Source organism: Pelophylax lessonae, assembly GCF_965119305.1.
Source record: "Pelophylax lessonae genome assembly, chromosome: 2".
NCBI lineage: Eukaryota > Metazoa > Chordata > Amphibia > Anura > Ranidae > Pelophylax > Pelophylax lessonae.
The window spans coordinates 92,985,653-93,057,741 of NC_138769.1; the positions used below are offsets into that span (position 1 = coordinate 92,985,653).

Consider the following 72,089-nt stretch of genomic DNA (forward strand, 5'->3'; position numbering starts at 1 on the left):
TGATAACAAGAAAAACAATAAAATTGATCCCTTGCAGCCAGCAACAATTGATCCCCCAGCGACAACAGATCCCACGCAGCCAGCAACAACAGATCTCCCCAAGCAACAATAGATGCCCCAAAGAAACAATATATCCCCCCAGCAACAATAGCCCCCTACAACAATATACCTTCACCCAACAACAGTAGCCAAAGTATCATTTTGTGGTGTTAAGTAAATTGGTACTGATAACAAGAAAAGCAGTAAAATAGATCTTCTGCAGCCAGAAACAATAGATCCCACCAAGCAAAAAGAGACCCCCCCCAGCAACAATGGACCTCCCTAGCAACAATAGATCCCCAGCAGCAACAATAGACCCCTCCCTTTCAACAACAATAAATCCAGCAGCCTGCATCAGTAGGCCCCCTCCCTCAAAAATAGATTATCCACTAACTGAACCCACAGCAACAATAGAACCTCCACCAGCAACGATAGAGCCCTGTGTAGCAATTGATCTCCAAAGGGGCAACAGATTACCAGCCAATGACAGCTCATCACGTGATGTAAACCAAACCCGTAATCAGCATTTTTTTTTCCCCCTCACGCTGATAGAATGAGTAGAAGAAAAAAAAAAGCACATCACTGGCTTCTGGCAGAGGGATATCGACCCCTAACAGAGAGAGCCACTGCTGCCCCATCTGTGCCCATCAGTGCCACCTACCAGTGCAAATCTGTGATGCCTATTAGTGCAGCCTCAGTGCCAATCAGTGCTGCCTATCAGTGCTGCCTATCAGTGCCACCTATCAGTTCCCCCTCAGTGCTGCCCATGGGTGCCACCCATTATTACCACCTATCAGTGCCGCTTTATCAAATATTTGAGTCTTTTTTGTTTGGCAAAATATAAGAACCCCAGTAGGGATTAATTACCACCAAAATAAAGCTCTATTTGTGTGAAAAAAAATGATAAAAATTTCATTTAGGTACAGTGTTGCAGGACCGCGCAATTGTCATTCAACGTGCGACAGCGCTGAACACTGAAAACTGGCCTGGGCAGGAAGGGGGTTTAAGTGCCCAGTAGGCAAGTGGTTAAATATTTAAATAAAAATAATAATGATGATGATAATACTACTACAACATCAATATGAATACGAATGATATTTGTATTATTAATAACACAAATATAATATGAAACACATAAGTTAATATGAAATCCTGCGCTACAATGCAGCATTATGGTGTGCGCAGGGCTCTTTATTCTATGTGTGATTGAGTTGAGCCTGCATTGATCTATTCAGATGTGCAAGGATGGGGGGAGGGAATCTGTGCCAGGGAATTGACTCTTCTAAAGTAGGGAGATGGGAAAACCGGATATAAAGGGCACTCTAATGGGGACATTTGATGTAAGGGGGAACCCTGATGGGGACTCCTGATATATGGGGGGTACTCTGATGGGGACACTTGATGTAGGGGGAATTTAAGAGGGCACCCTGATTGGGACACTTGATGTAAGGGGGCACTGTAAAGAGTAAGCTTAATGTAAAGGTAAAATGAAAAGTAAATGTAAGCAAACACAAATATTCACTTTTTTTCCTTTAGGGTTTGTTCACACAGGAATACAGTGTGGGAAACTCGTGTTCCATCTGCGTTTCCAGCACTGGGTATGGAATCTTCTGCGGGTGTCAATAGATTCTGAATACCATCCCAATTGCAGTGTGTTTTCCTGTACCCGTCTACATGGTACTGTGGTGCAGTGATTTTGTAAAAAGTAATGCATGCAATACTTTTTGTGTAATCGAATGCAATTTCAGCCCATTCAAATCAACAGGCTCAAAATCCCACAGCACTGAATCGCATAGGAATGCGGACCGCATTTCTGCGCAAATCAGTTGTGAACCGGCACTTATGCAGTAAAAAAAATGAGAACCCCAGTGGTCATTAACTATCACCTTCCAGCGGTAATAAACTCCGTTTTTGCACTTGCACCAACAGGTAAGTCTATAAGGGTTACATATAGGTACAGTGAATATCTCCTAAACTTGCAGTGTTTATGAGATATTTACACTGGATGCAACTGGTGGAGTCACTGGCGAATCCGTTCCGAAGGTCTGGCATACAATGCTGGACCTTTAGAGCTCCGTTCCGGAGCTGAGGACTCCCGTGCGCATTCGCAGGAGTGCCGTCATCGCAGCCTCGGCCACTCATATAATGAGAGCCCGGGAACCCGGAGGAAGATGGAAGTCCTGTCAGTGGTGGCAGAGGACCGCTGGAGGGCTTCATTCTAAGGTATATATTTCATAATGTGCTAGGATGCGATGCATACTAGCCAGGGCCGGACTGGGAATAACAACCAGCCCTGGAAATCATTTCATACAGGCCCCATAGCATTATTATACCAGACCAACAGCATAACATCATTATTTTCTTGTTCATAAAAGGGAAAAACGTGCATTTTAAAGCACATTTGAAGAGTGTATTATATATAGATAAGACAGATATGAAAGCACATAGGGCTTTATATATATATAAGATGGTACACGAGGTGGTCATAGGCTGTGCAGACATGGTACAGGAGGTGGTCATGAGCTGTGTAGACATGGTACAGGAGGTGGTCATAGGCTGTGCAGACATGGTACAGGAGGTGGTCATAGGCTGTGCAGACATGTTACAGGAGGTGGTCATAGGCTGTGCAGACATGGTACAGGAGGGGGTCATAGGCTGTGCAGACATGGTACAGGAGGTGGTCATAGGCTGTGCAGACATGGTACAGGAGGGGGTCATAGGCTGTGCAGACATGGTACAGGAGGTGGTCATAGGCTGTGCAGACATGGTACAGGAGGGGGTCATAGGCTGTGCAGACATGGTACAGGAGGGGGTCATAGGCTGTGCAGACATGGTACAGGAGGGGGTCATAGGCTGTGCAGACATGGTACAGGAGGTGGTCATAGGCTGTGCAGACATGGTACAGGAGGGGGTCATAGGCTGTGCAGACATGGTACAGGAGGGGGTCATAGGCTGTGCAGACATGGTACAGGAGGTGGTCATAGGCTGTGCAGACATGGTACAGGAGGGGGTCATAGGCTGTGCAGACATGGTACAGGAGGGGGGTCATAGGCTGTGCAGACATGGTACAGGAGGGGGGTCATAGGCTGTGCAGACATGGTACAGGAGGGGGTCATAGGCTGTGCAGACATGGTACAGGAGGTGGTCATAGGCTGTGCAGACATGGTACAGGAGGTGGTCATAGGCTGTGCAGACATGGTACAGGAGGGGGTCATAGGCTGTGCAGACATGGTACAGGAGGGGGTCATAGGCTGTGCAGACATAGTACAGGAGAGTAACAGGAGGTGGTCAGAGGCAACAGAGGGGGTCCGGTCTTACCCAGCCCTGATGTGGAGAGACACGCGCCACCACTGAGAACTAAGACAAGTGCCTTACATTAAAAAATGGCACCGCCCGGCGCCATTATGTCACTGTGCATGCATCCGCCTGCCTGAAAATGGGCAAATGTGTATGGGCTTTCCCGAGCCGGCTAGCTTTGGAACAGCGCATGCGTAGTTGACATAAGGGCAGGCGGCCTGGGAAATTTCCCGCTATCCCAGTAGGCCAGTCCGGCTCCGATACTAGCACATTAAGCCATTGCCTTGCTGGGAATTTTTTTTTTTTTTTTTTAATGCTGTGGTTTGCTATCGTTAACCACTTGCCGACTGCCGCATGACTATATACTGCCGCAGTCAGCCCCCTACAGGCAAAGTGACGTACTGGTACGTCACTCGCCCACAAGCCTGTAGGGGGGCGAGCGCACGCCGCCGCGCTCCTGCTCGTTCCCTGCCATCCCCGCGCGGTGACTGGCGGCTCTGATGTCCGCCGGCCACTCGTGATCTCCCTCAGGAGAGGGAGAAAGACAGGCGGCTGATGTAAACACAGCCATCTGTCATTCTCCCTTAGATCATCACAGAGGCTATGCGATCCTGCTATGTAAGATCGTATGTCTCTGTAATGATCTAACAAGCCACGCCCCCTGACAGTTATAATCACGCCCCTAGGGACACACTTAACCCCTTGATCACCAATAAAGTTAACAACTTCCCTGCCAGTGTCATTTTGACAGTAACAGTGCATATTTATAGCACTGATTACTGTAGTAATGTCACTGGTACTCTCAAAAGTGTCAAAAAGGTCAGTCAGGGGTCCGATCTGTCCGCCGCAATGTCACATTCCCGCATTTAAAAAAAAAAAAAAAAAAAAAAAAAAAAAAAAAAAATCGCAGATCGCCGCCGCTACTAGTTAAAAAACAATAAAAATGACATAAATCTTTCCCATAGTTAGTAAACGCAATAACCTTTATGCAAGCCAATCAAAATACGCTTATTTCGATTTTTTTTTACCAAAAATATGTAGCAAAAAGCAAATTGGCCGAAAACGTTAAAAAATTGATTTTTACATTTTTTTTTTTTTTTTGAGAATTAAAAGAAAAAAAAAAGTGAAAAAATTTTATTTTTTCAAAATTGTCGCTTTTTTTGTTTATAGCACAAAAAAATAAAAATCACACAGGTGATCAAATACCACCAAAAGAAAGCTCTATTTGTGGGAAAAAAAAGGACGTCAATTTCATTTTGGTACAGCGTCGCACGACCGCGCAATCGTCCGTTAAAATCACGCAGTGCCGAATCGCAAAATAAGGCTTGGTCTTTGAGCAGCCAAATCCTCTGGGGCTTAAGTGGTTAAGTAAGCTCTATAGGCTTAAAAAAAATTTACATAAAATTAATTTGGGGTACAGTGTTTAATGATCGAATAATTGTCAGTCAAACTATCACAGCACTGAAAATCGACAAATGGCCCTGGAAATGAAGGGGTATATACAGACTGGCACTAAAATGGTTAATTTAATCCCTGACCATTTACTAGACAGAACCAGTGATATCATTGCACGGCTCAGAATTTATGATAAAAGTTTGGCATTATTCTTTAACATGGAATTTTTACTATTTACAGTTTAGAAAGTTGAAGAAATGGTAAGAGCCCCTTTCTATGCCCCTCCCCCATAGTGAAAATGACCCTTGGATTTCCTTAGCACAGCCTTTTCTACATTAGCAATGTCTGATTTCTAATCAGGACTGAGAAAACCGAAAAAACCCAGATATATCACAAAATTATTAAGTTATTAAAAGAGTAATAAAAAGAAGCGGCTGCCTAGAAACATATAAATCATAAAACCAGGTGCATATCGCTCCTCATAGAATATGTATCTGAGGCAAATATCCACAATGTCTGATTTCTAAAGAGAAAGGACTATAGGACTTTACACAGCTTTGGATTTGGTGTGCCTGCTGTAGGCGATTTAAACTGGAAAGTCAGTTGGGTTCTAAAAATAGCGCAAATACCAATATGGCATGCTCCGCCCCTTTCTCCAAAGAAAAACACACACAGATTTTATGGTTTGTGCAGAGCACAGCAAAGCATGACTTACCTCTTCACCAACTAATCAACAACTGGCTGTCTGCCAGCCAGCTCGCGACTTATATAAGCCCTGTCATGTGACCAACTGCCAGATTCTAACTGCCAGTTTTGCAATGCATCATGGGAAATACAATTCCACAAGCAAGGAACAAGCCAAGCCTTCTCTGATTGGTTGAAAGGAACAAACAAGTGCCCAAGCTTTGACACCTGTGCAGTGCAATGGGAATACATAATGGAAAAAAATAAATATAATAGAAAAGTCATTATTGTCCGAGAAACCTGCTAGGTGACAAGTTTGCTTAAATTGGGCTTCTAACCTAAGCTTAAAGCCAGTTTTGTATAGATTGGGGATATTTTGAAATCTTATTGAGCTTTTCTTTCTGAAACCCATCACCTGAATGGGACATGAGTACAAATCACCCCATGGGGACACTGGCAGTAATAGGAACCTATCCAATGAAATTTGAAAATAACAGTCACATGCCTGAAAATAAAGATCCTTATTCTTGTGTAAAGATTTGCGATTGACAGATCACTGTATACATTAAATCTGCAGGTAACCCCAGAGCTCAGTTACACCAGTCCATGTACTACAATGCCTGCATACTTATATATATATCAAAATAGTGCAGCGCTAGGAACATTGAAATAAATCATACATAAAAAGGCTAAAAACTGTAGTATGGTTAATCACTCAACCAAACCCAAGTGTACATAGAAACATGAGTCCATTATATTAAAAAAGACAATCAACTTGCAAGGATGGTAGAGAGTCCAATGCAGAGTAGAAATCCCAAGGTGCGGAGAGCAGAGTTGGAAAGACACCCAAATGTGTAAATAAGGTGGCTGCTTACCGCAACTAGTGGGCCTCCAAATTAATGGATAAGCCACTTAGGCGTGAAGTGTTAGCCCTAATGGGATGGACTTTCTCCTCCACTTCAGTGGACCAGGATCAATTCCGTGTGTTCCTATACCCCGCTCAGTCACAAGGCAGATATGACTCCAATATGTATGGCAGTATGCAAGGAATGAAGGAAATCATAGCGTAATCCCGTAATACAATTAAATTGGTTTTATTAAAGTTCTACTTACATTATGGCAGACATGTATGTGCAGACAATATACAATAGCGGCGTCCCGCTAGGATAAAACACGAGCCGGCGTCTTGGGGGCGTGACAGGCGCGATGTCCGGAACCTCCCGACCGGTTTCGTCAGAGTGACGTCGTCAGGGGCGTGGTTCATGCCTGCATACTGATCGCAGTGATGGCAAACCTCGGCACCCCAGATGTTTTGGAACTACATTTCCCATGATGCTCATGCACTCTGCCGTGTAGTTTAGCATCATGGGAAATGTAGTTCCAAAACATCTGGGGTGCCAAGGTTTGCCATCAATGTATAGGGTATTCAGGCTGCATTGGGTAGGGATGGTGAGGAGTGTTGCTACAACATACTGCATGGTATACTTTATATACTCCATTGAATTGGCGCAAAATGACACTTCATTCAACTTTGTGCATTCCAGGTGTGGTGCTGTGAGTTGCGCTGCATACAAAGGCAGACAGTCTGCGTTTACACAACACTCCGCAATGCAGCATTATAGTGTAAGCAGGGCACTTTTTTCTATGAGCGATTGAGTTTGGAGATATGAAGAAATGGCCGCACTCTAAGATGCATCAAAATTCTGATTTAATGAACGAACATCCCAAGTGTTACATACAGTGCACAGGTAGGCGCGTTTCACACACTAACGGGTGTGCTTAATCATTAGACAGTGATTGAGTTTAGCCTGCATTGACCTATACACATGTGCAAGGACAAGGAGGAGGGATTCTGTGCCAGGGAATTGACTCTTCCAAAGTCAGGGATGGCTAAACCGGATATAAAGGGCACTATAATGGGGTCACCTGATGTAATGGGGCCCTCAATGGAAACACCTGATATAAGGGGGTACTCTATTGGGGACACCTGATGGAAATCCCTGATGTAAGGGGGCATTCTATTGGGGACACCTGATGTAAGGGGGGGGGGGGGGCTGATTGAAATCCCTGATGTAAGGGGGCATTCTATTGGGGACACCTGATGTAAGGGAGGGGGTACTCTGATGGGGACACTTGAGGTAACGGGGATAAGCTGATGGGGACATCCTTATTAGGAAACCTGATGTAAGGGGGTATTATATTGGGGGACACCTGATGTAAGGGAGGGTGTACTCTGATGGGGACACTTGATGTAAGGGGGATAAGCTGATGGGGACATCCTTATTAGGAAACCTTATGTAAGGGGTATTATATTGGGGGACACCTGATGTAATTGGGGTTCTCTGATGGGAACATTTTATGTAAGGGGGCAAACTTATGAGGAGACGATGTAAGGGGGCCCCTGATGTAAAGGGGGGAGGGGTGCTCTAATGAGGTATCTTGATCTAACGGGGCACACTTATAAGGACACCTGATGTAAAGGGCACTCTAATGGTCACCTTATGTTTAGTACCAAACTGTGGCTCCATGGATGTGTGCAGGAGCAGACGCAGTGAAGCAGATAAACTAAAGGATTTAGGAATGTTCGCAAAATTAAAACTTGCCAATATTCAATTAAACAAGAATTTTCTTTTCACATGATTGGATACAGTACTTCTTTCATCTGTACATGATTGGATCATCTAAGTAAATATTCACACCATATATGGAGCGAACATTCTCAAATTGTTTAGCAAATCAGTCTCATTATTTCTATCAAGAAGATCTGAGGAGAGGAGTCTACAAAACCTATGGGAAGAGAATGAGTGGTTTAACCCCCCAGCCTCTATCCATAACCAAAAACGGATATAGTGTGGACCAAAATTGTTAACAAAGTTGCTGTTAGCCTCTACTAATGATGAGCTAAGGTTCGGGCCGAACCTGCAGGGAGCTGCCACTTGATAGCCATGGAATTCTCTGCCCCACAGCCACATGGGAGCAGGAATGCTGGTGGATGTCATTATCCAAATATGGCTGTACAGACCAATTTGGACAATATCATTGATCAAATATAGCCATCAGTAGTCTGTGCCAGGGGTGCATGTGACAGGATGGAACACCGGAGCACAAATGGGAGACGGCTGTCGCCCCATTACAGAAAATACATGAACAAGGATCTTCTAGGCTGGATCACCAGGTATTATTTGGTGCAAACTTTGGAAATTAAAATATTAAAAAAGGTTATATGAGACTTTCGTTGCGTAGGAACAAATCTACTCCAATATACAGTATATTAGTATAGTGATTGTATTTCAGTTTTTTTTTTTTGGGCCTTGGTATTTTTTTTTTTTACTGTTTTTACTTTGAATATATATTTTAGTTTTTCATTTTTTTGTCATCTTGCTTAGTGCAGTCTTGAACTCCTTGCTTTTTATTGTATAAATTATAAGATTCGATGTTGGGTGTTCTAACAGCTTGGTCCACAAGCAGGGCAGCTGTTAGAAACCATGGGACCCCATACAGCCTACCAGGCAGGGCCCTCAATAGAAAATGATGAGGTGACCTGTGGGTGTGACAAAATTATGTTAGCAGTGGGAAGGGCTTAAACGTAAGCCTACATAATGAGTGTGGGTGTCAGGTGCAAGTAATGTACATATAGTGTAGATGTAATGTATAGAGTGCAGGGCTCTTGAGTGGATAATGGTCAGGAATCATTTTGCACCCCTTAAGACTTTTTTCTCTCATGAGCTGTCAGAGGGTTGTAAAAACACCTGAGGTTTTACAGCCCCCTGGGTGCCCATCCTAGAATACAGCTGGAGGAGGCTGTTCATATGTGCCACAGCTACGATGGCTTGGGTCATGGCCATACAAAAAGTTTGGCCATGCAGGTCAATTGGGCTGTGCCACAACCATGAGCCAAACACTTGGCTCGCGATTGCAGCTTATCAGCCCTATTATAAATTGCCACTCTGCAAAAGAAACACAGGCATTCAGGAGGTGGCTGGGTCATCTCCTGGGCGCCTTAACAGCAGCTGTGCTTAGCTGCATCCACCATAGACCGCTTTTCAGAACATTAGCTAGTGTGGACATACATCTCCAAGATCAAAACATTCAGGGGTATGGGAAATGAATACGTCCACACACACCTACACAGGTTGAACTGGATGGACTGTTGTCTTTATTCAACCTCAAATACTATGTAACTATGAACCTAACCTAGTAATACTACCCATATACCCGTCCTTATAACATGGCTACAGTAAGCGGATCTCTTTTTTGCAAAGATGCCAGGTTAATTTTTCTCTGCTAAAAGGACAGGAATATGGGTGGCATTACATTGACTCGTATTAATCCTGCCAGACCCATTTTCTTATTTCAAACTGACCATGCTAGGCATGGAAGCACATCTATCCCACACAAACTTTTTGTCTTGCATTTCTATTTTAAACTGGAGTGTTATAAGGTTAAGGGTTCACATATACTTTAAAAATAGTTCAATGTTTTGTCCAAATTTTACCAGGAAACTGCGGTGGACACCTATTGGACTTATGGGCTGCTGTTTGTAAGAAGACGTATCCGTTTACATCAGGCTACCTCCAATTCGTTACTTTTAGGTCCAAAAAAAAAAAACAAAATAAAATGGAAAAGCAAAGTCCTTTTTTCTTTCCAGACCTGGATGGAGTCAGAGGTAGGTGTATGTAAACTTGACAATTCTATTTACATCCCCTTACAGGGCCCATAGACCTGCCTAGAGCTTCTGATCAAATCCAACTGAAAACAACAAGTGGACCGGATGGGAAAGCCTGTGTGTAAAAGGGGCCAAACCCACTAAGGCTTAATTTACAGGCAGATTAGTTTGTGAAAAATCTGCGAAAATAAAAAATACAAGAAAAGTCAAATAAACACTTGTAGAATGAGTAGGTACTTTATTGTACAGTATTTTAACTTAAACAAGCAAAATCTCAAGGGGCAGCTGAATATGAAACACACTGGTAAGACAGTCCATAAGAGCTAGGAGAAAAGCACAGATAAATAGGAGGGGGGTTCAGTCATTCTGGTCATCGTCCCAGTCCTTTCTACCTGTTGGTGCTTTTGGACCACCTGCAGGTTTTGCCATAATAATCTAAAAGGAAATAAACAAAAAGAATATATTTAAATTTCACAGCTTTTTATTTTTTATCACAGTTAATCACCAAAATAACATTGCCAATACATTTTCTATAAGACAGGTATGCTCTATATGCAGGGCCGCTGATAAGGAAGTACCACCAGTCCTCCTGTATGGGGCCCGGGTCCATAAGTAACAGGATGCTTTGGTGATTTATGACGCAGGCAGTTCACCAGAGCAGCGGGGAGGGGAAATTCCTGGGACCAAATCCCCAGTGGACACCCCCCCCCCCCCCCAAACAGCGCAGACGACTTCTCTACCTCTCACTGGCTTTCAGCTGTTGCAGGGGAATCACAGGAGGGTCAGTTCCAGTAATTCCTCCCCCCCCAGTTCCAATTAACCCCTTCACAATCCTAACCCCCCCCCCCCTTCATGCAGCTCCAATCCTCCTTTGTGTGGCGCAGGGCAGTGTCAGAATAGAGAGCAGGGGAGGAGGGGCAGTAAATGTCATGTTTATCAGCTCCTTTAGTTCCTCAATGAACACAGTGAGTGATCAGTACCAATTGTTCCTGTGTTCATTCATAACTGAAGCATAGTAAAGTATGTTTTTTATGCTTCAGTTTGTTAATGAAAAGCAATCCTCTGTACAGAGGCTTTGTGTCCATTCATTCTGAAGTGCAGCTGATGCTGCAGAAAAAGGGATTTAGAATTCTATGTTCTCAATCTCTGTCTCAAAAGTGACATCAGGGGTCTAAACCAAAGTTCTGCTTAACCACAGCACAGGGCTGGTCAGGTAGGCTGTACGGGCCCTATGATTTCTAACAGCGGCACTGTATATATGCCACACCCCATTTTTTAATTGTACTGATTTTGTATTGGCACTGATAAATGAACATACATAAGGAACAATGCACACCGAAACCTTTTATAAAACTGGTACAAGCCATGGCCTATGCCTTTTAACTAAGCTGATACGCTGGCCAAATGTAATGTGTTCATACTGCTAAACTAAATATTTCTTTCTGCCCTGTTTCTGATAAAACTGTAGGGATCATCTACAGATAGTTAAACATAACAGCTGGTTTATGTGAACCAGATCACTATTTCTTAAGGCTACAAACCAAAACTACCTCCCAGTTCTGTAGATATTCCAACAAATTTTAAATCCTAAAAACAACTAATGATCAGGGTAACTTACCACCTAGAGCAGCTTCTTCTGAAACCAGAGAGCCATCAGCATTGTTGGGGAGACCGTAATCTAACCCACCATCATAGGTATCTTTATTTTATTTATATTATAGTGGAGTCTAATGAGATTTGAAATTACAGTCACATGGTAAAAAATAAAAATCCTTATCTTTGTATTAAAGCTTTGTGAATTGATCCGAATGCTTTAATCTATAAAAGTGGATGTAGTCTCCTTATTTTAGCCCCCGTTCACACCGGTGTGAGTTGTCATGCAATTTGACAGGTCCTCTAAGTCGCACCCTATTATTGGCATTGTAACAGTTCAAATCGGTTCAACTCAGACTTTGCAGTGCGGCACAGATTTGAAAACAAAAAGGCACTATTTTTCTGCAATTTCAGGTGCGACTTGCATGGACATCTGTGCATGAAGTCATATAGATGTCAGCCAAGTCACAACTGAAGTTAACCGACCTGTGGCTTTGAAATCACACTTGATTTGCATGATTTTAAAGAGGTTGTAAACTCATCCAATTTTTTTTTGAAACCTGAAAGAAACACATAATGAGCTAGTATGCATCGCATACTAGCTCATTATGAAATACCTTAGAACGAGCCCCCGCCGTGCCGCCCGCTCATCTGTATGACGGGCGACATGTCCAGTGGCCCGTCTTCCGGGATCGCTGCATCCGGCCATCTGATTGGCCGGAGCCGTGGTGACGTCACTCCCGCGCGCGGGAGCCGGCGGTCACGGCACGGGGCTCTGAAGGAACGGCACCAGCGGCCGTTTCTTCAGAGCGCATGCGCCAGTGATGTCACTGGCTGCATGTAAGGTAAATATCTCCTTAACGGTGCACGTTTAGGAGATATTTACAGTACCTATAGGTAAGCCTTATCATAGGCTTACCTATAGGTAAAAGTGTCAGAGGAGGGTTTACTTCCTCTTTAAAGTCGGATTCAGTGTGAATGGGGGCTTAAGGCCTTGTTCACACAGGGGTTCTGTGCTTTATCGTGCAGGCTGTCCAATTCATGTCAATATGGATGCAGCAGCTGCACCGACGCAGCCGCTTCTCCCAACTTGACAGACCTGCAGGTTTGCATCCTATGTGGGCAAACATAGCCCTTAAAGTACGACCTTGTCAACAAGGCCTTATAAAACACTAACAGGCAGGGTTTTTGATAGAAGACATTGTGTATGTCTCTTCTGTCAAAGAGGATTCTCCTTGCCTGTCAGCACTTTTTCTGTAGGTGTACACCGGTACATGTGCAGCTCTGTGGACCATCTCAGCACAATCCCGTGCTAGGACAAAGTAACTTGTGTGCATACATGGGAGTTATGGGCAGGGATATATAATTGCCTGGGAAGAGCACAAGTTAAGAGTGGCATAACGTTCAAATATACTCAGCATACACCCTGTACACTATACAAGAGAGAAAAAAATTCTATATTCGAGAGCAATATGAAACAGATTTGTTACAACATAGGTGGTTAACCTTACAGAGGTTTTATTTATTTACAAAAAGTGTATCTCTGGATCAGGCAGAGGTGGTTTGGAATCGGTCAGTTCTTATTGCCATCTGTGGCCCCAATGCAGATTTTTACCCAATTCCTTTCCCAGTGACTTGATTGTCACCCAGACAAGAAATGATGAAAACTGCCTCCACAAGATCTGACAAATATCCCAACTCTTCTCCACTCTATTCAAAGGTTTTGGCTAGAGTTACACTTTAAAAGCACATTTCTATACCCATTATAGACTTGGTTGCATCAGGTTCTGGAAAGGTCATGCAGTGCTTTAAGTGACAAAGTTGTGCAGTGTTGGGCTTCATGTACACGGGACGCTGGAAATGGCCGTTTAGGAGCAGTTGGGCGTTTTTTTCAGAAGCCCCTGAACCCATCTACATTTTATCTTATCTGTCCATGTACACCAGGTCGTTTACAGTCATTTGCAGGCAGTTGCGTTCAGGGACTGTTTTTAGAACGCAATTATTTGCGTTCGAACGTGTGTTTCCCGGCGTTTCAAACGCACAAACGCGTCCGAACGCGTCCGAACGCGTCCAAACGCGTCCAAACGCGATGACCCGCGTTTAGCGTTCGCGTTTTTCCATTTTAAAGGGGAATAATTTTTTTGACCTCTAGGAACGCTTCTAAACGCAAACGCCCGCAAACGCTGCTAAACGCCCGCTAAACGCGGGTACAAACGCGACTGAACGGACGTTTCAAACGTCCTAAAAATTCCAGCATTCAAAGGGACTTTTAACAACGTCCCGTGTACATGGAGCCTTGAGGTTTACAGTCAGTCATACTAAAGTCGATGCACAACCAGATCTCAGAGTCAGTGGCTGATAAATGATTTTTGCATGGTGTTATCCTATGAGCCTCTTACTGCAGTTTTAGTAGAACAGTTATCACACACACTGAACACCAGGAGGTTAGTAGTGAAGTGTTTCCATGCAGTGTGCACTCCGTGCATTGTACCACTATAGCACCTATTTATCTGGTTCATCTTGCCAGTCATCTTTATCCCAGTGTCCTTGCTGCTTTGGGGCTTTTGGTCCACCGGCCGCTTTAGCCATTATAATCTACAAGGTTTTAAACATTTCAGCACAAAGAAAAATAAACAAAGCAGCATGTTCCCCACCAGAGTCCAGTGAAACAGTTTCTTCTGTTCATCATTCTCAACATTATGATTAAGAATATTAAAAGACGTTACATATCTATCACATTATGCGGAAAACAAAATAGCAAAATATATTTTATGATATCAACAATAGTATTGTACCATGTTAGCTGGGGCTGAACGATAGTTGATGCAATATCAACTAAGGTTCTGCGGGCGTGGGCGATATTCATATCGCCGAAGACACGATATTGTGCAGGCAGCCAACACAAACGAGTTTCCCCTTGCCTTCGGCTGTGATCGGAACGCCGCCCCTCCAGCCCGATGCAATCCAGCCCTCCCAGCTCTGCCTCTAGTCTCCAGCCCACCATTACTCCGCCCTGCTCTGCCCATTGTCTCTCCTGGCTGCATCAGGGGCGGGATCAGGCTGTAATGTGTTGTAAATAGAGTCAATGGAGAGACAATGGGCGGAGTAATGGTCGGCTGGAGACTAGAGGCAGAGCTGGGATCACAGACGAAAGCAAGGGGAAACTCGTGTCCGGTGAGGGAGGGGGGGGGAATGCTGTGTCAGGTGTAGTACCGGTGATGAGAGGACGGTGATGGGGATCCTCCGGTGTCCGCTATGGAGTTCACAGAGCTGATCAAAACCCCCCCGGGTGGACATGGTGGTCCTGTACCGACCCTTCCACCCGCCAGTGGGCGGGACCCTGTGCCTGACGGGTCAACATCTGATCCTGAGCTCCAGACAGTACAACAGTGAGGAGCTGTGGCTGCTCCACTCATGTCGGGCTGTGTTCTAACTTCTTCTACCTCCTATCACCACTGTGAGTCCCGACTCTGCCTAATCCACACTGTCAGTGTCTTCTGCATTCCACCCAGAGAAATATCGCGATATATATATAGTTGAAAACCAAATATCGCAATGTACTTTTTCCCCCAATATCGTGCAGCCCTAATGTTAGCCCTCGATCAATGTAGAACATTTAAGTTAAGGGATACACCTTACTGGAAAAAATTAATTAAATGCTTTTGGGATGTCTTCGCCTGCATTCACACCTGAGGAGAGTGCGATGTGATCTAAGGAAACCCAAAAGTGTGTATCTTTAGAAACCACTGGCTAGTGAAGTTAATTGGCAGGACAAATGATCTGCTATAGTGATATGAGATTTAGAAAACGTCCTTGTTTATACAGTGGGCGTTTGCACCAGGCGCACTCTCACAGCCTTGTTAACACTGTCAATAGGCAGCACAGATCAAACACTGAATGCACAGAGCCAATCAGAATGGCTCCGTACCTTGTGACCATGGTAGACCAGGAAAAAAGGGGGGTTGCTGCTCCTTGAAAGTGACTATTTACTTTATTACTGCCACTAACCACTGACTGAAAAGGTGAAGGGGGGGGGGGGGGGGATTTACTGAAACACATGCCCATAACATAAGGGGGTGTTCTGTAATACAACAGCGAAGAACTCCAGTAGGGATGACCACACTGCTTAGGATTTCAGTGCACCAGATAGAGCTTTGTCCACTGACTACAGTTTGGAGCTCATTGGATTTTTGACAGTACAACAGTTATTTTCCATATTTGCAGCTTTTAAAAGACAGAACATGGGAAAATGTGTATTGTAGACACACTGAACATGTTTTTCACTGCCTAGGCACAAATTAAAGTGTGCCTATACTTGGGGGGAGAAAAAAAATAAGTTAAGAACATAAAAAAGTAAAAAAAGGAGATCTGATGGGACTTAGACTATGGGATGATGATAGCATGCCTAAGTTCCATTTCATCACCTGACCAGGTTTTATACCAATTTACAATAAGCTAAAAAAAACAGGCAGCAATCCCACCTCCCCATGAATTTGGTCACAGAAAGGTCACAGAAAGACTCAACATAGCAATGCCATGTAAGAAACTGAAACCTATTTCACCGTTCTATGGGAATGGAATATGCACAAGGACATAAAAACACATGAATGTACTTTCTATAGCATGTAACTTGTTTTCCACACTTACTTGGTCTACTCGGAGTACAGTGACAGCTGCGTTTGTAGCCAACTTAATTCCCCAAAATTTCCCCAGGTAAGTATCAAGGACATTACTCTCCAACATGTCTTTCACGGCAGCGCTTTCAGCCTGGAGATCACAAAACAGTTGTCACAAGTTGTAAATCAGCATGATCACAAATAAAATATTTTATTGCCTTGTTCGAAGCAAAGCATCAGTTACAATCATCAAATACAAGTAATGACAGTGAATAGATTACACAGGTACCACCAGTATCTAGGATCTGTGTATATGGTGGCGCACTATAATATATATATATATATATATATATATATATATATATATATATATATATATATATATATATATATATATATATATATATATATATATATATATATATAGTTTCTGGAATGGAGTTCCATGGACCTGGCACCAATGTATAGGGTGCCCAACTATGAAAGTGCTCTATACACTTACCTCTATATCAAAGCCAATGTTTTTGTTCCCTTCTTGGTGTGTGGCGTACAACTTGGAGATGACTTCATTGGCTTTAACTCCAGAGTTCTCGGCCAAAGCTCTCGGTATAGACTCCAGTGCCTCAGCAAACTTCTTAATTGCATATTGGTCGAGTCCTGGGCAAGTCTGCAATAAGAGACTCTTTTAGCTTTGGTAAAAAAAAAACAAGTCTTAAAAGTGGATGTAAACCCTCACATATACCCAGTGAAGTGAACAGCCTCAGATGATATACAGAAATAAAACAAATCCTATACAAGTTTTAGGCCTCATGCACACAGGACATTTTTTCTGCTGCGGCATTTGACGTCAGATGTTTTTTTTCTACAGCCAGTAAACTCTCCAGCGTGGTATCCTATGTGTCCATGCACACAGGCTGTTCCATCAGTAGTTTTTGGCAGGGGCGTTTTCTGGCTGGAAAAAAACCCTGGGTTTTGAGAGGAGTTTTTCAGCTGTAAAAACGCTCCAATTCTGATAAAAGCCTAAAAACGACAAAACACGCTACTGCAAAAAGCTGAAAAACTCCTACAGATTTTTACTGACGTTTTGATAAGGTCCACTGAGGCCTTGCTTGTTTATCTGCAGCCCTCTCTTCCCTACACACCTTCAAAAGGGAAGAAAAGTGTTAAAATCTTTCTTCATCTGTTAGTATCACAGAGGAGGGGGCGGAGAGGCTGCAGTAACAATGTGTGAGAGCTGATTGGAGGAAAGGAACACAACTCCCTTCACACAGTAGAAGAACTGTGTTGTGAATAGACAATCAGATTGCTGAGCTCCCTCCCCTGTGGTGAAAACTTTCTTAGAAGTGACCCATGCTGAAAACTGAGGAACCAAGCACCAGAGAGAAACTACACTTAGCGCTTTGGAGAGAGAGAGAGATGTAAACACTACAGATATACTGTATGTCAGCCCTCAAATTTTCCACTCGCCTACTCTCATTTTGCGATTGGAAAATTATTTAGGGCGAGCGTGGGGCTGCTCCGGGAAGAGAGTGGAAGAGGAAAGCCGATGGACAGGATTACCATAGAGCGGGGATCGTTCCGCTGTAACAGCATTCATTGTAATTGCCGGGCACTCGCCGACACACACAGTGCCACCTCCTAGCCCGGCTTCTTTGATAGACAGATCACCTGGCCAACCGGGACGTGTGACGTCTATCAAAAGAAGCCGGGCTAGGAGGCGGGAATGTGTGTGTCGGCGAGTGCCCAGCAATTACAATGAACGCTGTTACAGCGGAACGATCCCCGCTCTATGGTAATCCCCGGGGCCCGGGTAAAGCAGCATTACCCGGGGCCCGGGTAAAGCAGCATTACCCGGGGCACGGGTAAAGCAGCATTACCCGGGGCACGGGTAAGGCTGCATTGAAAGGGCACAGGTGAGGCTGCATTGAAAGGGCACAGGTGAGGCTGCATTGAAAGGGCACAGGTGAGGCTGCATTGAAAGGGCACTGGTGAGGCTGCATTGAAAGGGCACTGGTGAGGCTGCACTCCTGGGCACTGGTGAGGCTGCACTCCTGGGCACTGGTGAGGCTGCACTCCTGGGCACTGGTGAGGCTGCACTCCTGGGCACTGGTGAGGCCGCACTCCTGGGCACTGGTGAGGCCGCACTCCTGGGCACTGGTGAGGCCGCACTCCTGGGCACTGGTGAGGCCGCACTCCTGGGCACTGGTGAGGCCGCACTCCTGGGCACTGGTGAGGCCGCACTCCTGGGCACTGGTGAGGCCGCACTCATGGGCACTGGTGAGGCCGCACTCATGGGCACTGGTGAGGCCGCACTCATGGGCACTGGTGAGGCCGCACTCATGGGCACTGGTGAGGCCGCACTCATGGGCACTGGTGAGGCCGCACTCATGGGCACTGGTGAGGCCGCACTTATAAGCTTCATTGATGCTGCTGCACTGATGGGCACTGGTAGGCTGCATTGATGGGCACTGGTGAGGCTGCATTGATGGGCACTGGTGAGGCTGCATTGATGGGCACTGGTGAGGCTGCATTGATGGGCACTGGTGAGGCTGCATTGATGGGCACTGGTGAGGCTGCACTGATAAGCTTCATTGATGCTGCTGCACTGATGGGCACTGGTAGGCTGCATTGATGGGCACTGATAATGTTATTAATATTTATTTTTATAACTTCTACATTAATGCAAAAACATTTAACAGTATCATTCTATGAGATAATTTATCAAGGTGTGTTTAGGGGCGGAATTAGGGGCAGGGTAGGAGTTGGGTGGGGCAACTGGTGGCGAGTAACACTTAAGGCCTGGCTAGTAGCTCAGGACTTAAAATTTTGAGCCCTACTGTATGTGCTTTGCTCAGATTTTATGACTGAGGTTTACACTCCTTTAAAGGGGAGTTCCGGCCTCAAAATCGACTTTGGGCCATCCGCTTGCTGAGTGTCACCTGAAAAAGAAATGGATAATCACAATTTTTTTTTGTTCACTTACCTTGTTATTGAAAAAAATATACTCGCCTTTCTTCCACTTCCTCCCTCTGCGGCCGTGGCCCGCGCCGTCACTTCCTCCTTGCATTGATTCCTGGGAGCTGAACGTCATCGCTCCCAGGAGTCAATGCGCCTGCACCGGCCCCGCTCGTCACGTCCGGTGCAGGCGCGTCATTCCCTGCTAAACAGCTTCTGGGCATACCCAGAAGCTGTGGAGGGATGATGCGCCTGCCCCAGAAGTGACGAGCGGGGCCGGTGCAGTGCATTGTGGGATAGAAGAGGACGCGCTGGCTTCAGGTGCCCACACCTGAGATGGCAGCGCTGGAGAATACATTTTTAAGGTAAGTATTTCTTCTAAAAAGGTAAGTGCGACCGGGACAGTTCAGAGGCTATCCATTATGGAATGCACTAGCCCTGACTGTCCCGGGGGTATTTTTATTAAAAAATCATGTCCGAGGCCGGAACTCTAAGGAAGATTAGGGATGAATTATTTCTTATTACTAGATTATAGGTTCAGTAAAGTTAGTCTCACAGTGTACTAGTTCACATCTATCTTAGTATACCCAAAGCAGTCACATACAAGGATCTTCTGACATTTTGTTGATATCGTTCAGCATTTAAATTGAACCTGGGCAGGACCGTTTGTCAACAAAATAGATTTGTGTACACCGTTACCTCTCCATATGACGTAATTCGTTTTGCCAGCTCAATTTCTGATGCTCCGCCACCAGGAATAAGTCTCTTATCCTAAAAAAATAAAATAAATTCAATTAGGATTCTGAAAGGAAGCAACATTCACCAAGTTAAAGGGACATACTGCACCACAGCTCAAAAGAACTCCATGGAAAGAAAGCCAGGGCAACAACTGCCAGGATTTGTACATTAGGTTACAAGAATGGGAATTTGTGCAGTTCTGGTAAAAAGTCACATATAGTAGGAACTCAGATTTTTAATTCAATACCACAGGGGAAGGTTTATGGCTTGATCACACCTACAAAGTGCACTATGGGTAATTTGTGTTCACACTACAGAAGTGTAAAGTCAATTCATAGTTTTGTGGATCAGTGAATTTGTTCACACAAGTGTGACTCAATATTAGGCTTAAGGTGTCAAAGACACCATGTACATCAAGCTTAGTGTGCACAGACTATGTGACGTGTTGCCAAATACTTTATTTTGTTATCCTTAACCACTTCCGCACTGCTCACTAGAGCTGTACTGCGGCAAAGTGGCTCGATAACGTCTGGCGACGTAGTACTACGTCACCAGACATTCCCCTCTCTTCGCCGGAGGCTCGCTCCCGCTGTATTCAGTCACAGCGGGAGTCGGGCCAGGGGAGGAGCGGCGGCGATCGCCGCCGCTCTTCCCCGATCGGCGGGGAATCGAGTGTGGAGATCCGCCTGCTTGTGTAAACACAAGCGGGCGGATCTCCTAAGTGACAGGTAGGGTCAGATTGCAGGGTTCAGCATAGCTGAACCCTCGTTCTGTCCTTGTGTCACATAGTCCCCTCCCCCCACACACGTCAGTAAGCACCAGGCATACATTAACCCCTTGATCACCAATAAAAATTAACCCCTTCACTGCCAGTGTCATTTTTACAGTAACAGTGCATATATATAGCACTGATTACTGTAGTAATGTCACTGGTACCCCCAAAAGTGTCAAAAATGTCAGTCAGGGGTCCAATCTGTCCGCCGCAATGTCGCAGTCCCGCAAAAAAAGAAAAAAGAAAAAAAAAAAAAAAACGCAGATCGCCGCCATTACTCGTTAAAAAAAAAAAAACACCAAAAATGACAGAAATCTTTCCCTTAGTTAGTAAACGCAATAACTTTTGCGCAAACCAATCAAAATACACTTATTGCGATTTTTTTTTTACCAAACATAGGTAGCAGAAAACCAAATTGGCCAAAAATTTAAAAAAATTTTGATTTTTACATTTTGGGGGGGGAGAATTTCATATAAAAAAAAAAAAATGTGAAAAATATTGTTATTTTTTCAAAATTACGCTCTTTTTTTGTTTATAGCGCAAAAAGTAAAAATTGCACAGGTGATCAAATACCACCAAAAGAAAGCTCTATTTGTGGTAAAAAAAAAGGACGTCAATTTCATTTGGGTACAGCGTCGCACAACCGCGCAATTGTCAGTTAAAGTCGCACAGTGCCGAATCGCAAAAAGTGGCCCGGACGTAAGACAGCAAAATCCTCCGGTGGTAAAGTGGTTAAACTCCCAAATACCTCTGCCTGAACACATTTTAGTAACCAAAACTAATAAAGTGGTTAGTACTTACTTGCCTCCCCTCTACCAAGTGGTTACCCCAGTCTCAGTGCTCTGTATACCCCGCCAGTTTGGTACAGTGCATGCACAAGACGAGGCACAAGAAATCATCAGTGGGCCAGCACAGGAGAAGGGATAGACTACAGGGGAGCTTTCCCCGTCACTTCTCTGAACACAAAAGTCTGTTTAACGGGAAAAGGTAAGAACTTCTCACAATGTTATAATTGCGGTCTGTGCCTTCCTTACCCATGTGTTTCATTTCTTATATTCCATACAGAGATTCAATTAACCATTTGACCTCTGGAAGATTTAACCCCTTTCATGACCAGGTCATTTTTTGCGATATGGCACTGCGTTACATAAACAATTGCACGGTCATGCAAAACTGCACCCAAATACATTTTATGTCCCCCCCCCCCCCCCCCCCACAAATAGAGCTTTCTTTTGGTGGTATTTGATCACCTGTGCGATTTTTATTTTTTGAACAAAAAAGGCTAAAACAATATTTTTTACTTTCTGCTATAAAACATTTCTAAAAAAATAAAAATTGAGAAAAATCAAATATTTTCAGCAATTTAGACCAATATGTAGTCTGCTACATATTTTTGTTAAAAAAAAAAATCCTTTTAAGCAATTGGTTTGTGCAAACGTTCTAGCATCTACAAACTATGGGATGTTTTTAGTTAATTTTTTACTAGTAATGGCAGCGATCAGCGACTTATAGCGGGAGTGCGATATTGCGGTGAACAGTCAGGACACGAACTGACACTTTTTGGGGACCAGTGACACTAATGCAGTGATCAGTGCTAAAAAAAATATGCACCATCACTGTACTGACACTGACTTGGAAGGGGGTTAAACATCTAGGGCGACTAAAGGGTTAACTGTGTGCCTGACCAGTGCTTTACTATTATCGGGGAAGTGCTTTTACTAGGGAAAGCCATGGATCACTCCACGGCGTGGAGTCTGGATACGATACCCGAACGGTGAACACCTCCCTATGATTGTTTATGCGAGTGATATGCTATCGACATGTGAGTGCAATATCTGTTTTATTAATATGAATAAAGTATTCTAGACGTTATTGCACTAGTGGAGTTTATTTTTTCTCCTATATGGTCTGGAGCACTGCTGATCACCCATCACTGTGGATATCCCTGATCCCTAAGTGGAGGTGTTTAACATTGGGCTTGTTTGCTTAGTCACGAGAGTGGCTGGGCCAGTCGAGTTGGTGAGTTTGTATTCTTTCTCCCCCTTTGAGCACGGTGGTGGCGTTTATGGTGATCCAATACTCCATCTGCACATGTAGCTATCATCCCAGGAGTGTGTATCAACTGTGGACTTTTGTAACGACTTCTGCTGTCTTGATGGAATTTTATGGACTTTATTTAGATTGCATTGATTGACAAGTTGTGTCTGTTTTATGAGCGATCATTAATACATATTGATTGATGGTGAGAGGTTACCACCATCCTTGCGCTACTGGAAATATTATGCAATTTATGCTGCTGACATTTTATTCCGTTTTTACATGGATCAGTGCCACTGCTTAACAGAGACACAGTATCCACGCCTTCTGTACTGACAGAATGGCGACCTGCCTTGTTTACATAGGCAGACCGTGTGGTTATGAGTAAGCGATCATCTGTATTGTGAAATGCGTCAACCTGGCATGTCCCTTGATGCACTGTCTGTATGGATTCGTTTATGAGGAATAAAGACATCTTTGATTTCATATATTTCCGAGTGCGGTCCAACTTCTTTGGTTTGTACATGGGCAGACCGCCATTCTGCCTGTGTACCAAAGCATCGGTGAGTGCCGACAGTCTGCTGTACCCGCTGATTAGTGTCTGAACACAGCGGGAGCGGGCTGCCGGCAGCGTGCGCCCCAGACCCAGAATCACATACTCGGTACGTCATCCTGTGCAGCAGAGCCGCCATATATGAAAGTTATATGGTCAGCAAGCGGTTAACATCAGTCAGAGTTGACGAATTAAAAAATCCCTGGGACAAAAATATAGAAGCTTCTGCTCTCATGCACATTGCTGGATCAAGATGGGGCTCAGGTATAAGGGGGGGGGGGGTGCTGGATAAATTAGGGTAAAAAACCTTGAGCCTTTAGAACCACTTTAATGTGTTGTAGAAAGAAAAACACGCATTAATGACGAATTATGGCCACACAACGTACCAAGGTGCAGCACCATTCATTTTAAAATACAGTAGCGGGCCACACTTTCCACATTGCAGCAGTTGGTTGCATTGAGAGAAAGGTACATGTGTGATTTTCCTTGTGTAACAGTGCACTTACAGTCCCATTCTAAAAGGAGCAGGTGGCCTTAAAGTAACCAAACATTAAAGTAACTTATTATGTGAAGGGGCTATAAGGGTACATGCTCCAGGTTATCACCCTGAGCGTGGCTCAATGAACTAGAACAAACAAGCCAACATAAGCATTGCTCATAATTTGGATGCCTATGGATTCCATTTATACACAGCATTTAGGTGGAGCAATAAAAAAACCTTAGGCGGGGGGCGTGGCAGCGGCATGAGAGCGAGTAGATGTGCTTGAGCTGAGAGCTCCATCCAGCCTGCTCCTTTACATTGCTCCCACAGCAGCTGATCAGGGAGAAAACCTGCACCACGGAATGCCGCCGAAGCGGAGACAATCCCCACAGCCTCAGAGGACTCATCGGCTTCGTTCAAGCTCCTGGATGTCTATTTTTCCAGCAACAGTCGAGCGGGGGGGAGGGGGGTGTTGATCCAGGATTGCGCTGGTTGAGTGCTCCACAGCCACACGTGCTGCCTTCCCGATCCTTTCACCACAGCTACCCTCCACCTCACTCCACCAGGGACATAGAGGGTGCAGTGACTTTTTAAGCAAATCCTTGTTCGGGAGGTGCCAGATCACTTTGAAATCGATCGAGCTTATAGAGTCCTCTATGAGATGCTACAGATGGCTGAGTCCAGGAGTAAGCCAATCTACATACGGGAGTGGGAGAGAGACTGGCAGCATAAGTTAACGGAGGCCCAACCGGACCACCTATATAGCCTTACCCATAAGAGTTCTGTGGACACAAAGATGCAGGAGAATGGCTTTAATTTGTTGACCCGGTGGTATAGAGTCCCTGCCACTCTGGCCAGGATTTTTCTGGTGACCCCGGATGCCTGCTGGAGGGGTTGCGGGCTTCGGGGCTCTTATCTACATATTTGGTGGGAGTGCCCGAAGCTCTGTTCATTTTGGCAGGATATTAGAGCAAAGATTAAGGTCATACTGGATATTGATATGAGTGACTCTCCTTTAGAGTCTGCTTCACATGCCATCCATCCCTCTCAGCCACTACTGTAAGTCTGTCCTGCACACCTCTTGAATGCAGCTATTCATCTGATCCCTACATATTGGGAAACAGGTGAGCTGACTGGATTCACCTGGTCAATAGTATTATAGCAGCGGAGGAATGGGTGGCAACGTGTAAGGACAGACATGAGAGATTCTATGGTATTTGGGCCACTTGGATACATCATACTTCTAGTGCTTCACAGGCATCCAAGCTTTCAGCTAATAAGCCCTCTTTGTTTCCCATACAGGGGAACTGAATAGATTTAGTACAGTGCTGTCACAGATTGGGACGGGCTTGTTAAAGATCCATGGAACACTTTTGACATTTATGATTCCAGTTATAGTGCTGATTGTTTTTGTCTTATCTGATAGTTATTGTTGTGTTTTTGTCTTATCCGATAGTTATTGTTGTGTTTTTTGTATGTGTCATTTATCTGCCCCTTATCCCCTCCCCTTCTTGTGCTCCTCTTTCCTCCCCAGCTCCCATACCCACCACATATATCTTTTCATGACTATGTACCTAGGTAGTCAACTCAGGTGGTCTGATACGACATCTCACAATTGCAACCCCCAGTGTTAATCGGGGTGTAAAATGGAGTAATCACATGTCATACGCAAATGAATGTACTAATGAGCCTCTGATGTCATTCTCAAGTGATAGAGATTTAGGTTGTTACCATTTTTGGGTGCTTTGCGCTACTCACTGTACACTTTCTTGAAAAAAAAAAAAAAAAATCACCTTTACGCAAATAAAACGAAACGTTCGCACTTACTCTTGTGAGCACTTTGAAAGTGTTAACTCCATCATCCACAGCACGCTCCACGTCATCCATCAGGTTGTCAGTGGAACCCCGCACAACAATGGTTGCTATTGCCCCATCTTCTTTTTCTATTAAAACAAAACAAAAGTATATGCAACATATAAGACCACCCTTCAAAGAACACACAAGAAACAAAAATTAAACATGTTAAGTCTCCAGACATAACTGCAAAAAAACAAGACACATACCATGTTTAAATACAACAACTTGTGTGTCCCCAACTTCAGACAAGTACACACTGTCACAACGTCCTAACTCTTCTGGAGTAGGTGTCATCTGCAGAAAGAAAACATTAGGATGGAACATCACCAAATCATGTAGGAATATGCCTGACAAAAGTTTGTCAAGTCATAACTTGGCGCTTCTTTGGAAAAAAAAAAGCATGTCTTGTCCCAAAATAGGGGATACTTCTCTCCTCTGCCCTTTCATTAAAACTTTAACCGCACCTTACACATTTAAATAATTGTACTGCCTCCTGTAGGATTTGTCAATATGCAAAGGTTTCTGAATCGGGCAATGCATGAGATTTAAGCACACAGACTGCACCAATAGGTCAGAGTAAATTTTCCAGTGTAGTCTATGCTCTGGCTGATTAAGAAGGGCAGCTCATGTGCTTCCATTCAAAGCTGGCTACATGGCAATGTCACTAGTGTGCGAATGAGAGCTGACACAAAGTGCTACTAAAGTCTTTTTTTTTTTGTAATAACAAACATGTTATACTTCCCTCCTCTGTGCAGTGCTTTTGTACAGAGCAGCCTGGATCCTCCTCTTCTTGGGTCCCTCTTTGGCGCTCCTGGCCCCTCCCTCTTGTGGAGTGCCCCACAGCAAACAGTTTGCTTGGGGGGGGGGACCCGAGCCAAAGCTCCATGTCTTCATTCAAACATGGAGCCACGGTGCCCCTCCAATGGCACCGCTGCTGTGTCTCAGCCAATCAGGAGGGAGAGTCCTGAACAGCCAAGGCACTCATGCACATTGATAAATAGATGGGGCTCAGGTAAGTATTGGGGGGGGGGGGGGGGGGGTGCATGAAGAATGCATGAAGATAAAAAACCTTATGCCTTCAGAACCACTTTAAGCTAAGAGTAACATTCAAATACCTGCTTGCCAAAGAATATCCGGATACTTGTTGCTGGTAAAAAAGGTAGGAATTAACACGCGTCACCCAACGGAATATCACCATTATATTATATTTGAGTCATGAACAAGGCAATACCCAACCATATTGTATTTGCACTTATAAATCCGATACTTACTAGTCTTGGCAAGGCTGTCGCACAAACAGTTTTACACAATCGTCTCAGGTCCCATTTAGAGTTCATCCTACACAATCATGAAAACATTAACTTAGTAAACGAGAAGGAACCAAAAACCGGAGCCAAATTAAATGCAACAGCTCTTACCTAACCACCATGAGGTTGTGCTTGTTTGCATAGTGCAGCGCCATGTCTGCCACCTTGCCACCAGTCACTATAAGATTGGCTCCAGCATCAGCTATTGCCTTTACATGGTCTTCCATCATATGCTCCTCCCCTTGGCTGAAATTCATCAGTTCCTTTGCGCTGTTTATCAGTACAGTTCCCTGTTATGGATAATGAAAAAAACCCTACAGATTAGAAGGGATTATCACAAACCAACTTACTGTTTGCTGCAGTGAAGAAATGCGTTGTACAGCAAGAGAATACAACTGCCACCAGGGATCACAAGAAATGGCTGCAATATTAAAGGGGGAAGTCAATCCTACCCCCCCAAAATCTGAACAAAGCATTAGTGGGTTAGAACCACTGTGTTTCGCAGAATGTTTCCTTCACTTTCAAGCATGTAAAAAGTGGTAGTTAAAACAAGAAGTAAGGGAGATATAAACGGTGTCCAGGGATGATCACTGCAGGTAATTGCTCCATGCTTACATGTGCGTAGCCTTGATTAGCTGCAGCAGCTGTCAGCCTCCCATAGCTTTCAATGGGGCCCGCACCCCATAGCTAGTCACTGGGACGCCCCAAATGTAAATCAGTAACGGCCCCATTCACCAGTGTGAATGGGGCCTAAATAGTGAGTGAATTTTAGCATTAACTACTTGCCGACTGCCTCATGTAGGAGTACGGGAGCAAAGTGACTCTTCAGTGCCAGATCATGTATCTAGTACATGATCAAGCACTTCCGGGTAGGGGTTACTTCCCTTGTGCTGTGATTAGTCAATCAAGCGGGTGCCAGCCAATGAATGGATGTCCACCAGCAGCCGCTGATCGGCGAGGAGATAGACTGGATGGAGTTATGCCTATGTAAACAAGGCAGAGCTCTGTCCTGTCAGCGGGGGATGTGATGGATTTTGTTTCCCTGCAACTCTGGGAATAAAATCCAGCACATCCCTTAGTAAAAGTACCACATAGTAAACACAGGCAAAAGAAAAAACAAACACTTAATGCGCCTAAATGCGGCGTGTACCATTTTAATGTGTTTTTAGGTGGTCTATGTGCAAAAATATTCTAAACCACCTTAATTGGGGTTCTCTTACATTAATTTAAACCTTTTCTTTTTACACCAAGGATTTACAGGGCAAATCTAGCAGGATTCCCTGTACTTGACTGATAAAAAGTGACAGTGCTAATTTCATAGGCTTCCCAATCACTGTTATTGGCAGTCACTGTAATCACACGATTGGGAGGCCTGTCCTAATTCACTCTAAGTGGCAGCTGTTGACAGTACTGGGGGCACATAATTGAGTGTGCTCCTGACACACAGAGGCATATATGTGGCAGCACTGCATAAGGCCCATCTACATGCTACCATATATATGTATACAATCAGTGGGAAGAGGTTAACTTATGCTTACTGCTGGTGGCACAGAACTGATTATAAGGCATAGGTAATACAGACAGCGATATTAAAAAGCATTACCTTTGTTTCTGTGACCGTGTTATCAAAGGGACAGGAGTACACTGCAATTTTAGCATCTTTAACTGATGTGATATCTCCTTCTGTTTCTTTCTTGAAAACCATACCATGCAGCACAGAGGATGCACAGATACCGGACCCCTGAAGGGGAAAAAGAAAGGATAAAATCAGAGAAACACACTTATGTAACACAACCATGTTAATCACAACATAAAGAAGCAGACAAGCCAGACAGCTGATGTGACTAAAAGCAATTATAAGTGGAATAACATTTTCTGAGCCTTATTATATGGCTGGCTGCTACAGAATTCTATATGAATGTATCTCCATTGTCTGTATTCAACTATTATTCTAAACTAACTTGGTGCTACAAAACAGAAAAATTATAACTTACCAAGATTTTGCAGACTCGGATGTTATCAACGTTAAAGTTACCAGACTCAGGGAGGATAGAAACTGTACACACAAGAAAATGGAGTCAAGAAATGGAGTATACATTTAAATGACAATAGCTAGTTCAACCATGAAGAAAAAGATTCAACCTTACCACAAGCCTGAGCTATGAGCTTAGACAGGAATCCCTCATTGCCATATTGTTTGCTCATAATAGAGGTCTGTAAGAGGGAGGCCACTTCATCAACATCATGGAGGTTCTTGGCAGAGCTACAGACCAGATCTGAGAGGATCTCCAGAGCTTTCTTGGATGCCTTTTCATAGCCTTCAATCACCTAAATGTACAAAGGATAGTGTGAAGGAAAAATGTACCGAGGTTAACAAGCAGATTCCTAGAGCCACAACAATTCACAGTTCACATTGCATCAGACAGACATCATACAGATATTCATATGAAAGACACAAAATGCCTGCATGTTGTACAACAGACCAATCCTGACCTCAGATACAGACAGGCCCATCCGTAAAAGCTCCTCGGCCAACTCAAGCAGCGCACCAGCAAACACCAGTACGAAATTAGTGCCATCGCCAACTTCCTGTTCCTGCATATGGGATGCCATTACAACCATCTTGGCAGCCGGGTGCTGAACCTACAATACAAAATTAAAATTACAGAAACACTTTCAGATAACTTCACCCTACTTGAAGGTGTTGTAAAGTCAGAAGGTTTTTTAATCTTAATGCATTCTATTCTATTAGCCCCCCTTAGTCCCCCTAATACTTACCTGAGCCCCATCTCTATCCAGCGATGTCTACGAGTGCCTCAGCTGCCCACGACTCTCTCTCCTTACTCCCCGAGACACAGCAGCAGCGTCATTGGCTCCCGCTGCTGTCAAACTCAAGTTAGCCAATCAGGAGAGACAGGGCAGCGCCAAACGGCAGCTCTGTGTCTGAATGGATACACGGAGCTGCTGCTCGGCTCAGGTGCCCCCATAGCAAGCTGCTTGCTGTGGGGGCACTTAACAGGAGGGAGGAGCCAGAAGCTCCAGCGAGGGATCTTGGTGCTCTGTGCAAAACCACTGCACAGAGGAGGCAAGGATAACAGGTTTGTTTTTTTTGTTCTATTAAGAGACTTTACAATAATGTTAAAGTGGTAATAAAGCTTTTTTTTTTTTTTTAAATAGAAAACATGTTATACACCTGCTCTATGCAGTGGTTTTGCACAGAGCAGCTCCTATCCTCCTCTTTTCGGGTCCCCCACTGGTGCTCCTGGCTCCTCCTCCTCAAGCAGTGCCTCCAGAAAAAGCAGCTTGCCCTGGGGGCTCCGCTGCGTGCTAGTTCCCGAGCCGCTGCTCTATGCGTGCATAAGACACAGAGCCGTGGCTGGGCCCTGCCCCAGACTCTCTCCTCATTGGCTCACTCACTGTAAATGACCCAGGACAGCGAAGGCTATCGGAACATCGCTGGATTGGAGTGAGCTCAGTAAGGATTTGGGGGGAGGGGGGGGGGATTCTAAAGATTTAGAATGGTGCTTATCCTGACTACTTAAAGTAGAACTCAACTGAAGAGAAACATTTGTGAGCAGGCTCCTTATTACAGGGGAGGAATGCTATGTCTCTTCTGCCCAAAACAAAAACACACACCTATCTGCTTGTTTCCACTCTTAAGAAAAATATTGAGGGGAGTATAATTCCACTTTAAGAAGAGGCGTGCATATTGATGATCAGATCACATGAGCATACAGGTTTATGAAGTTAGTAGACACCTCTAACACCAGCCTAATACAAGGGGGATTTTAGTGAATGGCTGGCAAAGCTCACCTCAGCCTACTTCTTAAAAATACAAATAAGTTTTAAGCAGAACTAAACTATTCTAAACTAGCAAAATGAACTGCAAAACATAATTCAGGATTACTTCTATAATGGCATGCATTAGTAGCTTGCAGCCCTCCAAACACAGAATAACGAATGCCAGCATGTCCTGGGGCATAATTCTCATGTAGAAAAATAATGATAACCCTGCCTATTTGTAAAGAAAGCAAGATCTATAGCCACAACTTTTCTTCAGGGCTCACCAAATGAACATGTACTTGTACTTTACTTCTGCTAATAAAAATATAAAGTTTGCGATTCACACTAACCTCCAGTTCTCTAAGGATGGTGGCTGCATCATTAGTAACAAAAAGCTTCTCCAGGTGATTGATAACCATTTTGCTCATCCCTGAAACAGAGAGATAACATGAATGTCAAGACAAAGTACAATGAAGGCAACCATTACACTCCAAATATGAGCGTAGCATGAAAAACGGTCAGAAAGATGGAGTAAGCTTTTAATTATAGCTGGAACCTACCCTGGAGTTTACTTACCTCTTCCTGACAGCGGGGGGCTTCTTTAGTGTTCACAGCCTTAAGCCTAGTACACAGTTTTTTTTGTTCAATTCAGCAGGCTGAAGGAAAACTGAAGAGCTCAGGAGGAGCCGCTGTACTAACAATGGGATGTTACTACAGTGATCTCCCCTACGGAGCTTTTGTGTTCTGACAGGATGTCCCCCCCCCTGTCAGAAAACAACAGCCAGTGGCTGAGTGCGGATCAGATGCCAATTGGCAGACTATTTTCAGTCATGCCCCTCCAACAGAAGCCATCTTCTGTCAGACCAGCAGCCGTACACATGGCCTGAATAGTGTATCTACTGTAGCAATATGGCTCTATTTAAGTCTATGGGGAGTTGCTGTGACGGTGAAGCCAGTAATGGAAAGCATTTTGGCACCAAACATTAGAGGAGGCCGCAGCTGTAAAGAAAAGGAACGTAAACACTGATGGACTCTGGACACCCCGACTGGGTATCTCCGCCAAGAAGCTGCTTCCTAAGCTCCGGAACACAAGATCAGTGAATCTGTCTATAGTTACCCAAGAACTAGACAGTACCAGTTTTGGAGGAAACCAGAATAAAACCGTTTACTCCAAAACAGGCACAGAGAGATAGACACTGTGGGACAATGCCCCCTCCCCCTTAGCCAATCCACATATACATCCCGTAATAGGTTAATCTTAAGGCAGACAGAAACAATAGAACAATGGAATACAGGTACTTAATACCAAACCCCAACCCACTATCTAGCAGGGGTCTATGAGACACTCCTGCAATATTCTAGCAATCTGAAAAGTCAAAATTGTCTATCTCTAAATATCTCGAGGGACATTGTTCAGAAATATTATTGTCCCAAGTGAAAGAGGCCCTTCACTCTTTCAACACAAACCACACATATAGAACCCAGGATAACACGAAATGCTGAGTCCGGTGTGGTTGTACAGTGAGTCTGATTAGTGCAGACCCAACTGGGGTTCTTGGTCACCCTGTGCCCCTAATAGACACAGGGTGACTTACACATAAGAGGGCCCGGAGAAGCTAGACAAAGAGTTTCCTGACCTCTCTAAAGTAATCTGGGTTCCACGAGCCCCCCCCCCAGCCAAAGTGACTCCTGTCACATATCTCCCCTTTCGGCAGTAGACTAACACAGAAGAAGACCCCAAACAGGGTGACTTTGAAGTTAGTCCGTAGCTCCAGTCCCCCAATGTCTGCACCCCCACAGTACCCCAAACAAATTGTCCAGAACAGATCGTTACTCAACCAGCCAACCTCTGCCTCTTTCGTAGAACATAAGCCCTGCTGGGGAGAAGTGTGGACTGGTCCTTCTCCCTGGAGTCCATTTAGCCGCTGGAGAGAAGACAGGGTGGCTGGGCTCACTCCATCATGCTGTTGGGGATCTGGGCCAACTGCCCAGCATCCCTGGGGTATCCAGGTCAAGACTGTAATCTCATACACTTTTTCTCAATGAAAATCCGCCAGTGCTTGTACAACAAGGCTGACATGCTTTTGTCCCAATGCCAGGCCTTTTTCTGGGGATGGGTTAGTGGAAACCGAAGTCCCATCCAGTACCACAGGAAATCCATCTTCTATTAGTTGGGGCCAGAGGCCAGCAGCACTCTGCCCTGTTGCCAGCTCGTCCGCTGGATTGCTGTCAGTGAATACTGCAGTTCCATCCACTGATATCAGCTCAAGCTGCAGTTGTGAGGTGCTGACTGCATTCTCACCCTGGAGCTCCTGCGGAGTTGATTGTTGTGGGCAGAGGCCAGTAGCGTTCTGCCCAGCTGCCAGCTGTTCCACTGGGAAGTAAATTGAAATGCCAGTGGCCTTGCACAAATCCTTCAGGGCCGCCGATTGTTGTATGCAGAGGTCAACAGCACCATGCTCTGAAGTCAGCTCTTCTGCTGGAGGCTCACCGGGTTGTTCCTCAACAGAAAAATCTATTAAATCCCCAGTCTCTGGTGGTGTCTGGGGATCGAGATTCACCATCTCCTGTCTGCGGAACCCAGAAAATGTTATCGGTGATGGGCAGAGGCTAGCAGAGCTCTGCCCTGTTGTAAGCACTTCAGCTTTGGGAACAGCAATGTACGGAGTTTCCGCTGCCGATTTGAAGGCATGCTGCTGAACGTGTTCTAGCATTTTCCTGTATGCCCTTTCTAGATGCTGTTCTTTCCTTAGCAAGAGTTCTAGATCAGGTTTAAGCTCAGAGACCCCTGTGAGACCGAGCATAGTCTCTCTGTATTCTCGCAGGTCCTCAAGGGTAGGTTCCCCTTCATCACCAAAAACAAACGCATCTGTAAGGCTCTCCCACAGCAATCCAGGGCCACCAAAGTCATATCCCATTCTGATGTCTCTCCTAAATATTTCTGCCATTGCAGAGCCCGATACTTATTGTCCAGCTCTATCTCCTGCTGGACCAGCCTGTCCAACTTGGATACCCATTGCTTCTGAGGCTGCTCTCCCAGGAATGCCATCCGCAACTCCCGTTGGTCACTGACCCATTGCCATGGGGTTGGAAAGCACTTGCCCTGGTATATACCAGCAAGCTGGAGGGCTCCAATCCAGAGCTCCACCTGAATATGCTGCCTGAGCTCCAGGTATTGATTCGCAGACACTGTCCTAGGGTATACTGAAAGGGCGATAAGCAGCACCCCCTCGAACCCTGATGCCAGGTCCATATCTCCGTTTGGGCGACCAAAGTCTGCTATCCCAACCTTGGATCCTCCCATACTGCAGGCAGCATCCCACCGCTTGCCACCAATGCAACGGAACCCGGACACCCCGACTGGGTATATCTACCAAGAAGCTGCTTCCTAAGCTCTGGAACACGAGATCCGTGAATCTGGCTATAGTTACCCCAAGAACTAGACAGTACCAGTTTTGGAGTCAACCAGAATAAAACTGTTTATTCAAAAACAGGCACAAAGATATACACTGTTGGACAATCCCCCCTCCCCCTTAGCAGCCAATCCACATACACATATACATCCCATAATAGGTTGATCTTAAGGCAGACAGAAACAATAGAAAAATGGAATGCAGGTACTCAACAATAACAAACCCCACCTCACTATCTAGCAAGGGTCTATGAGAGACTCCTGCAATATTCTAGCAATCTCTATATATCTCTTGAGGGACATTGTACAGAAATATTGTCCCAAGTGAAAGAGGCCCTTCACTCTTTCAACACAAACCACACATATAGAACCCAGGATAACCGGGGTAACACAAAATGCTGAGTCCGGTGTGGTTGTACAGCGAGTGATTAGTGCAGACCAGACTGGGGTTCTTGGTCACCCTGTGCCCCTAATAGACACAGGGTGACTTACACATAAGAGGGGCCGGGGAAGCGGGACAAGGAGTTTCCTGACCTCTCTAAAGTAATCTGGGTTCCATGAGCCCCCCAGCCAAAGCGACTCCTGTCACAAACACATAGGGGAGGGTTCTACTTTAGAATGGGTTAGAGCACACATGTCAAACAAGGCCCGCGGGCCGAATCCGGCCCTCCAGGCATTATCAAGTGGCCCTCGCATCCAATTCTGCAGCCAGAACATGGTGAAACTCCATTCTACCACCTCCGGCTCTGGCCCTTCGCTCCCCGCTGTCACGTGCAAACACAGCAGTTTTCCCAGAAGTAACAGATCCCTGCACACACTAATGGCAGGGACAGATCTCCAGCTGAGAGAGAGAATGACCTCTTTGTATGCGGCTCTGCCTTGCCTTTCACAGGTAGGTACAAGAGCCAGGCCAGGTAGAAGAGAGAGATGCAATAAAGCTTTGGGAGGGTTGGGTTGCACACTGTGCATAGTGCACCCCTAAAGCCTGCACTCTTTACCTAATGCACTCCTGAACACTGCACTCTGTATGTAGCTCACATTAGATGCAACTGGCCCTTTGAGGGCAATCATACTGCTTATGCGGCCCTTTGATGAAATTGAGTTTGACACCCCTGGGAGGGATACAGAGGGAGAGCGAGGGTTTATCTTCATAAAAATGTAGTTATACTTAAAAGAAATAGCTTATCATGAGGTCAAGAGAATTAAAGTATTCATTTAGTTTACTAACAATTTACTGTGTTCACAGATATAGCAGTGACTTACCATTAGGTCCATATGCAGTACGAGTGGTCTGGGCAAGTTCCTTACAAGCCTGGATGTTTCTAAACACAGCCTCTTCTAAGCCAGAATAATGCTGCAAATAAATACACAAAGGGTTAAACCACATGCAATATAGACAAACATTGTCCAACATGGTACTACACAAGTAAGAAATATCTATTATGATTCCCCTCATTGATGCCTAAAGTGTGGTACACACAAAGGGACAGCTTTTCAGAGGGGGGAGGTGACAGGTGGTGAGGAGGCATTATTAGGGATGTACCGATAGATCGGCTTCAGAAAATTATCAGCCAAAAATATGGCGATTAGCGTTTTGCCGATAAAAAGTGTTTGAGGCAAAGAGGATTTTTAACACCACAACGGAAGCGAAACTGACCTGTATGAAGACATACAACTTATTTAAAAAGTCAAGTATAATAATAAAAAAAAAAAAAAAAATATATATATATATATATATATATATATATATATATTTTTTTTTTTTTTAAACTGTCCATTTTGGTCAAACACATCCTGAATTTTCAGTTTTGGGCCAGAATTTTCATTTTGGTGCACCACTAGGGATTATGTTGCCTCCTCGCCTTCTCTTTTAACCCCTAAATGGCCACAGTACAACCATGTACATTGCACACAGTTGTGTTGTGGTCTTGATCATTGTCCACTGAATGCGACAGGGGGTTTAATTCTTGCCATGGCACGCGTACACCCCTGTCTGCTGCCTTTTAAATGGGGAGTCTATAGGTGCAAAAAGTACCCAGTGACTTTTGGCAGATATCTTGTGAGCTTATATTGTCCCGTACTCTCTGCCTGTGTGTGTATTTGTGGGACAACAATTATTTTTCTGTACTTGCAGCATATTTAAGGGCATAAAATGCTGTGAAATAAACATGTATTGCAAAGATATGAGGAAATAGTGTTTTTTTTTTAACCCCTTCCCGCCAATGCCCCCCCCCCCCGGCCCTTTAAGGGTTAAGCAGCTCAGCTTGAAGCCCAACATGCTAAGAGGCAGCATATATGTGTGCGGCCGGTGTGAAGTTAAACATAAGTTCTAAAGGTACCACAGATAATCCTGCTGTGTTGCTTGCCAACCTTTCACAGTAGCGTACTGCTCACCCTCACATCAGCCCCCCATGGTAGTGTTCTGTATGCCTCCAAAGCAGTGTCTTACTGTAGCTGCTGACTTTTACTATTGGGGCACATACCCGTCCAGGGATCCCACAGTATCCTCACCTGAGCCACTTCTTGAATTGGTTCTCAGGTGCTGGCACCGTCATCTTGGCCAAGGGTAATTAGCACACAGCCGGTTTCCTACTGCGCATGCGTTAATTGCACTGCACTCTCTCAACAGGCCGGCTGCGGTGAGGGCCGACCTTCCGGCTGAGTTTGCCTTGGCAAACACAGCAGGAAGTGGAAACCGGTACCAGTCAAACCAGGAATCCACTCCCCCTTCTTTCCCACAAGGTGCCAAATGTGGCAGCGGAGGGGGGAGGGTGTACAAGTGGAGCTTCCACTTTTGGGGGGAGCTCCACTTTAACTGAGGCAGCTCCTGTCCCCGCCCTCTGCTATCCACTCTGCAGTGAACACGAAACCAGCGGCAGGCTGGGGGGAAATCTGGGCCTTGTTCACAATTAACCCATCAGCTGCCTGCGATTGACAGCTTGCCAACGCTCACTCTAAACCAGAGGTCCTCAAACTACGGCCCTCCAGCTGTTGCAGGACTACACATCCCATGAGGCATTGTAAAACTCTGACATTCACAGACATAATTAGGCATGATGGAAATTGTAGTTCCTGAACAACTGGAGGGCCATAGTTTGAAGACCCTTGCTCTAAACTAACTGGGACTGGAGACTGACTTCTTATTTCAAAACCATACTACAGTGAGTGGTAATGTAAAGGCTCTTTCAGACAGCAGGGCGGTAAGACAGGCAGCCAAGCATCAGTTTTACCGCCCCCAGCCACCCATCTGAATTGTAACAGAACAGCTGGAGAGGGCTGTACACACGCTGCAGCAGTGCAAATTCACTGCAAACGTAAAAAAAAGTCCTGTGCCTTTTCTGAGCACTGCGTTGTGGATCTGGGGGGCTTACAAATTCCAATAAGCCCCCCGCCCATATACCCCACCCAACCCCCGGCAGGGTTGTGGGGAAGTGCAACCCCCCCCAAACCATACCAGGCCACATGCCCTTTGGGGGGGGGGGGGTGCTTTGGGGTGGGGGGCTCTTCCCCACAACCCTGCCGGTGGTTAGGGGGGGTATACGGGCAGGGGGCTTGCATGTTCCCCCCCCCCCCATACAGTTTTTTTTTTTTCACAATTGCCAGCAAAGGTTTTGTTTACATTAAGCTGTCAGTGAGGAAACCCGCTGACAGCTGATGTTTCATCTGTTGTTATGGACACAGCAGCCGGCTTCCTGGCCAAGCCCTTAACCAGCCCATGTTAAAGATGCCGGGGGCCACTGGGTCCAAACATTTGCAGCTGAACGGCTGCTATGAAAATGGTCAGTAAAGACTGAGGGGTAATTTGTACCGGAGAAGTGTGATCCCGGCCTCCTAGTATTGTAAGCTCACAGGAGCCGGGCCCTCCTAACCCTCTAGTATTGTAATGTCTCCCTCTATACTGGGATGCACTGCTGGCACTATATATAAATTCTGTATAATAAAACAACTGAAGACCCAATTTTTCTTTCCAGTTGTGGATTAGAGTGGAGAGGGATTAACCCCCCCCCCCCCCCCGTCAGGTCTATTCCCATCTGTGACCCCCATCAGGGAGATTTACTATCTCTGTCATGTTTACCTTTATTATCGTAAGAAACTCCTAAAATTTCAGGTTGTCACCAGAAAAGGAATAGAGGGGAAATCTTCCAACGGGGCCACAGGTTTTGGTGACACACAGATTCCCTCTCACTTCCTGTTTGGCTATGGGACAGGAAGTGAAATCTCCCCAATGGGACAGGGATGACTTAACAGAAAAAGCTGACCCACCCTTACTCTGTCCAATATGAAAAGAAGGAAAGTTTAGGGATGTGCTTTAACTCCATTCCATGTGGTGTCATTCCTTCATACACTGCTAGGGAGGATCCCCGGATGATGTAACCATGGTGATGAACGGTAAGCTCAGGCCTGTGATATGAGCAGAGCCCTTCATACAGGTGGGGGGTGGGGGACACTCCATGTGTAATGCTCGCTCTGTCCCTCATAGCCCTGTGCTGTGTCCCCCCTCCTCCATGTGACAGCCCAGTATGGAGGGAGGCCTCGTGTTCTAGAACATTCTATGTGCCGCTCAACCCCCCTCATCCTCTCTACACACCCCTCCCCCTCTCACCTTGGCTCCATCCTTCAGCATCTGGGCGAAGCCCGGGGCCTTGGGGACGTGCAGCGCCATGTGTGCGGTTCCGGTGTCCGGGGAGAAGAGAGAAGAGACGCTGCACACCACACACTACCGGCGAGGAGACAGGCGGAGGACCACAATGCTCTGCGACACAGGCAAGACTAATCCATCCGGAGAGCCACTGAGCGGCCTGTACAGCGGGAGCAGAGGAGGGAAGAGCGAGGAGATCGATGTGATCGGGGCGCGGCTATCTCTCCTGTTCCATGATCTAGAAGGGGAGAAGCGTGGTTAGGGCGTGAGATCAGCACTACAAAGACAGAGAGAGAGAGAGAGAGATATATACTGTGTATGTACAGATATGATATATATATATATATATATACAGTGTATATACAGATATATATATACTATATACAGAGATATATATATATACTGTGTATATACAGAGAGAGATATATACACTGTGTATATAGTGAGATATATACGGTCTATATACAGAGAGAGAGATATGTACTGTGTATTTAAGGAGAAAGAGAGATATATATACTGTGTATATGCAGATATATATATATATACTGTGTATATACAGAGAGAGAGAGATACTGTGTATATACATATATATATATATATATATATATATATATATATACACACGGTGTATATACAGAGAGAGATATATATACTGTGTATATACAGAGAGAGAGCTATATATACTGTGTATATACAGATATATATATATATATACAGAGATAAATATATATATATGTATATACAGAGAAAGAGATATATATATATACTGTGTATATACAGAGAGATCTATATACGGTGTATAGACAGAGATTATATATACTGTGTATATAAAGAGATAAATATATATATACTGTGTATATGCAGAGAGAGAGAGAGATATACTGTGTATATACAGAGATAAATATATATATATACTGTGTATATACAGAGAGAGATATGTGTATATACAGGAAGTATTGTGTGTATATATATATATATATATATATATATATATATATGAGAGAGAGAGAGATACTGTGTGCATGTGTGTGTATATATACAGTGGGGATCGAAAGTTTGGGCACCTCAGGTAAAAATTTGTATTAATGTGCATAAAGAAGCCACGGAAAGATGGAAAAATCTCCAAAAGGCATCAAATTACAGATTAGACATTCTTATAATATGTCAACAAAAGTTAGATTTTCTTTCCATCACTGACACTTTCAAAATTACAGAAAACAAGAAAATGGCGTCTGCAAAAGTTTGGGCACACTGCAGAATTTATAGCATGCACTGCCCCCCTTTGCAAGGCTGAGGCCTGCTGGTGTCATGGATTGTTCTCAATCATCGTCTGGGAAGACCAGGTGATGTCAATCTCAAAGGTTTTAAATGCCCAGACTCATCTGACCTTGCCCCAACAATCAGCACCATGGGATCTTCTAAGCAGTTGTCTAGAAAACTGAAACTGAAAATAGTTGACACTCACAAAGCTGGAGAAGGCTATAAGAAGATAGCAAAGTGTTTTCAGATGTCAATATCCTCTGTTCGGAATGTAATTAAGAAATGGCAGTCATCAGGAACAGTGGAAGTTAAAACAAGATCTGGAAGACCAAGAAAAATATCGGACAGAACAGCTCGCAGGATTGTGAGAAAAACAAAACCCACGTTTGACTGCATGATCCCTCCAGAAAGATCTGGCAGACACTGGAGTTGTGGTACATTATTCCACTATAAAGAGATACTTGTACAAATACGGTCTTCATGGAAGAGTCATCAGAAGAAAACCTCTTCTACGTCCTCACCAATGTTCCCTCTAATTTTTTACTGTGCTGAGCAAATAAAAAAATTTCTGAGCGCAAACCTTTCGACTGAGCAATTTCATCAAAAATCGTATATTGTCACAAAAAGTGCATTTTGCCATTAACTATGGGCTATATAGTTTGATAGTCAGGGATATCAATTCATCAGAGCTCTCGTTTAGAACATCCTCACTCCATGCAGGTCAGGCAATGCCACGCCCCCTCATCTTTTTACAGTACTGACTCAGAACTCCTGAAGTCTACATCTGCATTTTGACAGTCTAGGTCCCTTTTTGCTCTGCCAGAGGATCCTAGTAACCAACTGTGTGTCTTCTCCCTTATTCATCTTTGCTTCCCCAATATCTTCAACTCATCACATGTGAAACCCAAAAGAAACTCATATATTGTAGTATTTTATAAACCTATCATACAATATGAATGTGAATATGCCAACATCAATGCACCACCAGTGACAAAGTGCTTCACCCACCACTTGTGCAGCCTCTTACCAAAAATTTAAATTAAATCTGCATATCATTCCATTCCAGGTAGGTCAGTGGATCAACAACCCTTGGTGTTCCTCCTCTTGGTATAACTCAAAAGAAAATTAATCAAAATAATGTAATACTGTGAAGATTACACTGCAAACCATATGAACAAATAAATCATGCTCACATTTCATTCAATAATGAAATGCAGACCTATGATTCCCACAGCACAAATACATACCTCAGCCTTGCAGTAGGTGGAAGTGGGGAGTGGACCCTGACCCTGGGTACGATCATGGCAGCGAGCCTCCGCTCTCCCCAGCACTTCCAGCGATGCCTCCTGGGCCCTGGCTGAGTGGATCTTCTGGTGTTTTACCACCATCTGTAAGTGACTTGGCCCCTGCGAGCCCCCCCCCCCCCCGCACTTACCTCACGGACGGTCACGGACCCGCTCACTTCAGTCCCCGGCTTCCCGCGTCCCGGCGCCTCCTCCTCGGCAAATGGCATGAAGTTGGCCTTTCGGCCAATCAGTAAGCAGGAGGACCCGCTCCCTGATTGGCCAGGAGGAGGATCCATGTGACAATAGCGAATTTTCATTCACTATTGTCACATAATGGGCATGCTCTCAGGGCGCACGCTCTGCTCCCCGTCTGCACTGTCTAACTAGGTGCGCGGACTACATAGCTGCTTGCGCAGGACCATAAATTTCACTGCGCATGCGCGCACTTTAGGGGGAACATTGGTCCTCACCACAAAAATCAGCGTTTGAACTTTGCAAATGAACATATAAACAAGCCTGATGCATTTTGGAAACAAGTTCTGTGGACCGATGAGGTTAAAATCAAACTTTTTGGCCGGAATGAGCAAAGGTACGTTTGGAGAAGAAGGGGCACAGAATTTAATGAAAAGAACCTCTGTCCAACTGTTAAGCATGGGGGTGGATCAATCATGCTTTGGGGTTGTATTGCAGCCAGTGGCACAGGGAACATCTCACGAGTAGAAGGAAAAATGGATTCAAAAAAATTTCAGCAAATTTTGGATGGTAACTTGATGCCATCTGTGAAAAAGCTGAAGTTAAAGAGAGGATGGCTTCTACAAATGGATAATGATCCTAAACACACCTCAAAATCCACAGGGGATTACATCAAGAGGCTTAAACTGAAGGTTTTGCCATGGCCTTCACAATCTCCTGACCTCAACATAATTGAAATCTATGAATAGACCTTAAAAGAGCAGTGCGTGACAGACAGCCCAGAAATCTCAAAGAACTGGAAGACTTTTGTAAGGAAGAATGGGCAAAGATACCTCAAACAAGAATTGAAAGACTCTTGGCTGGCTACAAAAAGCGTTTACAAGCTGTGATACTTGCCAAAGGGGGCAGTACAAGATATTAACTCTGCAGGGTGCCCAAACTTTTGCAGACGCCATTTTTTTGTTTTCTGTTATTTTGAAAGTGTAAATGATGGAAATAAAATCTAACTTTTGTTGACATATTATAAGAATGTCTAATCTGTAATTTGATGCCTTTTGGAGATTTTTCCATCTTTCCTTGGCTTCTTTATGCACATTAATACAAATTTTTACCTGGGGTGCCCAAACTTTCGATCACCACTGTACACCGTTTAGAGAGAGGTACTATATATATATATATATATATATATAGTGCATTGCGAAAGTATTCGGCCCCCTTTAACTTTTCGACCTTTTGCCACATTTCAGGCTTCAAACATAAAGATATAAAACTGTAATTTTTTTGAAGAATCAACAACAAGTGGGACACAATCATGAAGTGGAACGAAATTTATAGGATATTTCAAAATTTTTTAACAAATAAAAAACTGAAAAATTGGGCGTGCAAAATTATTCAGCCCCCTTAAGTTAATACTTTGTAGCGCCACCATTTGCTGCGATTACAGCTGCAAGTCGCTTGTGGTATGTCTCTATTTTGCACATCAAGAGACTGAAATTTTTGCCCATTCCTCCTTGCAAAACAGCTAGAGCTCAGTGAGGTTGGATGGAGAGCGTTTGTGAACAGCAGTTTTCAGTTCTCTCCACAGATGCTCGATTGGATTCCGGCCTGGATTTTGACTTGGCCATTCTAACACCTGGATATGTTTATTTGTGAACCATTCCATTGTAGATTTTGCTTTATGTTTTGGATCATTGTCTTGTTGGAAGACAAATCTCTGTCCCAGTCTCAGGTCTTTTGCAGACTCCATCAGGTTTTCTTCCAGAATGGTCCTGTATTTGGCTCCATCCATCTTCCCATCAATTTTAACCATCTTCCCTGTCCCCACTGAAGAAAAGCAGGCCCAAACCATGATGCTGCCACCACCATGTTTGACAGTGGGGATGGTGTGTTCAGGGTGATGAGCTGTGTTGCTTTTACTCCAAACATAAAGTTTTGCATTGTTGCTAAAAAGTTGGATTTTGGTTTCATCTGACCAGAGCACCTTCTTCCACATGTTTGGTGTGTCTCCCAGGTGGCTTGTGGCAAACTTTAAACGACACTTTTTATGGATATCTTTAAGAAATGGCTTTCTTCTTGCCACTCTTCCATAAAGGCCAGATTTGTGCAGTATACGACTGATTGTTGTCCTATGGACAGAGTCTCCCACCTCAGCTGTAGATCTCTGCAGTTCATCCAGAGTGATCATGGGCCTCTGGGCTGCATCTCTGATCAGTCTTCTCCTTGTATGAGCTGAAAGTTTAGAGGGACGGCCAGGACGTCGTAGATTTGCAGTGGTCTGATACTCCTTCCATTTCAATATTATTGCTTGCACAGTGCTCCCTGGGATGTTTAAAGCTTGGGAAATCTTTTTGTATCCAAATCCGGCTTTAAACTTCTCCACAACAGTATCTCGGACCTGCCTGGTGTGTTCCTTGTTCTTCATGATGCTCTCTGCACTTTAAACGGACCTCTGAGACTATCATAGTGCAGGTGCATTTATACGGAGACTTGATTACACACAGGTGGATTCTATTTATCATCATTAGTCATTTAGGTCAACATTGGATCATTCAGAGATCCTCACTGAACTTCTGGAGAGAGTTTGCTGCACTGAAAGTAAAGGGGCTGAATAATTTTGCACGCACAATTTTTCAGTTTTTTATTTGTTAACAAAGTTTGAAATATCCAATAAATTTCGTTCCACTTCATGATTGTGTCCCACTTGTTGTTGATTCTTCACAAAAAAATAACAGTTTTATATTTTTATGTTTGAATGTTTGAAGCCTGAAATGTGGCAAAATGTTGCAAAGTTCAAGGGGGGCGAATACTTTCGCAAGGCACTGTATATATATATATATATATATATATATATATATATATATATATATATATATATATATATATATATACTGTGTATATACAGAGAGATATATATTGTGTATATATAACCCCATTGAAGTCTATGGGATCAGAGCTCGAAAAAAAAATCAAAAGTCCCCATTTTAAAGGCTTATATGCAAGTTATTGGCCATAAAAAGGTTATGGAGGCCCTGGGTACTGCCCTGGGGGACATGTATCAATGCAAAAAAAAATAAAATGAGGAGTGATTTTAATGATGCCTAAAGTGAAACAATAAAAATAAAAAATTCCTTTATATATAGTGCCTGGGGATTCCCTTAGTCTGCCTGTAATGTGGCACATCTGTACCATGTATAGAACCTGCTGCAGCAAAACTGACATTTATAAAGGAAAAAAAAATGACATTTATACACTTCAGTCCCGGAAGGTTTACCCCCATTCATGACCAGACCATTTTTTGCAATACAGCACTGCATTACTTTAAGTTACAATCGCGCGGTTGTGCAATGCTGTACCCAATTAAAATTGATGTCCTTTTTTCCCACAAATAGAGCTTTCTTTTGTTGGTATTTGATCACCGCTGCGGTTTTTATTTTTTGCGCTAGAAACAAAATAAAGACCAACAATTTTGAAAAAAAAAAAAAAACAATACTTTTTCCTTGCTGCAATAAAACATACCCAATAAAAAAATCAAATGTCTTCATCAATTTAGGCCAATATGTATTCTGCTACATATTTTTGGTAAAAAAAAATCCCACTAAGCTTATATTGATTGGTTTGCACAAAAGTTATAGCAAAACATATATAAAAAATAAATCTGCGCAAATGATGAAAACATAAAATTGTCAGCAGCTGTGCACAATGCAGACACCGGATTAAGCAAACACAGATGAAAAAAGTCAAGTGCAGCGCTATTAGTGATGAATAAATAAATGAATATAATGAAAGTCCATGTAAACATTCCAATTAAACACTGAGAAAGATAAGGAAATTTCTCAATCTGTGAAAAGTCATGAAAGACTTGCAAAGATGCCACCAGCCTGTGATTTCACACAACGCTTACCCTATGTAGTGACCCCCTAATAAGGTAGGCAGCATTAACTTTGTTTAACAATCAGAAGCAGAATCCAAATTTCTGGGATGAAGCTTCCTCAATCAGATGAATGGCACCAGACACAATATGGCAACATCCGCGTCCCTCGTTCATGAAAGATACGCCAAGGAGCGTTCAGATGACTAGCCGACGTCCCCATGCTGCCAGAGATTTTCCAAACACAATTTTTTTGAAATTTAATGCAAAAATACACAATATACACAATATACACAATTGTTTGGTAAACCATAAAAGATGATCTTATGCCGGGTACATAGATACCAAACATGACATGCTTTAAAATTGTGCACGCCCATGCAGCAGCGACAAACAACATACATTTTTAAAAGCCTTTACAGGTTACCACTTTAGATGTACAGAGGATGTCTACTGCTAGAATAACTGCGGTCGATCTGACATTCGCTGTTATACCTCACATGCATGGTGCAATTGCTGTTTACATATGACACAAGACCGATTCTTGTGTTCGCTCTTGCACGCAAACACGGGGGGGATAGGGGTGCTTTCATTTTTGTTTTTCTTTATTTTGCTTTTTTATTTTATTTAAACACCTTCCCTTTCATTTTTCCTTTTCATCACTTGCCGCTGTTTATATCTGGCCAAACTGGAGTGATAAAATGCTCATAGCTTCCAGTATCTTAGGCCATAGAGATAATTGGAGCCTTTCTGGTCTCCAATCCGCTCTATGGTCAGCTGACGGAACTACCGGCTGCATTCTCAGGTTACCCGATGGGTCAGGAGAGCCCGAGAAAACCGAGGGAGGTGGCGGGAGGGGAAGGGAGTCCCATCCCACTGCTTGTAAAAGCAGACTAGTGGCAAATTAGCCACTAGGATTGCTTTTTCATGAACGCTGACCGCTGGCTGTAAAAAACAATACCAAGATGATGCCTAAACCTGCAGGCATTAGCCCGCTATGACCTCTCTAAGTCCAGCAACGTACCAGTACGTTGCTGGTCCTTGTTGGGCATATATTATAAGGTTCTTTTTTTTTCATGCAGCCTGTGGGCTGAACGCAAAAAAAAACCTAACTGATTCCTCCATTCACATCAATCGATATGGATGAAGAAATCTCTGCTAGAAAGTGTGTGGTATGCCCACCATTAGACCTCCCAACATCAACAGACTTCTAATGAAGGGCATACGTGCAATGTTCTTTTTGTTTCGTTCAGCCCATGGGCTAAAGGAAATAAAAAAAACATAACAGATTCCTCCATTCGCATCGATCGATGTGGATGAAGAAATCTCTGCCAAGAAAAGTGTAACAAAAATATATGGCGGAGCATAGCGGAGATCTGCCCTCTGTGTCCACCCCATTCCCTATGCTTCGCCATATACAGACAGGTCCATAAATATTGGGACATTGACACAATTCTAATCTTTTTGGCTCTATACACCACCACAATGTATTTGAAATGAAACAAACAAGACATGCTTTAACTGCAGACTTTAAGCTTTAATTTGAGGGTATTTACATCCAAATCAGGTGAACGGTGTAGGAATTACAACAGTTTGTATATGTGCCTTACACTTTTTAAGGGACCAAAAGTAATGGGACAGATTAACAATCATAAATCAAACTTTCACTTTTTAATACTTGGTTGCAAATCCTTTGCAGCAGTGGCGTCGGCAGGGGGGGGCTGACCGGGGCTTCAGCCCCGAGTGTGCCCCCAAAAAGCCCCGGGTCTCGTGTGGATCGTTTTTCATTAATAGCCCCGAGTGTCAAACATGCCTCCTCCTTCCTTCGGCTCTCAGCTCACCTCAGCGCTGCAGTCAGAAGAAGACGGAGGGGAGTGGAGGCGGAGCCAATGCAATCCTCCTCCTCTCCTCATGTGACAGCAGAAGAGGTTCTCGGAGCGGAGGATTTCAAATTCCTCTCCTTGCCGCCTAGCATTGACTCCGCCTCCACCCCCTCCGTCTTCTGGCTGCAGCGCTGAGGTGAGCTGAGAGCCGAAGGAAGTAAAGCAGGGGGGGAGGGGAGGGCGAAGAAGAAGAAGAAGAATGTGAGTGCGGGGGGGGGGGAGAAAAAGAAGAATGTGAGTGCGGGGGGGGGGGGGAGAAAAAGAAGAATGTGAGTGCGGGGGGGGGGGAGAAAAAGAACAATGTGAGTGCCGGGGAGGGGGGGGGAGAAGGAGAATGTGAGTGCCGGGGGGGGGAGGAAGAAGGTTAGTGCCTGAGGGGGTGGGGGGAGGAAGAAGGTTAGTGCCTGAGGGGGGGGGGGGAGGAAGAAGGTTAGTGCCTGAGGGGGGGGGGAAGAAGGTTAGTGCCTGAGGGGGGGGAGGAAGAAGGTTAGTGCCTGAGGGGGGGGGAGGAAGAAGGTTAGTGGCTGAGGGGCGGGGGGGGAAGGTTAGTGCCTGAGGGGGGGGGAGGAAGAAGGTTAGTGCCTGAAGGGGGGGGAAGAAGGTTAGTGCCTGAGGGGGGGGAGGAAGAAGGTTAGTGGCTGAGGGGGGGGGGGGGAAGGTTAGTGCCTGAGGGGGGGGGAGGAAGAAGGTTAGTGCCTGAGGGGGGGAGGAAGAAGGTCAGTGCCTGAGGGGGGGGGGGGAGGAAGAAGGTTAGTGCCTGAGGGGGGGGGGAAGAAGGTTAGTGCCTGAGGGGGGGTGGGGGGAAGAAGGTTAGTGCCTGAGGGGGGGGAAGAAGGTTAGTGCCTGAGGGGGGGGAGGAAGAAGGTTAGTGCCTGAGGGGGGGAAGAAGGTTAGTGCCTGAGGGGGGGGGAAGAAGGTTAGTGCCTGAGGGGGGGAGGAAGAAGGTGAGTGCCTGAGGGGGGGGAGGAAGAAGGTTAGTGCCTGAGGGGGGGAAGAAGGTGAGTGCCTGAGGGGGGGGGAGGAAGAAGGTTAGTGCCTGAGGGGGGGGTGGGGGGAAGAAGGTTAGTGCCTGAGGGGGGGGAAGAAGGTTAGTGCCTGAGGGGGGGGAGGAAGAAGGTGAGTGCCTGAGGGGGGGGGAGGAAGAAGGTTAGTGCCTGAGGGGGGGGGGAAGAAGGTTAGTGCCTGAGGGGGGGGGGGTGGGGGGAAGAAGGTTAGTGCCTGAGGGGGGGGGGAAAGGTTAGTGCCTGAGGGGGGGGGGAAGAAGGTTAGTGCCTGAGGGGGGGGGAGGAAGAAGGTTAGTGCCTGAGGGGGGGAGGAAGAAGGTTAGTGCCTGAGGGGGGGGGGAGGAAGAAGGTTAGTGCCTGAGGGGGGGGGTGGGGGGAAGAAGGTTAGTGCCTGAGGGGGGGGGAAGAAGGTTAGTGCCTGAGGGGGGTGGGGTGGGGGGAAGAAGGTTAGTGCCTGAGGGGGGGGGGGAAGAAGGTTAGTGCCTGAGGGGGGGGAGGAAGAAGGTTAGTGCCTGAGGGGGGGGAGGAAGAAGGTGAGTGCCTGAGGGGGGGGAGGAAGAAGGTTAGTGCCTGAGGGGGGGGAGGAAGAAGGTTAGTGCCTGAGGGGGGGGGGGTGGGGGGAAGAAGGTTAGTGCCTGAGGGGGGGGAAGGTTAGTGCCTGAGGGGGGGGGAGAAGGTTAGTGCCTGAGGGGGGGGAGGAAGAAGGTTAGTGCCTGAGGGGGGGAGGAAGAAGGTTAGTGCCTGAGGGGGGGGAGAAAGAAGGTTAGTGCCTGAGGGGGGGTGGGGGGAAGAAGGTTAGTGCCTGAGGGGGGGGAGGAAGAAGGTTAGTGCCTGAGGGGGGGGAAGAAGGTTAGTGCCTGAGGGGGGGAGGAAGAAGGTTAGTGCCTGAGGGGGGGGGGGAAGAAGGTTAGTGCCTGAGGGGGGGAGGAAGAAGGTGAGTGCCTGAGGGGGGGGGAAGAAGGTTAGTGCCTGAGGGGGGAGGAAGAAGGTTAGTGCCTGAGGGGGGGGGAGAAGGTTAGTGCCTGAGGGGGGGGAAAAGGTTAGTGCCTGAGGGGGGGGAGGAAGAAGGTTAGTGCCTGAGGGGGGGAGGAAGAAGGTTAGTGCCTGAGGGGGGGGGGGGAAGAAGGTTAGTGCCTGAGGGGGGGGGAAGAAGGTTAGTGCCTGAGGGGGGGAGGAAGAAGGTTAGTGCCTGAGGGGGGGGGGGGAAGAAGGTTAGTGCCTGAGGGGGGGAGGAAGAAGGTTAGTGCCATAAGGTTGTAAAAGACCCCCAATCAGTGGCGGCCGGTGTACAGAGGGCGCATGGAGTTCAATGGGATTTTTTTTGGCATCACCTGATTAGAGCCAGAGGCTCTAATAGGGCGATGCAAAGGGTGGACCCGGGGCGCAGTGCGTCCCGATCCCACCCATTGTGTGACAATAGTGAATGAAAATTCGCTATTGTCACACCGATCCTCCTCCTGGCCAATCAGGAAGCGCGTCCAATAGGCGCTTCTTGATTGGCCGCAAGGCAAACCCCTTGCCATTAGCCGAGGAGGAGGAGGCAGAAGCGAAAGGACTCGTGGAGACGCGTCGCCAGTCACCGGGACTCAGAAGAAGCCGCCCGCCGCTGCTGCTGGGAGGACTCGTGGAGACGCGCCGCCGGTCACCGGGACCGAGAAGAAGCCGCCCGCCACCGCTGCTGCTCCAGGTAGTTAAGGGGGCACACACGCTGATCTCTGCATTGGGGGCATGTATGCTGGTCACTGCATTGGGGGAATGGTATGCTGATCTCTGCATTGGGGGAATGGTATGCTGGTCACTGCATTGGGGGAATGGTATGCTGATCTCTGCATTGGGGGAATGGTATGCTGGTCACTGCATTGAAGGGGGCATGTATGCTGGTCACTACATTGGAGGCACACACTGATCTCTGCATTGGGGCATGTACGCTGGTCACTGCATTGGGGGCATGTACGCTGGTCACTGCATTGGGGGCATGTACGCTGGTCACTGCATTGAAGGGGGCATGTACACTGGCCACTCTGCATTGAAAGGGGGCACTCTGGTCTCTCTGCATTGAAAGGGGGCACACTATACCTTAATTACTGAAGGCCCCTTTCACACTTTTGCAACCTCAAAGTCATGCAATTTTTACAGCGTTTTTTGCCGCAAAGCAATACCTATTACATTTTTCTGTTTGCGCCCCCCCCCCGCCCCAAAAAAAAAAAAATTTTGAGCACCAGCCGCCACTGTCCCAAATATACCTACAATAATGTGCACATATTAATCTGCAAGTGTTCACAGATATGTATAGGTCAGAGTGTTTAACTGACAAAGAATGATGTGCCATAGAACTGCTGATGTTGATGTATTTTTCTGCTCTGTATCTAATAAATGCATACTTTACACCCCCCTTTCCAGTACCCCCCAGAGCTCTTCAGGCCCCCCTCCACCAGTGCTCTTTAGCCCCCCCTCCCCCAGGGCTCTTCAGCTCCCCACAGTGCTTTACAGCTCCCCCCCATGCTCTCTGACTCCCCCAGTGCTCTCCACCCCCCTGTGCTGCCTGGCTCCCCCCTCAGTGATCTACAGCCCCCCCCCCCAGTGCTCTTCAGTTCCCCCCCCCCTCCCCCGTACTCTGTCCCCCTGGTTTTCCCTGCCCCCCCTGCTCTCCACCCCCTTGCTTTCTAACCCCCCTGCAATGCTTTCCAACCCCCCCCTATTTCTTTCCAGTGCCCCCCCATGCCCTTCAGCTCCTCCTGTGCTCTCCAGCCTCCCTAGTGCTCTTCTATCATGTCTGCAGTCTCTGACCATCTCCTGTATCGTGTCTGCAGTCTCTGACCATTTCTTGTATCATGTCTGCAGTCTCTGATCATCTCTTGTATCATGTCTGCAGTCTGACCATCTCTTGTATCATGTCTGCAGTCTCTGACCATCTTCTGTATCATGTCTGCAGTCTCTGACCATCTCCTGTATTGTGTCTGCAGTCTCTGACCATTTCTTGTATCATGTCTGCAGTCTCTGATCATCTCTTGTATCATGTCTGCAGTCTGACCATCTCTTGTATCATGTCTGCAGTCTGACCATCTCTTGTATCATGTCTGCAGTCTCTGACCATCTCCTGTATCATGTCTGCAGTCTCTGATCATCTCTTGTATCATGTCTGCAGTCTGACCATTTCTTGTATCATGTCCACAGTCTCTGACTATTTCTTGTATCATGTCTGCAGTCTCTGACCATCTACTGTATCGTGTCTGCAGTCTCACCATCTCTTGTATCATGTCTGCAGTCTCTGACCATCTCTTGTATCATGTCCGCAGTCTCTGACTATTTCTTGTATCATGTCTGCAGTCTCTGACCATCTACTCTATCGTGTCTGCAGTCTCACCATCTCTTGTATCATGTCTGCAGTCTCACCATCTCTGGTATCATGTCTGCAGTCTCACCATCTCTGGTATCATGTCTGCAGTCTCTGACCATCTCTTGTATCATGTCCGCAGTCTCTGACCATCTCTTGTATCACGTCCGCAGTGTCTGACCATCTCCTGTATCATGTCCGCAGTCTTTGACCATCTCTTGCATCATGTATGCGGTCTCTGATCATCTCTTGCATCATGTCTGCAGTCTCTGACCATCTCCTGTATCATGTCTGCAGTCACTGACCATCTCTTGTATCATGTCTGCAGTCTCTGACCATCTCTTGTATCATGTCTGCAGTCTCTGACCATCTCCTGTATCATGTCTGCAGTCTCTGACCATCTCCTGTATCATGTCTGCAGTCTCTGACCATCTCCTGTATCATGTCTGCAGTCTCTGACCATCTCCTGTATCATGTCCACAGTCTCTGACCATCTCTTGTATCACGTCCGCAGTGTCTGACCATCTCCTGTATCATGTCTGTAGTCTCTGACCATCTCTTGTATCATGTCTGTAGTCTCTGATCATCTCTTGTATCATGTCTGCGGTCTCTGATCATCTCTTCTATCATGTCTGCAGTCTGACCATCTCTTGCATCATGTCTGTGGTCTCTGATCATCTCTTGTATCATGTCTGCAGTCTCTGACCATCTCTTGCATCATGTCTGCAGTCTCTGACCATCTCTTGCATCATGCCTGCAGTCTCTGACCATCTACTGTATCATGTCTGCAGTCTCTGACCATCTCTTGCATCATGCCTGCAGTCTCTGACCATCTCCAGTATCATGTCTGCAGTCTCTGACCATCTACTGTATCATGTCTGCAGTCTCTGATCATCTCCTGTATCATGTCTGCAGTCTCTGATCATCTCTTGTATCATGTCTGCAGTCTCTGATCATCTCTTGTATCATGTCTGCAGTCTCTGATCATCTCCTGTATCATGTCTGCAGTCTCTGACCATCTCCTGTATCATGTTTGTAGTCTCTGACCATCTCTTGTATCATGTCTGCAGTCTCTGACCATCTCTTGTATCATGTCTGCAGTCTCTGATCATCTCCAGTATCATGTCTGCAGTCTCTGACCATCTCCTGTATCATGTCTGCAGTCTCTGACCATCTCCTGTATCATGTCTGCAGTCTCTGACCATCTCCAGTATCATGTCTGCAGTCTCTGACCATCTCCTGTATCATGTCTGCAGTCTCTGACCATCTCCTGTATCATGTCTGCAGTCTCTGACCATCTCCTGTATCATGTCTGCAGTCTCTGAACATCTCTTGTATCACGTCTGCAGTCTCTGACCATCTCCTGTAGGATGTCTCCAATCTCTTACTCAAATTTAAACACATTGCTAATAGTATCAGCGATCTGTTTATGCCAAAGGTAGGACTGTGCAGGGAAGGCAGAGAGTGCAAAAGGGGGCACTGTGATTAGAGAGATGGGGGGGGGGGGGGGGGGCTGTGAAATGTGTACAATAAATATTCTTGAAAACATTACAAATTTTTTTGGGTGTTTGTACATTTTTAAGTTTGGGGGGTGCCAGATTTAGGATCCGCCCCGGGTGCCAAATCTAGGTACACCACTGCACAGATGGCTGTGGGTGAGTGACGGAGGGCTGATTTTTGAAACCTTAGCCCATATTAGCCTTTTAACTTAATTTACTGAAACTGTACAAAGGCACCCTAAACCCTGTGGCAACCAATTAGAATTCATCTTTTGCTAGTGTGATGTCAGATAAGTAAATGCTGATCGGTTACTCTGGGTTGCCGCATTTTGCACTTAAAATTTTGCTTTGTGCACGGTTTCTTGAACAAGCCCTTGATGTTCAACTTTCCCAGGAAGTCATAGAGGAGCTGACTCACCATTTTCTGGTTACAGCTACTTTGGAAAGATTTGGTGTTAGTGCTTCATCTAGACTACTGGGAAATCATTTCTCTTGTTTGTTGTGGATGTTCTGGGACCTCTGCTATTTCCAAAATGGCTGAAGAAGTTCCATAGGAGCCTCCAGAAAGGCTTCTACATGGGGCACCTTGATTGCCATAATTGGTGCTCTTAATTGCTTTATGGGAAGAGTTACAAGTAAAAGTGGAGATTAGAAAGTTGACAGATTAACATGCGTGTGGTCACATTTTATAACATTTTATGGTGGGGCATTGGGCAGGGTTGAGTGGGGAGCGCCATTGGGTGGAGCTTGGGCGGGGCTTACTTTGAAATGTGGGAGGGGTTATCAAATTTACCTTCGGGCTGAAGCCCCTGGTCTTTTTCTCACCTAGCAACGCCCCTGCTTTGCAGTCAATTACAGCCTGAAGTCTGGAACGCATATACATCACCAGACGCTGGGTTTCATCCCTGGTGATGCTCTGCCAGGCCTCAACTGCAACTGTTTTTAGTTCCTGCTTGTTCTTGGGGCATTTTCCCTTCAGTTTTGTCTTCAGCAAGTGAAAAGCATGCTCAATCGGATTCAGGTCAGGTGATTGACTTGGCCATTGCATACCATTCCACTTCTTTCCCTTAAAAAAACTCTTTGGTTGCTTTCGCAGTATGCTTCGGGTCATTGTCCATCTGCACCGTGAAGCGCCATCCAATGAGTTCTGAAGCATTTGGCTGAATATGAGCAGATAATATGCCCGAAACACTTCAAAATTCATCCTGCTGCTTTTGTCAGCAGTCACATCATCAATAAATACAAGAGAACCAGTTCCATTGGCAGCCATACATGCCCATGCCATGACACTACCACCACCATGCTTCACTAATGAGGTGGTATGCTTTGGATCATGAGCAGTTCCTTTCCTTCTCCATACTCTTTTCTTCCCATCACTCTGGTACAAGTTGATCTTGGTCTCATCTGTCCATAGGATGTTGTTCCAGAACTGTGAAGGCTTTTTTAGAAGTTGTTTGGCAAACTCTAATCTGGCCTTCCTGTTTTTGAGGCTCACCAATGGTGTACATCTTGTGGTGAACCCTCTGTATTCACTCTGGTGAAGTCTTCTCTTGATTGTTGACTTTGACACACATACACCTACCTCCTGGAGAGTGTTCTTGATCTGGCCAACTGTTGTGAAGGGTGTTTTCCTCACCAGGGGAATAATTCTTCGGTCCTCCACCACAGTTGTTTTCCATGGTCTTCCGGGTCTTTTGGTGTTGCTGAGCTCACTGGTGCGTTCTTTCTTTTTAAGGATGTTCCAAACAGTTGATTTGGCCACACCTAATGTTTTGGCTATCTCTCTGATGGGTTTGTTTTGTTTTTCCAGCCTAATGATGGCTTGGTTCACTAATAGTGACAGCTCTTTGGATCTCATATTGAGAGTTGACAGCAACAGATTCCAAATGCAAATAGCACACTTGAAATGAACTCTGGACCTTTTATCTGCTTCTTGTAAATGGGATAGTGAGGGAATAACACACACCAGGCCATGGAACAGCTGAGCAGCCAATTGTCCCATTACTTTTGGTATATGTGCCTCCCTTAAAAAGTGGGAGGCACATATACAAACTGTTGTAATTCCTACACCTTTCACCTGATTTGGATGTAAATACCCTCAAATTAAAGCTGAAAGTCTGAAGTTAGAGCACATCTTGTTTGTTTCATTTCAAAATCCATTGTGGTGGTGTATAGAGCCAAAAAGATTAGAATTGTGTAGATGTCCCAATATTTATGGACCTGACTGTATGCTCTTTTTTTTTTTAACTGCGGTGGTGAAATCACCTTCTACAGTACTACAATCATTGATTTACGTATATGCTGAAAGCAAACGCTGTTGCTGTCAGGATAAACAAATCAGTGCTGCAGCTGATGGGCATACCTGCAAAGCAAACAATGGTTAACAATAAAACATTACAATATAATAGTATACAATCCAGTAAAACAGTAGAATGGCGGTATCTGCAAAGCAAACTATGGTTAACAATGAAAAACACAGTAACAATAAAACATTACAATATAATAGTATTCAATACAGTAAAACAGTAGAATGGCAGTATATTCAAAGCAAACTATGGTTAACAATGAAAAACATAAAAAAATGAATAAAACAACAACATTTTTGGATTTTTTATTTTTTTTTTAATGGGTTTTTTTACTCTTTTTTTTTGTAGCTGTAAAAAACTATAAACATTGCAGGTTAGGGTCTCTCAAAATGCGATAGCCATATAACAGCTTTCGAGACCCTGTGTGAAAGTGTGCCCTAGACTGTGCCGTGCTATACCCTATACTAATACTCTACTAGTGTGTGATAGTGACAGAAACAGTCCCCGATGCAGAGACCAGGTGGGCTAGGACAGGAGGGACAAAAATAGCGGCAGTCACGCCTATATCCACGTTTTCTACAGACATGACATCTTCTTTGGGGTGCTCTTTGGGTAGGGGTACCAGGGAGGACATCCAGAAAATGCCTCTCATGCAGCCGGCTCACTGCATCTTGTTGTGCGTTTTGGTATAAAATTTGACTATTTTTAATTTATTACTAAAAGGCGATGTCTGAACTATCAATAGAATTATGACGCAGTGCCTCCAGCCGATTACGGCAAATAATTTAATATCTAAAAAAAAAAAAACCCAATTAATTTTGTTCAGACACTCATAGTATACCACGCAATTTTCCCAAGTTCTTTTTTTTTATATCAGTTAATTTCTTTTTAAAAGCATATACCAATCTTAGTGAAACAGTCTACAGTAGGGAATATATATATATAAGAATATTTATTCGCAAGACATATTTTCACCATAAATGATCATACTTGAGTGACACGAAGAAATAACCTTACATAAAATACCAACTTAAAACGATAAATGCAACGTGATATTTAGCTAAACGATGAAGTAAAATAAAACAAGATTATGTTTTTCCCAGGTGTAGTATGAACCATACATTAATATTCTATATAATCAGACCACAATAGTCTGCGAATCACATGGCCGAAAGTCATTCCACTGCAGATGAAGTGAGAATAAGCCATGCAAAACGGAAGACGTAAAATTGCAAATAATGCGCTTAATCTGATATTAAAAAATGTTATAAAAACAAAAATCATCTCTTTAGAGAAAAATCTACATATGGTTTATACGGCTGGGATTGTACTTTCGTTACCCTTTAAATAGGAAATGTAAAACATTTAAGGAAGTACATAAACAATATTGAATAATAATCAAATAACAGCAAGGCATAATTACCATATTTAAAATGGCCGCTTAGCTTAGAATAGTAGTTACCAGGTTCCTTTAAGATGGCTGCATTTCCAAGATGGTGGCCAATTAGGGAGGAGCTTCTTTTGGCGTCCCTCAAAGGTTCAGATACATGGCAGATTGAAATGGAGTCGTCTGTGTAGATGAGTCTGTGCATGGCTGTTAGTAGTGTGTATGTTGTAAGTGTGATGTATATTGGGCAAGATATGATGTGTGTTGTGTTGTGTGTCCTATTACATCTCTGATTTCTTTTTATTTTGTGTTGAACAAAAGGGCAGTAAAAATTATCATAAGCCAAACCCAGTGGGAGGAACATTATTCCTATTGGTTGGAACATCTTATTCATTAACTGGTGATGTCATAGGGTGACACCTCTTGGTTAACCAGTATATTAAAATTAATTAAAGATTTCTCCATTTAAGACTATTATAAAAAAAAAACATAAAATGTAATCATGCTCTCATCTATGACGTCCATTTAATCCACCAGGTATCTAAATAAAGATTAATCTTGGTAACACTATTCTAATATTTAATATATCTTACGTAATATATATATATATTGGATTTTACTTTTTAACCCAAGACTTTAATTAGTAGCAGTAAGAATTATATAGATACATACAGTTATATATATTGATACACAACAGCTTGTATGTGTAACTTTTTCTACACATGGTTTGTTTCCAATTGGAGTATTATCCATTTAAGGGATTATTATGTTAACAACAGTACATTTATGATTTGGACTGGATGATAAAATATGGGTGAAATTTCTGACCATTTGACACTACTATATGATAGAATATAATGTACTTCTCAGTAGGAGGTTGTCATAACATCATAGTTCCATAACACCTTTTGTATATGATGGGGCAGAGATATCAATTTATGATTTTCTGAAATTCATTTTGAGATTTGCAGTTCTCATCAATCTAAGTGACAATGTTTATTTGACTCCATGTAGATTCCAACAACCCTACCCCCCTGTTGGTTTATAGGTAAATGAATGATAGATTCTAGCCTTTGTCCGTTTCCGTTTGTTTGTCTCCTCATGATATAGACAATAGCTTATCCTGCTTGTGGATGGGTGAACACAGGTGTTATCCTGAAATTGAGTTTCGGCCATTGTGTGATAAAATGTCTCATGGCCGAACAAAGTTTTATGATCTTTCTGGTTTCTCTTATTCAAAGTTTAACCAACACAATTTCCTTTCGGGGGTAGATGGCACAGCTTCTCATCTCAACGTACAGGCAAACAAAACCATCTCAAACAATGGACGCAATGTGTGTTTCAAACTGAAAGAGTTTTGACTCAATATGTAGCAAGGTCAATGGGGGCCTCAAAGTTCACAATTCTTGACCTGTAATAATAAAAATTGTATTTCTATTTCGCACTGAAAGTTTAACAAATCCCCCCTCCTTGGAAAAAGTGTGAAAAAATGCCGTAGCCATTTGAAACATTTTTCCAAGGCAGACTCTTGAAGAAATAGGGCTTAAATCGGACTTTGACAGCTTTGTAGATAGGTATGGAATAGTTGAATGGGGTGTAGACACCTGCAAGTAGGTGTAGTGACTTCAGTAAACAAGCATGGTGACTCCGAGTGAGGTGTGGATCCAAGGGTTATCATCTGTTGGCCAGTGGAATGTGGATTTCTCCGGGCACTTTTGCCTTTGGCTGTCTTGACGGGTTCGTCTTGGTAGACCGGCCATCAGGGGTATCCCGGGTCCTTCACACTGTACCCCCCTTTGGGTGTCTCAGACACATCAGACTCTCGGTTTCCTGCTTACTTCCTGGATCTCTTAGTCCTATAAAGGGAAATGGATTCCATGAGAAAATGATACATACAGTTTTCAGCCATAACTTTTAGTTGAAATTTCAATGTGAGGTTGGTATCCTGAGCTTCCTCAGAGTCCTCCTTTTAGTCCATCGTGTGATCAGCCTTTTATCTGACCACCATGGGCGGTGAGACTATATATGCAACCCTTCCCAGGGGAGACTGACTTCTGGGGCTCATTAACATGGGGACGTATTCATCACCATGGATACCACACATTGAACAATTGAACAGTGATATACTATTTTGTTAGAATTTACCTTCTACTTGGGAGGAAAAAAAATATATAATATCCCCCCTTTGGGGCATCAATGCAATTCATGGTAGGCAACAAAACTACCTGACATTGAGGATTCTTCTTGGTTACCGTAATACCACCTTTAACCTCTTGACTTCATTACGTCATTAGGGTTTGATCCTCCTTGTATCACCGCCATTGGCGATTTTTCGAAATGTGCCCGCTTTGAGCGACCTGTTTGAGTCAGAGGGATGAAGTGACCACTGAAAAATAGGAGAGTAGTTATTATCTAACAACCAAGATCCCCCTGACAGGGATTTTCAGGATCCTCAATACTGTGACCTGGGGATAAAATGGTGTTAGAACCTCTGTCTCCTATGCATCCATTCAGTGTGTCCCTCTGATCCCTTGCTATTTGGGCATTTAAGGATTTTGTGGCCTTTGGCTGGCCACAAGATTTGTTCCTAAAGAGGAATTATTTTAGTTCGGGCTACAGTGCCCTGAGTGAACCAAGTGATCATCCGATCCACCTTGGCATCTATTCTGCTGAAAAACCTTTTCAGAAATTGAATTATTGGCTTTTTTTTTTTTTTATATATATATATTTGGCTCCGCTTCCTGCGGTGCCTATGTCTCTCGGGTACAGACAGATGGGACAGATCCCTATCAGAACCATTCGCTCGGTTCTGGCGGGGTCTGGGCCTTAATGTCTCCATCTTCCCGAGGATTTTGGGGAGCCCTAAGATGGGGAAAATCCCTATTTATTTGTGGGGTCCCCCCTCTTGTTGAGGATATTTGGCATAGCGAGGATTTCCATCCTCAAGGGTGAATTGGGCTCTTTGGGGATGCTCCCTGGAGATTCTTTGAACCCTTGGGTCCTGTCCCCTTGGAAAGAAATCCTAAAATGGCCTCTGTTCCCCCCTCCTTATTTGTGGGGTGTCCGGTGTCCTCCTTGAGGTATCCGGTATAAAATCTTGCACTTTTTTTTTTTTTTTTTACTTATTTATTTATTTATTTTTTTTTTTTAGTGTTAAGGTTGAGGAGAAAGGTGTGTTTCTGCCACAATTTTGGTGACAGGCTCACGCCTTTCTTTGTTCACTGGTCTGTTGGATGGAGTGCAAATTGTCGCTCTCTTTTGCCAACCATTCCAGTGAACACCCCAACTTGTAGTCCCTGGCCAAACTTATTTTTATGTACCTGGCCGATGCCTCAAAGCACAGGGTTTTAAATTCTGGATGGTTGTACTCAGACTCCTCCATTGAAGGGTGTTAGGCACTTTTGAGTACAGTACAGCAAAAATTCAGTGGGCTTTGGTGCTGTGTACATTTTAAATTATATATAGCAGCTCTAGCAGCGTTAAGGATTTTTTTTTTTTATGTGAGGGCCGACTTTTAAATTACATCCTTGAGGCACAACACAGAAAGGCTGTTTTCATAGGCCTCAAAATGATTAGTAATATCTAAGGACCCTGTCTTAATAAAAATCGGGACAGTACTCTTTTAAAACAAACTTTTTAAATTCTAGAGGTGTATGGTATCTTTTTAGGGGTGCTAGTCTTTTTGCGGTGACCTGATATGACTCATACCTAGTTATGCATGGCTGCCCAATTTCTGCCCTCCTATCTTAGGAATATGGCTGGGGTAGGACGTGGACTCTTTGCCTGACTCTCCCCCCCTTGTCTGGGTCATAACCATCAGACTGGGAGTCATATCTGGGTCTAATTAATTACTTCATTTTATTTATAATGCAGGACTGATAAGCAGTACCCTTTTGTATGGACACCATAACCTTTTTGAACTTTCCTATTTATTTATTTATGAATTCCTGTCCTTACTGGAACTGTTACATTTTTATTTTTATTTATTTATTTATAAATTTTCCACTGCTGGTTACTCGGCAACTTAATTTTTAACTACTGGTTACTCGGCAACTTCCGCTATTAAAAAAAAAAACATTTTTCCTTGCTCAAAACTTCCTACTTATTGCATTAATCGTTTACATTGTTCTTTCAAAGGGTTGCTTATATTACAGCTTTCTGAATAAAACTTCTGCCACAGTTCTACTTTTTCCTGCAGTTTCACGCTACATCCTCTTAACTTATGTGTCCCAATAGAGGTCACTTTCACCTGCTCAAGGAGGTTCCTTATCTCACTTCTTATTATTTGGAGTGGAGATTAGAACTTTACTAAATTCCTTTTTGCTGAGCCTTATGGTGCAGTTCCTCACAGAGATACAGTAAGATTGGCCATGATTCTAAAAGTATGTGATCACGCTTACTGACGTCTTTGGGGTTAGAGAAGCTTTCGGTGAGTTCATACATCAGGTTTTCCCCTACCCACGTCTGGTGCCCATTTTCAGCCCGACTTTTTCTGAGGATTTTGGTATGACTCCAACTAGCCTATACATATACCACCATTTTAGACTCAGAGAGGTGTCTCTACATATTCTAGATCTGTGCCGAATCTACTGGGGCTGTGGGATTGACATCTAGCCAGAGTTGGCAGCGTGAACCTTACCTTATGTAGACATTTTAGGGCATTACTATCAATATTCACAATTAAATAATTTAAAAAAAAATTATTAAAAAAAAATTCTATTTTTTTTTTTTGCAAAGTTATTAATTATGTCACCATGATCAAAATTATGATTGGCATATGTAAGAAATTAATGATATCTCAGCAGTGCAACTCCATTTAATATGTTGTGCGTTTTGGTATAAAATTTGACTATTTTTAATTTATTACTAAAAGGCGATGTCTGAACTATCAATAGAATTATGACGCAGTGCCTCCAGCCGATTACGGCAAATAATTTAATATCTAAAAAAAAAAAACCCAATTAATTTTGTTCAGACACTCATAGTATACCACGCAATTTTCCCAAGTTCTTTTTTTTTATATCAGTTAATTTCTTTTTAAAAGCATATACCAATCTTAGTGAAACAGTCTACAGTAGGGAATATATATATATAAGAATATTTATTCGCAAGACATATTTTCACCATAAATGATCATACTTGAGTGACACGAAGAAATAACCTTACATAAAATACCAACTTAAAACGATAAATGCAACGTGATATTTAGCTAAACGATGAAGTAAAATAAAACAAGATTATGTTTTTCCCAGGTGTAGTATGAACCATACATTAATATTCTATATAATCAGACCACAATAGTCTGCGAATCACATGGCCGAAAGTCATTCCACTGCAGATGAAGTGAGAATAAGCCATGCAAAACGGAAGACGTAAAATTGCAAATAATGCGCTTAATCTGATATTAAAAAATGTTATAAAAACAAAAATCATCTCTTTAGAGAAAAATCTACATATGGTTTATACGGCTGGGATTGTACTTTCGTTACCCTTTAAATAGGAAATGTAAAACATTTAAGGAAGTACATAAACAATATTGAATAATAATCAAATAACAGCAAGGCATAATTACCATATTTAAAATGGCCGCTTAGCTTAGAATAGTAGTTACCAGGTTCCTTTAAGATGGCTGCATTTCCAAGATGGTGGCCAATTAGGGAGGAGCTTCTTTTGGCGTCCCTCAAAGGTTCAGATACATGGCAGATTGAAATGGAGTCGTCTGTGTAGATGAGTCTGTGCATGGCTGTTAGTAGTGTGTATGTTGTAAGTGTGATGTATATTGGGCAAGATATGATGTGTGTTGTGTTGTGTGTCCTATTACATCTCTGATTTCTTTTTATTTTGTGTTGAACAAAAGGGCAGTAAAAATTATCATAAGCCAAACCCAGTGGGAGGAACATTATTCCTATTGGTTGGAACATCTTATTCATTAACTGGTGATGTCATAGGGTGACACCTCTTGGTTAACCAGTATATTAAAATTAATTAAAGATTTCTCCATTTAAGACTATTATAAAAAAAAACATAAAATGTAATCATGCTCTCATCTATGACGTCCATTTAATCCACCAGGTATCTAAATAAAGATTAATCTTGGTAACACTATTCTAATATTTAATATATCTTACGTAATATATATATATATTGGATTTTACTTTTTAACCCAAGACTTTAATTAGTAGCAGTAAGAATTATATAGATACATACAGTTATATATATTGATACACAACAGCTTGTATGTGTAACTTTTTCTACACATGGTTTGTTTCCAATTGGAGTATTATCCATTTAAGGGATTATTATGTTAACAACAGTACATTTATGATTTGGACTGGATGATAAAATATGGGTGAAATTTCTGACCATTTGACACTACTATATGATAGAATATAATGTACTTCTCAGTAGGAGGTTGTCATAACATCATAGTTCCATAACACCTTTTGTATATGATGGGGCAGAGATATCAATTTATGATTTTCTGAAATTCATTTTGAGATTTGCAGTTCTCATCAATCTAAGTGACAATGTTTATTTGACTCCATGTAGATTCCAACAACCCTACCCCCCTGTTGGTTTATAGGTAAATGAATGATAGATTCTAGCCTTTGTCCGTTTCCGTTTGTTTGTCTCCTCATGATATAGACAATAGCTTATCCTGCTTGTGGATGGGTGAACACAGGTGTTATCCTGAAATTGAGTTTCGGCCATTGTGTGATAAAATGTCTCATGGCCGAACAAAGTTTTATGATCTTTCTGGTTTCTCTTATTCAAAGTTTAACCAACACAATTTCCTTTCGGGGGTAGATGGCACAGCTTCTCATCTCAACGTACAGGCAAACAAAACCATCTCAAACAATGGACGCAATGTGTGTTTCAAACTGAAAGAGTTTTGACTCAATATGTAGCAAGGTCAATGGGGGCCTCAAAGTTCACAATTCTTGACCTGTAATAATAAAAATTGTATTTCTATTTCGCACTGAAAGTTTAACAATCTGGATTGTGAATTTGGGCCACAGCACCTTCTGGATACAGAAAGGCTGTGATGATCTCTTCCTGGAATTTTAGGAAGGATCCACTTCTTCCTAACGCTTTGTATAGCATGTTTATAAGTGTTCAGCAGAGCCAATTGGTACCAGCGTCTGGCTTTAAGGGCAGTAAGTACGGCACCATCATCTGGTAGTTGAAATCCACCCTTCCCATGTTAAGATTGTATTCGTGGACACAGAGGGGCTTCTCAACAACACCAGTCGCCATTGTAATTTGGACTGTCGTATCTGCGTGAATGGAAGACAGAATGAAAACATTACGTGTATCCTTTCACTTCACTACAAGCAATTTATTACACTTCAAGAAGGCTCCCCCCCCCCCCCCCCCCTAAGTCAGGCATTTACAAGCCATTGGGGGAGCCCTGGGGATTAGGTTGCACAGTGCCACGTGCGCAAATTCCAGAATCACGCTTGTTTAGTAATTGTCCACATATAAATATGGTACCCCTTTCCGAAAAAGACTGACACCAAGTCCCAAACACACTTGCTGCGGCTCCCTGTGTAGTCTGGGCTGGTAGGGCGGCTCCGCACTGCTATCTTTTCCCTTGCAAATCCGTAAACTACATGTATAGCCTTTTGCCCTGTCACAGAGCTTATACATCTTGACTCCATATCTGTCACCCTTGCTGGGTAGAAACTGTTTAAAAACAAGGTGGCCAGAAAATTTAATCAGGGACTCATCAATGAAGACAGCTTGTTGGGGTGTAAACAAGGCTGCAAATTTTTGGTTGAAGTGATTTACAAGGGGCCAAATTTTGTGGAGCTGGTCATTTCTAGGGTCACCCCGAGGACAACAGAGTTCATTGTCATTAAAATGCATGAACCGTATGGTATGCTCATATCTAGTCCTGGCCATGGCAGCAGAGAACTCGGGCATATGGTGAATTGGGTCAATGGACCAATATGACCGCAAGTCACTCTTTTTAGTAGTGCCCATGATGAGGGATAGGCACAAAACGGTCCCAAATTTGGAAACGATACATTTCCATGCAAATTCTCTGGCAAGGGTCAAATTTGGGTTTGCAGCGATAAATTGTTTGGGATATAAATTGCTTTGGTCCACAATAGATCTGTACAGATCTTATGTGAACAACAGCTCATAAAAACCAAGGGGAGTAAAATTTTCTGTTTCCACCTGAATTCCAGGTTGGCCAGTGAATGGGGGAAATACAGGCGCTGCAGAAGTGGTGGGCTCCCAATCAGGATTTGCAAGCGCATCAGGAAGGACACTATGGGCTCTACAGGCCTGTCTTTGAATTCTTGGTGGCTGTGGGACACTACTTGTGCTAGCCAACGCACCAGCTTGAACTGCACTTATGGGACTCGCCACATCACCAAGTGTTACTGCAGTGCTGGTTTTTCTATGACCAGGATGTACTAGGCCGCTGGTGCCTGCCACTTAGCCAGAAGGTTGAGCGGCACTAGTACCGACACTCTGCTGCATACGAGAACCATGCGATTGTTGCACCTCAGCAACCTGAGAAAGGGGTCGGGTACGCCTGACCTTAGCAGAGACCATTACTCCAACGTCAGAGCTATCTGTCAGGGTGCTGCTGCTCTCTACAGGTTTGAATACTGAGCCTGATTCTAATGTTGAGGCTTTCCCATTGCTCCCATCTGTCATGCTCAGCATCGTGTAGGCCTCTTCACTAGTGTACCTCTGTTTGGACATTTTGGCCAATACATTTATAGGTACTGTGACGGTGTTCACCGTCACTGGGAGTGGGGGACAGATACTTGGGGGACACTGAGAGAATGGTTTGGATGGCTTCAGATGGGAGAGTGATATTTGTCAAAGGTGTCTCTCAAGAAATGTGGAGATTTGATCCCACTTTGTACTGTGAAACCTGTGGCCTGTTGCCATGGAGTCTGTGTTCCATGTGTTTCAATGTAGTAGACGGACAGACTGTCATTGGCAGTCTTGTCCTATTGTCTATCTATTGAGCTGGAGTGTGGATTGTGTTAAGTTTGCCTGTCCCATTGTTAAATGTTAATGACCTCCCATTGTTCTGTCCAGATGGGCAGATAATTAGTTCAGGTTAATTCTGTTTCTGTATACAATTTAATCTGCATAGGATAATGTGTGTAGTAATTTGATCAGGAGGGGGATGTGCTCATGTGTGTATAAATTGAGTGTGAAACTGTTCAATAAAGGAGAAGGTTCCTTAACTTGTACAAGCTAAGTTGTTGGCTAGCTTTGTATGGGGGCGGCTAGGCTTTGATATCTATGTTCATGACTGCGATGCGAGGAAGCTGTTTACTGACGGAAGACCACAAGTACAGTGTGGGTCGGCGGTTCCGTTACAGGTACCTAGTGTGACTCACAGATAAAAAAGCACCTGGTTGTCAAGGACTGTTTGAACCGCTACCAAAAAATGTAACTGCTAGTGCTATCAGAGATCAGGCCTGACTCTGCTAACGCAGCAGTTTTGTGTGCTGTTTATCGGAAGTGACAGTGATCTGCTGACACTGAACTTCTTGGGGGCTGGGCGGAGGGGCTAAACACAGGTGCTGGCAGGTGTCAAAGGTGATCTTGCTAACGCTGTGTTTTGGGAACACTATATTATGCTATTGGGGACGCTAGTATAGTTCTGATCTGATCAAAGATATTGATCCGTTCAGACACTATACTGGTAATGGAGGTGTTTAGTATTTATAATTTATAAATTTATTGTTTTTACTAAAAATGTAGCGGGCAATTCAACGCTATTCTGGATTGACGCTAACTAACGCTAACTGACGTCACCCATGACACTTAATACAGTGATCAGAAAAAAATTCTGTACACTATATATAATGACACTGTGACAGGGCAGTGAAGGGGTTAACTGGGGTGAGCAGGGAATTTAATCTCTATTAGGGAATATATGGTGGGTGCCCTAAACCTATCTGGGACTGATGCTAACTATCGCTAACTGCTGCTCACACCAGTGACTTTAATATATTGATCAGTAAAAAAAAAAACCTGTACACTGGTATATAGTGATACAGTGACAGGGAGTAAAAGGGTTAACTGGGGGTGGGGGGGGGGTGATCAGGAGGCGAAAAATGTAATCATGTGTAGTGCTTGTGTACTCACTGTGGATGCTCCCTCCTCACTCGCTGGAACCAAAAAGGGCTACAGGATGGGAGATTGCGCATAATTTCCTGAGCCTTTGTTTACATTACACAGGCACAGGACGTTCTGTGATTCGCCAGAACCGATCAGGAGGCCCAGGCCATAAATCATTGGACTGGACCTGACGAGCGATCGGTTCTGGAGCGATTCCAATCACCGCCGGGTCAGTGGGAGCGCACCCACTACCTGCGGGCGCCAGAGATGTACAGGTACGTCAATTCTCGCAGCTGAGCCACCTTGCCACAATAAATGTGCAGCGGGTGGTCGGCAACTGGTTAAAATTTTTTGGATAAATTCTGGTGTCTCTTTCGCAGACTTTGGATGGATTAACAGGTGCGGAAATTTTGGGCCTTGGGTTTGCTGGTGCTTTCACATCATAACCTTTTACAGTTATCCTTGGCAAACATCAGTAATAACCTTCTATCGAGGCTACCTACAGTGCTTACTATTGTTCATACTGCCCTTAAACCTTATACAGTGTAAACAATAATGTGACTTATTTAAAAAAATAAATAATATTTGTGAATGTATACACCTCTAGTTCATCAAAGGGTAAAATAATAATAATCCAATATAGTATACACATCTAATACATCAATTGGTTGAATACTGGTACCCCAATATAATAGTGCAGATAGTGGATAAATTAATATATCAACTGTGAAATGCACGTGACTTAAATGGTTAAATCAAGTCCATATAAAGTGACTGTAGTGGCTCAAATGGTTAAATCAAGTCCATATAAAGTGACTGTAGTGACAGAGTTTCAAAGAAAATTTCCTCGTGCAAATATGCTCATCCTATATATTCAAGGTACTAGTGCTCAGTGTGGGTAATATCCAGTCCGCTTTGTGACAGAAATGTGGCGCAATTTCCTCTCCACCGTGGTAGGATAAGGTTGGGTAACTTACCAAATAGAGTGGGTCTCGTATGCCTTATGGCACCAAGACCACATACGCTTATGTAGCCCCTCAGGCTAATAAGAATCCTCCCGTGGCTCTCCAGTAGTGGGATGGATGGGGTGGTATGCGATTCCTCCTCCTCTCTTACCACATCACATGTGGGGCCAGGGTACAAGAAAAAGAGATGCTCCGGATAGTGTAGTATTTAAAACACTTTTATTCCCATTCTTTGGGTAAAATGGCAAAATGACAGATAAAATCAATAAGAAGCAGTCCGTGACAAAATGCGCATGCTAGACAAGCTAGCTGCAGAGTGGCGAGCGGGGATTCCGGCTTGTGTTCCACCTGCCGTCACACGTCATGCCGTGTGTTCCAATCTAAGGCGTTTCGTCACTTCCGGTGATATCATCAGAGATAGGAAATCACAGTACGTGGTGAACTTTTATACACGGCAATCTCTGCCCCTCACTCTGCCCTGCATGATAGAGTCCGGGAAGAGGTAGAAACACGGGAATGTCCCCACTGTATTAATTGGCATTAAGGGATCCCGTGTCACCTTTCATGTCCAGCCAGCAGTTAATTTAAACTTAGCGACATTAATACATTGTTACTGACATATAAACTAGTGATTCTGCATAAGAATGAATGCCATAAGATATTTCCAATATTAAATAAGCAATTTTATATGTCAAAAAAAATTCCATAAAACACATAAAGATTACAGATTACATATATTGAATATAAATTCTGGATAATAAGGTATAATTTAAAATTGCACACATCCCTTATCTTCAAATTAATTGATAAATAACTGCAATCAAGACTATTCCATATAAAATATATAATAGTCTTGATTGCAGTTATTCGTTTAATTATCAACATTGCCATCAGGGGCTTGATAGCTGCTGCTAATCCAGGACTGATTCATTTTGAGAAATGTCAGCCAGTCAACGGAATCTGTGGATACTTCCCACAGTTCAGCTGTGTGGGCCTTTTTTAGCACATTGCTAAAAAAGGCCCACACAGCTGAGCTGTATGAAGTGGGCCTTGGAGATAAGCTCTACAATCTGATGGATTGCTGCTCCCTACTGTTAAATGATGGCTGCCTCTGGAGGACATCCTGCCTCGTTGGGGTTGTACCTCTCACTCACTTTCCTCTTCTGCTCTATCAGGCACCCAAGTAGAGTCAGTGACCTCATCATCCCCTCCATCCTCGTCCCTGGAGCCAAGTTGGCAATACGCTGCGGCTGGGGGAACATGACTGCCAATTTGTTGTTTACCAGTGTTCTCCCCTCTCTGTAGGCTAATTATACTCCCTTTCTCAACCTCAGAACCAACATCAGAATCAAGTAATGCCTGTGCATCCTCAAGACTCCTCCGTGCATCATGGTGGGGCAATGGAAGAAGTAGCTGTGGACAAGGAGGCAGAATATGCCGCTCTGGCATCTGAGGTGAACTGCAAACTAGTGTTAGCTTGGGTGTTAGATGATGGGGATGGTTTAGTAAGCCAGTCCACCACCTCCTCTGCATGCTGTAGCTTGATAGCATGGCCAACATCAGTAAAAAGAGACAAAAGTGCCCTGCCTGAGGACCATGCCGACCTTCGTCTGTGGACACAGAAGCTGCTGGCCCCTCACACTGGCATGGGAACATCTGCCACTCCTTGTTGGCCTCCTAGAAATGATGGGGTATTGGGGGGGGGGCACTACCACGTGGAGTGCAGATTATCCTGATGCTGCCAGTGCTTGTTCTGTGGGGTGGTGAGTCTTTTGGGGTCCTCTCCCTCTCTGCTGCAGGATTGTGGGGTGCTCTGTTGATGGCAACTGGGTGGTACTGCCAGCGCGGTGGTGTTGTCCCTTAGCAGTGTTTTGCACTTTTTTTGCGGGGGTCCCCCTATTGGCTTATGGAGTCCTTGAAGCATGTTTCCCCACCTGACCCCCTCTCAGAGGCTGCGGGGCCCTCAGGGTCCCAACCATCTATTGATGCACTGATGGCAGTCCTAGAGTCCTTTGTGTCCTGGGTGGAGGTGGTTTTTGGGTGGAGGGCTAGCAAAAAGTGCCTCCCGCCTTTCCCTGCCTCCTCGAATCCTGAATCCGATTTGTTCGCCGTGGAACTGGCTCACTCTGCGGGGTCTGTGACCACGCGCCCTGAATTCTCAGATAGTGAGGATGATTCCTCTACACCTGTAGCCATGCACAAAAAGACGCTGGTGGATGCACTGATTGTGTCAGTGCTTGAGACTTTAAAAATGGAGGATATAGCAGAAGCTGTGACGGAGGCACCGGTTACCTTTGGCACTCACAAATCATCTAGAGTGGCAAAGGTGTTTCCCTTCCCCTCCTATTTTTAATAGCAAAGGAGTGGGGACGGCCAAAATGTCCCCTTGTGGTCCCCAAGCGATTTGTCATGCAGTACCCCTTTGAGGAGTTCCTTCTTAAAAAGTGGACTGTCCCACCAGTGGTGGACCCTTCGGTTTCCAGATTGAACAAGGCAACCATGATTCTGGATGAAGAGTCTCTGGCCTTTAAGGATCCATCTGACACCAAGGCGGAGGCTGTGGCCCGCAGTATAATAATATACAAGGATATTGGCGCAAGACTAAGAGTACTGGTGGGCCCAAATGGTTCTGATTACAATATGTGGGTTAAAAATAGTCTATAGAAAGTCCATAAATAAGCAAAAGTCCATATATGGGCTCACTTGAAAGGCAGCTCTGTGTGCAAGCAAGAAGGGACTTGGAGATAGCTAAGAAGAAAACACAAGCACCATACTAAGTGCAGCATATATGGGGTTTATTGGAGATCACAAAAATTATACTCACAAAGGTTAAAACAGCAAAGGCATGTAGTTGGCACTGCAAAATCTTCCCTGTTAGTGGAGTGATAGGTCAGGATGGTCTCTTGTGGCTGTGGCTCATGGGGATGCTGCCGGTGGATGCCGGCCCTTCCTGGGAACATGAAACGCACGGGCGACTCATCCGGATGTCACTTCCTGTATGTGATGGGATGTTGAGCATGCGCTCCTTCTTCAGGCCTATGTTGCCCGCAGTATGTACACTGTGGCTGGTTGGGCACTTAGGCCGGTATTCACCATTGCCCTGGTATCGCAAACTCTGACCGAGTGGGCTAAACGTTTACGCCATGACCTGGAGGGGGAGCAGCCTTTGTTGAGCTAGCTGACCAGTTGGTCCAGGGGCTGCAGTTTATCTGTGATGCCTCTTTGGATGCAGTTCCCCTGCTTGGTAGACTATCTGTTTCAGGAGTGGTCCTTAGGCATGTTTTTTGGCTTAAATGTTGGTCTGTGGACCAGACTTCTGAAAAGGCCTTAACTGATCTTCCTTTTCAAGGAGATCACCTGTTTGGAGCTACCCTGGATGACATCATTAGGGGTATCGCAGGGGGCAAGATTACTTTTCTTCCTCAGGCTAGTAAGGGCAAGGATCCTCGTCGTAGACGTGGCCTGTCTTTCTCTGCTAACAAGAATTTTTTTTGTCCCTCGGGGTCAAATGAGAAGGCCTTCTTTTAAGGCCTCCTCGGGATTATCCAAGTGACCTTGGTCTGGCAAGTAGAGAGCGGGCTTCTCCAGGCAAGGCTCTTTCAGCATTAAGGTGCACCCTCACCCATGTCTGGGGTGAGGGGACATCTTCGCTGGTTCCTGGACCCGTGGACTTCCTTGGTAAAAAACAAGTGGGTCCATGAAATAATACAGTCCAGCTACAAGATTGAGTTTTGTTCTTACCCCATGGAAAGGTTCTTTCCTTCCAATGTGCGCCTGTCCCTGGACCGCTAACAGGCTCTCTTTGGGGTGGTGCAAGACCTGGTACTTCAAGGGATGATTGTTCCGGTTCCGACTTCGAAACATTTTCAGGAGTTTTATTCAAATCTTTTTACAGTTCCCAGGAAGGAGGGCAAGGTGTGTCCAATCCAGGACCTCAAGGCACTGAACTGCTTTGCGTGGGTACAGAAGTTCAGAATGGAGTCCATTCCCACGGTGGTGGCATCCCTGCATCAGGGGGATTTCCTTGCCTCTATCGACATCAAGGACGCTTACCTACACATTCCAATATGTGTTGGTCACCAGCGCTTCTTCCGCTTTGCCGTGGGAGGAGAGCATTATCAGTTTATGGTGTTAACCTTTGGTCTCGCCTCTGCACTTCAGGTCTTCACATAAGTGTTGG

General features: G+C 44.4%; 1 protein-coding gene across 2 annotated transcripts; it reads right to left on the minus strand.

Moving 5' to 3' along the window:
- Nucleotides 1-10,315: 10,315 nt before the first annotated feature.
- Nucleotides 10,316-38,972, minus strand: CCT8 (chaperonin containing TCP1 subunit 8). 2 transcript variants are annotated; one of them, XM_082246505.1, is made up of 16 exons: nucleotides 38,789-38,972; nucleotides 35,449-35,539; nucleotides 31,124-31,203; nucleotides 29,484-29,633; nucleotides 29,138-29,318; nucleotides 28,985-29,046; nucleotides 28,594-28,731; nucleotides 27,102-27,280; nucleotides 26,955-27,021; nucleotides 25,890-25,977; nucleotides 25,654-25,769; nucleotides 19,945-20,016; nucleotides 16,793-16,957; nucleotides 16,322-16,441; nucleotides 14,177-14,269; nucleotides 10,373-10,516 (listed from the first exon to the last, which is right to left on the minus strand). In XM_082246505.1, exons 1-15 carry the CDS (start codon nucleotides 38,846-38,848, stop codon nucleotides 14,177-14,179), a joined length of 1,662 nt encoding a protein of 553 aa, XP_082102631.1. In that variant the 5' UTR covers nucleotides 38,849-38,972; the 3' UTR covers nucleotides 10,373-10,516. The 2 variants fall into 2 exon arrangements, with proteins under 2 accessions (XP_082102632.1, XP_082102631.1); XM_082246506.1 differs by lacking the exon at nucleotides 14,177-14,269 and having other exon boundaries at nucleotides 10,316-10,516; nucleotides 38,789-38,971.
- Between the last annotated feature and the right edge of the window lie 33,117 nt (nucleotides 38,973-72,089).

Coding starts and splice junctions, on each gene's coding strand:
- CCT8 (XM_082246505.1), bottom strand. CDS start 38,848: ATGGCGCTGCACGTCCCCAAGGCCCCGGGCTTCGCCCAGATGCTGAAG. Junction 35,540..38,788: donor TGCTGAAGGATGGAGCCAAG/GTGAGAGGGGGA, acceptor ATTTATTTGCAG/CATTATTCTGGCTTAGAAGA. Junction 14,270..16,321: donor CTGTACTCCGAGTAGACCAA/GTAAGTGTGGAA, acceptor AAAACCTTGTAG/ATTATAATGGCTAAAGCGGC.